The sequence below is a fragment of the Hoplias malabaricus genome, chromosome 12 (assembly GCF_029633855.1).
Source record: "Hoplias malabaricus isolate fHopMal1 chromosome 12, fHopMal1.hap1, whole genome shotgun sequence".
NCBI lineage: Eukaryota > Metazoa > Chordata > Actinopteri > Characiformes > Erythrinidae > Hoplias > Hoplias malabaricus.
In genome coordinates, this window is record NC_089811.1 from 35449984 (window position 1) to 35521679 (window position 71696).

The 71696-nt window shown below is 41.4% G+C and overlaps 2 protein-coding genes across 3 annotated transcripts in view; both read left to right on the plus strand.

Annotated features, from left to right (window-relative positions):
- The first annotated feature begins 27170 nt into the window (after positions 1 to 27170).
- Positions 27171 to 49281, plus strand: als2a (alsin Rho guanine nucleotide exchange factor ALS2 a). Of its 2 annotated transcripts, XM_066686393.1 has the most exons (34): positions 27171 to 27302; positions 28606 to 28683; positions 28930 to 29078; positions 29177 to 30574; positions 32338 to 32503; positions 32588 to 32684; positions 32895 to 32972; positions 33122 to 33301; positions 34039 to 34210; positions 34786 to 34975; positions 35148 to 35213; positions 35313 to 35475; positions 35550 to 35681; positions 37551 to 37679; positions 37768 to 37791; positions 38835 to 38905; positions 39133 to 39199; positions 39359 to 39558; positions 39848 to 39913; positions 40000 to 40098; positions 40196 to 40363; positions 40908 to 41019; positions 41100 to 41177; positions 41366 to 41499; positions 41587 to 41751; positions 42048 to 42174; positions 43702 to 43859; positions 44205 to 44315; positions 44578 to 44754; positions 44963 to 45008; positions 45147 to 45208; positions 45338 to 45487; positions 46850 to 46946; positions 47079 to 49281. In XM_066686393.1, the coding sequence occupies exons 2-34, from the start codon at positions 28667 to 28669 to the stop codon at positions 47121 to 47123; spliced, it is 5094 nt and encodes a 1697-aa protein (XP_066542490.1). In that variant the 5' UTR covers positions 27171 to 27302; positions 28606 to 28666; the 3' UTR covers positions 47124 to 49281. The 2 variants fall into 2 exon arrangements, with proteins under 2 accessions (XP_066542490.1, XP_066542491.1); XM_066686394.1 differs by lacking the exon at positions 37768 to 37791.
- Positions 49282 to 53917: 4636 nt separating this feature from the next.
- mpp4a (MAGUK p55 scaffold protein 4a) overlaps positions 53918 to 71696 on the plus strand; it is a 19294-nt gene continuing 1515 nt past the window's right edge. The window contains exons 1-19 of the mRNA XM_066685932.1: positions 53918 to 53954; positions 54702 to 54823; positions 55121 to 55198; positions 55293 to 55376; positions 56343 to 56474; positions 59237 to 59318; positions 60879 to 60964; positions 61627 to 61698; positions 61966 to 62162; positions 62299 to 62425; positions 62670 to 62855; positions 62976 to 63000; positions 63580 to 63621; positions 63763 to 63936; positions 66344 to 66424; positions 66970 to 67063; positions 67163 to 67271; positions 67372 to 67506; positions 69932 to 71696. The exon at positions 69932 to 71696 is cut by the window's right edge and continues 1515 nt beyond it. Coding sequence (XP_066542029.1) covers positions 53927 to 53954; positions 54702 to 54823; positions 55121 to 55198; positions 55293 to 55376; positions 56343 to 56474; positions 59237 to 59318; positions 60879 to 60964; positions 61627 to 61698; positions 61966 to 62162; positions 62299 to 62425; positions 62670 to 62855; positions 62976 to 63000; positions 63580 to 63621; positions 63763 to 63936; positions 66344 to 66424; positions 66970 to 67063; positions 67163 to 67271; positions 67372 to 67506; positions 69932 to 70120 — 2043 coding nt within the window. The 5' untranslated portion in view covers positions 53918 to 53926 and the 3' untranslated portion in view covers positions 70121 to 71696. The remainder of the gene's footprint in view (positions 53955 to 54701; positions 54824 to 55120; positions 55199 to 55292; positions 55377 to 56342; positions 56475 to 59236; positions 59319 to 60878; positions 60965 to 61626; positions 61699 to 61965; positions 62163 to 62298; positions 62426 to 62669; positions 62856 to 62975; positions 63001 to 63579; positions 63622 to 63762; positions 63937 to 66343; positions 66425 to 66969; positions 67064 to 67162; positions 67272 to 67371; positions 67507 to 69931) is intronic.

The window sequence follows — 71696 nt, forward strand, 5'->3', positions numbered from 1 at the left end:
TCGCTCTCTCTCGCTCTCTCTCGCTCTCTCTCTCTCCCTCGCTCTCTCTCTCTCCTTCCCTCCTGGACCCTGTTCTGGGCCAAGGTCTGCACAAGCACAGGTTAAAGTGATAGATGTGTTCCGTTACATGATCCAAACTACACTCAGCCGTCCGTGATTAGAGGAAGATCACACACACACACACACACACACACACACACACACACACACACACACACACACAAACACAGGCAGACAGACAGAGTGCAGGAATGTAGCAACAGGTCACATATTGATCAGTGCTCAGTGTTATTCTCTTGAAAAATTTTAATTGGATGTCTGACTCTTATGTGCCCTCGATGATCCTGTCTCATTAACGTTACTTATGATCCAAAGAAAACCAAACTGTAATCATACCTCAAGAAATTGTATACTTCAGAGGTACAACCCTGTTTCCAAAAAATGTTGGGATATTGTTCATTACATTACATTGTTCAATGTAAATAAAACCAAAATGTAATTATGTGTGAACCTTAAAGCCCTGTATTTCATTTAAAAATGTACAAAGACAACATTTTAAGAATTGAAAGTGAAAAAGGTTATTGTTAATTATTTTAATTTGCCCAATTTGTATTTTATGCCATCAGCACCTTCCAAAGAAAGCTGTGACAGGGGGTATTTTTACAACTGAGGTGCATCAGCTCTTCTATCACCAACACTCTGTAAGCATTTGGGAACTGAGGAGACCAGTTGCTGTAGTTTTGAAAGTGAACTGTTTTCAGATTCATGCTTGTTATAAAGCTGCTCAAAAGCTTGGGGTGTTTTTTTTTTCAGAAAGCATCAGTTGTTTACAGTGTGTGACAGGTCTGGACTAGTTTAGCTCAGAGACTGTTTTACTAAGAAGCCATTCTGTGGTAATCCACGCAGAACGCATTTTTTTTTGAGCATTACACAACTTTACTAGTATTTTGTTGACTGTCTTTTATTGAAACATGTTGCTGGCCTCAAATTCAGAAACAGTACAATTTTCCAGTTTCAGCATTTAAAGTTAAACATAGGGTTTAACTGATTTGCAAATCATTGCATTCTGTTTTATTTTCTCATTTTGTTCAGCAGCCAGCATTTCTGGAAATGGGGTTGTACATCTGTAAAGTCTGTGACTGTGCACTATTTATACTGCTGTGATGCTGCAGTTTCCTTCAGGATCAGTAAAAAAAAACACCCAAAAAAACCTTATCTTTTTTGGACAGGAGTGGACATGGAGTAATGTAATCATTACCATATCTCAGTAGTTTTAATCCTGCCCTAGACCATATCAGGAAAGATTACTGATACCTTTTCCCTACTGTAACATGAGAAGTAAACGTAACACCAGACGATATTAATCCCGTCCGAATTGACAAATGGGGGAATATTCCACCACTTTTTCCAAGTTTTCTCAGAAATGGAGGCACTGAAGTAAATCAAAAGAGTCATTTAAATACATGGTGAACATCAGGTGTAGAATGACACACCACACTCAGATCCACAAGACAACCTAAAGCATTACCCATATACATATGTCAGTGTAGTACATCTTCATGCCCAGTAGCAGCCTACGTTCATCTTATGAATGTGTATCTGCCTCATTTTGGCCATTAAATTGTTTATAATAGCAATTATCTGTTGTGAAGTCGGTCAGGGCTGGATATTTTTGGTAGGAGGGCTGTTCTCAGAACAGTAGTGGCAGTCTAAAAACTCCAGTAAGCACTGCTGTGTCTGATCCATACTGTGTGATGGCAATGCATGAATTGACTCATATCATAAACATTGAATCCATCATGAACATTACTGATAGCCTGTTGTAAAATGATATTACACCAGCTCCCCACGAAAAACCCATCCAGAGTAAATCTTATCTTATACAAATACTGCATACCTTTGCTTTCCCTCCTCTCTGTTGATGAAAGCCTGAATGTACAGCTATTTGCAGGTTTGCAAAGTTAAACCTACAGTCAAATGTTTAATCAATCAAGCTGCACAGATTCTTAGAAACACAGAACGCCTTCTGGCTCTCTGCTGAAAATTCAAAAATAAATTGTCATCCCAATTTCTTGGGTACAATTGACTAAAGCAACATCTTTGACAACTAACACTTGTTGCTTTTATAAATGTTCATGTAGGTTTATGTCAGTTGTCATGGCATGTAATCCTAAGAATAATGACCTACAGTACAGTGTTAACAATTACTCTTTGTGTATTGTGTCATTCCTGAAAGAATACAAGTGGGGGATGAATAGGTGACGTCCATAGATTTCCCAAAAGAAACCCTACTTCAGAGAACTCTCTCCTATATCACTCATCAGGAAGTTATTTAAGAAAAAAAAAGAACACAAGTGGGTCAGCAGAATGATGGGAATTGCTACAGTGTGGGGAGATGACCAACAGCCCACAAAATACTTCTGCCATTAATCAAGTTAATTTCACAAAGTAGTGGTGAACCACAAGACACCAAACAGTGATCCAGCTAAGCAGCAGCGGTGGGACAAAAAAACCACCATGGCTTTGGTGATGAATGCCGTGGCTATGTTGTCCTATCTGGAAGAAGGGTGGGGATGCACAAGGTTGCCTTCTGAACTCTCTCTCCTTCTTTGTGGTTCTTTTCCACTTAGACTCCTGTGTTTGTCTGTAAATCTCTGTTTTTATGGTCCGAGGCTCCAGCCGTAATCAGACGGCTTCCAGTGTAAACAATAGGGAGGTACGTCTATGTCAGGAGCTCATGATATGAGGTGCTGGTGGTAGCCATAGTGTGGGACTGGCTGTGCATTTCTACACAGACACAGCCCCGCTGTTTCCCAGCAGCCTTCAGAGCAGACTGATATATTCATCGATTAATATCCATTAACTACATTAAGCAGGATAAGGGGAAATACCAAAGAAATTGTTCTGTGGTATCTAGTCTAATTATACATAGTTATAGCTTGGATGAAGCTCTAACAGTACTCAGCACTATAACTTATGTACTGCTTGCTGTTTTTATTCCACAGTCAGTGACGATGTGATGAAAAATGTAATACTGTCTGTGTTGGAACACAACCTCATATCTCCAAAAATGTGTCATGTTTGGACTAGAGAAAGACCAACCCAAACTGTGCAGCGACAGATGAGCTACTGTCTCTGACTTTACATCTACAAGGTGGACCAATGAGGTAGATGTGTCTGACAGAGTGGACAGTGTTTAAAACTCCAGCAGCACTGCTGTGTCTGATCCATTCGTACCAGTACAACACACACCACCACATCAGAATCACTAATAATAATAATAATAATAATAATAATAATAATTTTAAAATAATAATTATGTCTAAATATATATACATTTTTATATATATAAAGTTTTATTCTGACAGCAGCAATATTATAAATCAATTCACTTTATTGTATTTGAATCCAAAGTGAAAAGATAATTTGCAAGTTGATGTAGACATTTAAGGGTTGAAACTACTTTCTCTGTCTCTCTGCTCAGCGCTTTGTGTGTGTGTGTGTGTGTGTGTGTGTGTCTGTGTGTGTGCACTGTTACACCACCAAGCTCATCGGCACCATTCAATTTTCACCGGCTTATCCATCACTCAGCTCAACCACTGAGAAGCTCCACCAACAATCACTCTGCTTTTCTCATCATACATACACACAAGGGACACCATCTCCCCTCCCCCCAAACCCACACACACACACACACACACACACACACACAGACATACAAATCACCATAAAACTAAAACAGTCTCTTATTTGCACAGTTGCTGAATGTGTCGACTTTTCCATTCACTGGCCACCCGCTCTCACACCATAAGAGGTGGTCAGTCTGAACCTAATTCAAATCATGTGGAAAGTCAGGTCAAAAGAGGGTGTGTGTGTGTGTATCTGAATGTGTGAGGTGTGGCTGGACTTGAAGACTTATGGATCCACACTTGCTCTGCAACAGCATGTACCATAAAGTTTATAGAGTTGTATGAAATATTGATAAAGACAGTGGTTAAACATTACTGATAGAGCTAGGGTTTTATAGTTCAGGCAATAAATCGTTGCTGTCCAAAACATCCATCTCCATTTTTGTCCATTTTTAGTTTACTACATAATTTGAACACAACAGCTGTCCTTCACATTGTGTGAAAATTTCATGATGAATGGACCAATAGAAATGCTACAAAATTACTGGAATAAAATCTTTTTTTTTTTTTACACTGTCCAATTAGAAACATGTACAGTCTCCAAAATAGGGACTTTATAGAAGAAGGAAAAACCTTCTTCGCTTTCAGTGGATGTCAGTGATAACGTCTAAATTCTGTCTGAAAATGAAAAACAAACCACTATATTAAAAAGTTAATATCTCTTGGCACACTATGGGATTCTAGAATTATGGGATGGTAGCACAGTGCTAACAGAGATTCACAGTAACATTTTGAGCATTCCAGATTAAACTTAGAAGGTTGAAGTTTTAAAGTTTTCTTTGTATGTTGTAGTTCTACAGTGACTCCTTCAGTAAAAATCCCTAACACAGGGCTGCCACGGCTATTTTCCATTTCACACAACTGACTGAAATCTGTTCATTTAGGAATCAACCATACACCATGATTGATTCCTAAATGATTTTTTGTTTGTTTGTTTGGCTAATGTAGTGTTTTATACCTTAAGTTCAGCTTCTAAAGGCCTAACCGATGGAGGGCTCTTTTTATGTTGCATGTGGACTGGATTGGACTGACTGCTGTTTGGCAGTAATGATCAGAGTTATGTATAGAGGAAAAAGTGTGAGACTTTAAATGCAAAGAACAGCATCCCAAATGTGAAGCAGGGGGTTTGGCAGCGATATGGTAAATGTGTTTTCCTTGGAAAAGGAGGGTGTACTTCAGAAGTAGATTATTTTCAATTACAAAAGCAGCACCTCAAGACAAAAGCCTGAAAACTAAAAAATTGGTCTCAAAAGTGTGTTCCAGCATAACAGCATTTCCAGGATAAACAGGTTGAAATTCCATAAGAGTAACGTGAGAAGCTTATGCAAAGCTACCTGAGCATTTGATTCAGGTTTAGCAATTATACGGCTAAGCTAACGAATATATAAACGTATATGTAACATTAGATCCATTGAAAATGTAATATAATGTATTAATCCTGTAATAAGTGAATCTAGTTATTGTTTTGAAATGACTTCTTTTGGAAATGAAACACATAGAATTTACACTGAAAATGAAATGTTGCATTGTGAAAGACTAAAATCTGAAAATCTTTAGCTGAGATGAGATTCATTTTTGACCTCCATTGAAATGTATAGAAACGGTGTATATCTAGATGTATATCTTCCATGTGTGTGCATATCCACATATATGGAGGGATGTATTTTCCCATGTATGCTATTGGACAGAAGTGTCTGTGTGCACACGCTATAGTTTATTTCTGTAAGTTTTGTCTGTGTGTGTGTTTGCGTATCCACGTTGCTACCTGTTCTGGAATGGTACGAAACCGATTTGAGCCTGGAGTGCAGTATTCTGATTATCTCTCACTCACTTGCACAACATTCCTGAAAGCAGCTGTGTATGAAACAACATCCTGTCCTTCCTGTAACTCTGCCCAGCTCCTTCTCAGCTAACCAGAACTGCCCCTTCATTCCTTACCTGCATAACCCACACCAACACCTGAACTTCAATTAGTAATGCTGTAGGGTCTCGTCCTATTATGTCCTTCTGTTATGTTTAGAAACTACTGTCATTTCTATGTGATAAAACTCAGAAGCATGGAAACACTCTATTCAAATTTGAGAATGTGCACTTTACTCAAAGTTGATCAAATATAATGTGTGGACCATTAGTCAGAAGGTCACTGTTTCATCGTTTATTCAGAAGAAAGAAATGATGGCATCAGCTTCAAAGGGAAAAAAATGTAATACAAAATCTACAAATTCACAAAAATATAGTATTTATTTTAGCATTATTATCACTAGAATGGTGGCACGGTGGCACACAGCTCCAGTATACTGGGGTCCAGTGTTCACTTTGTATGAGAAGTCTGTATGGAGTTTCGTGTGTTCTTTCCAAGTCCGTGATGGTTTCCTCTGTGCTCTGATTTCCACAACCCAAAGCCACACATTGCTAGTGTGATTGGCAAAACTGCGCACCAATCGACTGGCTCTCTGTCCAGCCTGTAATGATTCCACGTGTGCTCTGGACCACCTTGATCCTGATCTAGATGAAGTGGTTACAGAAAATGAATTAATTATTATTAATATGAATAACGAGAAGAATTAATTATTATTACCAATGCATTCAGTATTAAACGTTTTTTTTATTCAATGCACATTTCAGTTTGAAGTGAAAGTTTCATTATGAATGGATCAACTGAAATGATCCAAAATTTCCTTGAAGGAATCTAATTGTATTATATTCCATTAAAAGTTAAAAATGTGTTTTCTTCGTCTTGTAAAGTTTCGATTTAACAGATTCAAGCTTTTGTTCCAACTGTGACTGTACACAGAAACCATAGGAAATGGTAAATGGCTGGTTGTGGCAACATAGGAAATGTGGCACAGTCAGCACAGCTAAATAATTACACATTCAGCATGACATCCCATAATCACCATATTTTCATTTGTCTGCTTTACATTAAGCAAATAACTTCTGCGTCGCATATAAACTGTTTTTATAGGAGTGTAATTACAATTTGCTGAGTTTCTTTTCAACAGGATATCATTACATTACACGCTGAGCCTCTCTTTATGTTTTCCTGCAGTCCTGGCTACCTTAGTCTGTTCATTTGGCAGCCATGATGTCATGAGGTGTAAAATGGAAAGCATGTGTGGCCTAGATCCAGTCCAGTCCTACAACACAGGGCCAAGGATGTGGGTGTGTTAATGTATGTGAGCCATTCTATACGGTCTGTGCCAAATGAACAATAATTGTGTCCAATTTTACTAGTGTTTTAAAACTATTCTAGAAATGTTAATGTGACTTTAATATGGGATTTATAGGCCTCTCTCTTTTCAAAAGGATTGGAGCCTGCATTGACTGAGGGGAAGAAACTGCCTGAGGCATGGCCAAGATGACTGTGAGTGGACAGGCTCTCCTCCAAAGACTTTGTGTATGTGCCCATTATTTTGACCATAGTTTTTTTTTCTTCCAATAAAAAGAATCAATAATATCAAATATAATAAGAAAAACACATTAGTTCTCATGAATGTTATGGATAGTGTGTGAGTTTGGAGATGGAGGATGTGTAAACCGGGAAGTGTAGTGGCTGTAGAGAATTACACACATGCTTGTTTCTGCGCCAGGCTCCTCCACCAGCCACGCCTGAGATTCACAGTGTGTGTGTGTGTGTGTGTGTGTGTCTGAGAATGACTCTCCCTCAGGACGATGGGACACCACTAACACATTTTATATATAATGGCACATTCAAAATGACACACACGTGCACACACACACACACACACACACACACACACACACACACACATTCATAAAACATTCCTTACTTGTTTTCTTTATTACTGCACTGTGTTGTTGGACCGCTCGGTCCTATGTTATATTCATAGTGTGCTGTTTGATCCCTATAATCAATTATTGAGTGTGCTGCATTTTTGTATTTTGTGTGTGTGTGTGTGTGTGTGTGTGTGTGTGTGTGTCTTTTTCCATAGAAATCTGTTGAATATTTTTGAGTTATTCAGTCGTTTAGATTTAGACAAAGCCGTTAAAATGTTCACTTCTGTTCACATTACTTCAGTAGAATAAAATAAAGAAAAAAACTAAAAAAAAATTGAGCTTTCAATAATAAGCCAACCTTTCCACCATCTAACAATTAAAATGTCATTCATCATATTTAGGCTTTTTTATGTTAGGATTAATTCTCAAATTTGTTTTGTGCTGGTTTTGTGATGAGCTTTTTGTGTCAAATTTATTCACAAAAAAGTCCATTCACAACAGAGAGATGTTTTTAGGGAATACATTCACCACAAAAGCTGTATCATTTTTAGAATAATGTGAAACACCTCGTTTTGCCAAAAAAACTAAATATATTTTAATTTATATTTGCTCTAGAGTCATTATGAGCCCTGATTCCTGTCACAACCACTGCAAAGTAATCCATGATTTTCCATACAATTAACCACAATAATACATGTTACTACAGAATTATGTGTAATTGTGTAATCAAATATTAAAAGATTAATAAAGTATTCTGGATCAAAAAGTGATTACACGTTTATATTATGTACTAATACAATAAATCTGTAACAGTGACTACTTCACAAATAATTACATTCCTTTTGCATGTATCATTAATGTGATATTTGGCAGTTATTATAAGCAACGAAGATGAAGTGGGACCCAGAGCTCTGCTTTGTCTCTGTATGGTACTGACTGCTCCCTGTCAACAGCACAAATGCTTACTCTATGATTAATGTGCTGGGCCTGCACTCGGAAACACTAAATGACGGATTCTCAAGGAGAGAGAGGGAGCATACTGAATTTAAATCTACCAGGCCGAATCCGGTACAGTGTCAGTTTTCTATTGTCGCAGTTAAAGGCAAGTATGACTGAGTGTAATTGAATGTAATGGAGAATCTAACTGCTCTGAGTGTCAGTTGCAGTGAAGCCGGTGGAGCTGGTTACACTACAGCAATGGAAATGTTGCTATGACCACAGTAACTTTAGCAGCTCTTCCCCTCTGGTCATGTTCTCATGGTCTCTGAATACACAGTCGTGCTGCTTTAAAAAGAATAACCAAGTCAGTGCAATATCGCTGCAAGAATGCCAGAGCTGAGAGACGTCTCAGAACACTGCTGAAAACTTTCTAACTGAAACCACACTCAGGGTCCTGAAGTTTGGAGATGTATCCAGTTTCTTCTGAAATGAACGGGCCGTTCGCTTCGGGGAAGGCTTTACACGAGATGTTGAAACATTCCTGTGAGGATTTTGATTACCGTCAGCCAAAAGAGCATTAGAAAGGTCTTGTACTGACATTAGAGGATTAGTTCTGGTCACTCCTCTCAGAGGTACTCGGTTGTATTTCATCAGTCCGGAGGCCACGGTTTCATTGCTACACAGCCCAGTGCTGGGGGAGGTTTATACCTCACCAGTTGACCCTTGGTATTTGGAATGGTGAACGTAGGAGTATGTGCAGCTGTTCCAGAGTGTATCGTTGTATTGGTTATGCTTTTTTATTCAGGTTGTAACTTGACACCTTGTATCAGCTGTAACAGGAAGGGCCTCTGAATGAGGGCCAAATACATACATACATATATATGGCACACGTTGTCACTCATTGCAGAGAGATATAGTGGTTCACAGGCGTGCTGAAGGGCCATAAATAAATTTGCTGCAAACTTCTAGGCCTTCATCTTCAAAAGAGCCTAAGCGCACCACCCGACATAGTGAGCTTGTCCGTTAAACCATTTATTTTCCCTGTGAGTAGCATCGCACTTTTGGTGCTAAGACTTAGTTTCCCTTGTCGCTCAGCAGGACGCCCATCATGGCTGCTTCCACACACACACACACACACACACACACACACACACACACACACACACACACACACACATACTAACAGCTGCAGCTGCTGACTGAAGGTAGAGAAAGGCAGTAAACAGCAGTCCGACTGGACCCTACTGCCCCCTACTGCAGGTCTGGGGAAGTACATACTCCGGTGCTGAAGGCCTGTGAGCAGAGAATAAGCCAGTGGAGTCAGGAGAACAAACAGAATTTTTTAGGCTTGATTGTGTCAGGAGGAGGCCTGGGGCAGGAGTGGAAAGGACTGAGCCCAGTGGCAAAAAAAGGAGATTTCTGAGAGGTGGTTTTCAAACAGAAAGGGAATGAATACACTTTTTCTCACACGAAAGAGAGAGCGTAATTAAAGGAGCGCTGAACTGAATGCACTGCATCCACATCAGCTCTGCCCAAAAGTACAGGCTGGAGCTCACTGCGTTCAGAAAACCTAGTTCTGATGCTCCTCAGGAAAGTTCAGTCAGCATTTATACTTCTCTCGTAGATGATGCTTGTCGCTGAGCATGGTGACTGAGCTCACGTGCCATTGCTCAAGTGGGGCCCAGTGTGTTTCATGCTCTTCTATGGAACTGGTTTTTACAATCTCTATGTTCACAACAACGTCAGTGTGAAAAATGGGTGCACCACAGTGTAGCTGAATTCAATAATGTTAAAGAGTATCTTCAAACTATGTCATTTTGTCTCTCAGGTCATTTATATTTGCCATTCATGTTGATGTAGTATATTCCGTCCTGCTCGTTGTTTTTTCTAGCAGCTTTAAGACTGCAATGTTACTCACCATTCTTTACTGTCCGTGAAGAATCGCAGTCCATTAACCTGCGAGAAATGAACAAGGGAACGGAGTGTTCAGGGAGTCACAGCCAGAAGTGATCTGTTCACTTCACTTTCAGTGAATCATTCAAGGGTCATTTAAGAAACAGCATGACTTATCATTGAAGTGGGAACCTTCACATTCTTCTCTGATTGTTCATAAATGGGGAAGGAGCCCATCGCAGGCTTTATGCTTTATGAAAGGTTTGGAAATCAAGATTATTTTTGCTTAGAACACACAAAGTGTTTTAGGGAAACTGGCCTTATATTACTTTTCCATTAAAGTAAATGGCTCTTGAATAGATCTGCTTCAAAGTTATGTCCTAAAGGAGCAACCAGCCTCAGAAAAAATTGTGGTGGTAGCTTTTGCTGTGACTATGGTGGTACGCTTAAAGATACATATTAATTGTTATAAGTTGCATTGATGGGCGGCACGGTGGCGCAGCAGGTAGTGTCGCAGTCACACAGCTCCAGGAATCTGGAGGTTCTGGGTTTGATTCCCGCTCCGGGTGGCTGTCTGTGAGGAGTGTGGTGTGTTCTCTCTGTGTCTGTGTGGGTTTCCTCCGGGTGACTGTCTGTAAGGAGTGTGGTGTGTTCTCCCTGTGTCTGTGTGGGTTTCCTCCGGGTGACTGTCTGTGAGGAGTGTGGTGTGTTCTCCGTGGGTTTCCTCCGGGTGACTGTCTGTGAGGAGTGTGGTGTGTTCTCTCTGTGTCTGCGTGGGTTTCCTCCGGGTGCTCCGGTTTCCTCCCACAGTCCAAAAACACACATTGGTAGGTGAACTGGTGACTCAAATGTGTCCGTAGGTGTGAGTGTGTGAGTGAATGTGTCAGTGTGGCTCTGGACCCACCGTGACCCTGAACTGGACAAGCGGTTACAGATAATGGATGGATTGAAGTTGCATTGATTTCATACGCCCTATTTCATCTCCAGGACATTTGTTGGTATATTTAACTCTTTTCTGTCATGAAACTTATAAATATTCACCACTCCTTCTGGAGAAAAGACTCTAATGTATCTTTAGGGAACACAACTAGACTTTAACACCACTGTAGTACCTTTAAAGGGACATTGCCACTGTACCTTTAGTGACAATAATGTACGTGTGCAGTACCAAGTCCAGGGGCTGTCTGCTTCTTTCTGCGCCTGTCCATTTCTCCTCACTTGTGGAAGTACATTAACAATGGATGGTGGTGCAGTGAGTGTGCTAATAAGGAATGCTCTGTCTTTTCAGACGTAAGACTACTGTAATATTTGCATCATTGTAGCTTTTGCGGAAGCCTTGCTGGAGCTGGATGGATGGGGGCATTATTCCGAGTGTAATATCCCCTGCACCTGTCACCACATATCCATCATCCCACTGAGGAGGCGGGACCTGGAAGCAACACATAAAGCAGTACAGAAACACACACACACACACACACACACACACACACACACACACATACACACAGAACCCCTCAACTATTCAGAGGTTATAAAGATATCAGCTCTGGAATAATTACAGGAATGGAGTGACGTTTGTATATGCCTTATCCCTGTTCTATACAAAGTGCTGACTGTTGCCTATAAAAGCTCCACACTTGGGAGTTATAGACGTTACTTTTTTCTTTTTTTTCCCCCCCTTTTTTGTTGACAGCACAGATCATTATGATTTATAATCTGTAAATGAGATGCACTTGGTTAACAGTGGAGCTGTCACTGAGTTGGACACTATGTGGGTAGATGAAAAGTAAATTGAAACCAGGCCATGATTTTGCTTATCTCCATCATTTATTACAGTAAAGTACACCTCCTGCCGTCCTGCCGGTGCTTTTGAAGGCCTCATAAATAGGCCTTTCCTGGGAAGGTCACACTAAACCCTTCCAAAAAAGAATAATGGGCTTGATGACATTACCGCAGTACTTATATTCATTTATATACATGTGTGTGTATGTATGTGTGTGTGTGTGTGTGTGTGTGTGTGTGTGTGTGTGTGTGTGCATGTACAGCTCCTGCCAACTTATGTGAGTCTTTTATCAGCTTCCAAACATGTGTTTCCAATGTACTTGAAAGCAGTAACTATGTATGCTCTGGTGCCAAAAAACAGACTCCTTATTTAAGCAGCAAGATTCTCCATAACAAAAAAGCTACTTTTCTTTGGGGTAATCGTCTTCTCAGATATGGAAAAGCCTCTAAATCTCTCGTGTAGTCGCTGGTCTGGATGTTCCTTCTCAATATGGCCTTCCTTGAGTAGTCATGGTTTTGCATCAGTTGTGTTAACATTTAAAGACACTTCTAGATTTAAATTATTGATTTATTTCAAACAATGATGAATATTAATAAAGAGCTTGAGTTCTTTGACTTTGCTGCTGCTGGCTATTTGGTGAAATGGCTGCATTGATATTGGCAAGTCTCTCATGCATTAACACCATATTCTAAACTTGAGATTCAGTTATTATTCTTCAGGTTTATAATGTAATCACAACTATGAATTATCCATTAATTACCGGACACTGAAACCTATCTGGATGCTGCTGTGCTGTGTCAGACACCACTATTCATTATTTCTAGAGTCTAGTCCATTAGCTTCAGTTAAGGAGGTCTGTTTTTAATGCGCAGGGATGTTTTTCACAGTCTTAAACTCCAGTCTTAAACATTGGTTGCAATGTTTTCTCACAGTATAAGATGAATAATAACAAAACTTTGTATTTGAAGACAATAATGCCTCATATTTTTCACTTGAAACTAGAGGACTGTCTTATATCTGATCTCCTAAGAATAACCTGCGTTTAATAACCATGTTAAGTGATAATTAAATGGTGGTCTCTGACTTTTGCACAGTATGAGAGTGAAGAACTGAGGTCTGGGCAGGGGTTCTAAGTTTAACTTGTTAATTTAGTGTTTGTAGCATCTTTAAAGAAGTCGCGTTCTGCTCTTATTTGTTTGAAAGATTCCTCGCAAAGTGGCCTTGTATTAAACTCTCTCAGACTTCCTCAGGGATTGTGTACTTCCTGTGGTTGTCTGCTGTCTGGGCTGGCGTGGTCCCTCTGCGTGACTGGGCTTGTGCTGGTCCTGACTGTGGGAAGCCCCCCTCCCCCCCAGGCTCGGCCGCCATCCATCCCCACTGGCACAGAACAGTGATTTCACACAGTGCGTTGTACACACACACACACAAACACATACACAAACACACACATATGCAAACACACTCAAATACACACACACACACACACACATAATCATACCACTTTACAGCCACATTAAACTTCAGTGCTGAAGCACGATTTAGGCTCATAGTTTATGAGTTTGGATGGAACTCCCTGAAACTGTGGGTCACTGCTAGAGAGAAAGAGTGAAGGGGTTGGGGTGTGTGTGTGTGTGTGTGTGTGTGTGTGTGTGTGTAGCAGGACTCATGCACACCTTGCCTTTGATCAAGTCCCAGTGTATCATCAAGTGCACCAGTGCAGCACGCCAAATGGGAAAATAATAATACAGGCCAGATTCATAATCTTCAGTGATGTAAACTTTTAAAGAAGCTGAACTTGCCTGAGTCGGTGTATGAATGTGCTATAATCAGAGCTGGAAAGATCTGGCTAGATTTGATTATTTGCTGACTGTTGTAGAGCAAGGCAGGATGGATACCGTGGGTGTGTGAAGAAAAGATGAGGTTTCATACTTTGAATCTTTGAAGCCTGCCTATGAGCACATGTTATTTTATGTGATTTCTTTTCATAGAAACGGTTCACAGTGGGAATATGAACATGAGCCCCTTAGAATTTGATTTGAAGTTTGAAAAACTGGTTTGAAGTTAGAGTGGTGTTTGATATATGTTTTATTTTGTTCTGATTGTGATATCTGATTTTGGTTTGTCAGGAGTCCTCTCTTTAAATAGTTAAATATGTTTTGAAAACACTTGTTTTTCCCTCTTCATTTTACAGGAGTTACCTTAAAAATTCATAACATTCCTTAAAAGCTTATTGAAAGTAAATAGATGTTTATTTACTTTTTTTTTTGTCCTCCGGGTGCCCCGGTTTCCTCCCACAGTCCAAAAATACACGTTGGTAGGTGGATTGGTGACTCAAAAGTGTCCGTAGGTGTGAGTGAATGTGTGTGTTGTCCTGTGAAGGACTGGCGCCCCCTCCAGGGTGTGTTCCTGCCTTGCGCCCAATGATTCCAGGTAGGCACTGGACCCACCGCGACCCTGAACTGGATAAGGGTTACAGATGATTTTATTTTGTCCATTAGCCTACTTCTGTAAAACAATCCAAAACAAAGACACAAAATATCATTGATTCACAGCACAATAGCACCCCCTTTTGGAGGAGTTCCCAACTGTGATTGAATAAGTGAGAAATAGTGTCCCTTGTGGTGAAACTCCTAACTCTGTGAGTAAGTGTGAGAGTACAGTATGTGAGTGACTGAGTTGAGTCAGTGAGTGAGTGAATATTTATGTGAATGTGTGAGTTGATTATGTGAGGGAGTGATGAGAGGGATTGATTGAGTGAGTGAGTTACATTCCAGTTCCATGAGGTGCCTTGTATTTAAAAAAGAAAAAGAAAGAAAGAAAAACAAAAGAAATAAAGAACACCTGCCATCACATTAACTATAAATATGATATAGGTGATAGATAGGAAAATGACATCATCAGTTAGCACTGACTTGGCCTTTGTAGCTCGTTTCCATCAGTTACAAAAATATCCACAAAATTAATAGCATTATTCATAAGGTGCACGGTGTTCAGAAATATCCTAATAAAGGTTCACTGAGTGGAAAATACATATTTTAAATCCATCTGTTAAGCATGAAAAATGACTATGCTCTTAACTCAAGAGAGATTTATGGTCATCATCCAATGAGTTACTACTTTAACCCCAAAATCAACTGGCTTCTGTTTATCAAAATAACCTTAGTGCGGAAAGGAGAGAAGGAGAAAGAGAAAATGAGAGTGGGGGGTGGGTGGGGGTTATAAGAGCAGGAGTAGCAGGAGGTAACGGGCAGCAGGAAACAGGAAGTTCTCCTGTGCTGAAAGGCGTAATAACTGATAATAAATAAGACCAATATAAGAGAGCTCTTTCTATATCCTCAGGTTACACATCTGCTCAGTGAGAGACAGAAAGAGACTGACAGGTGATTACACACGGCCACGTCTCAGAGAGAGTGAGAGAAAGGAAGAGAGAGAGAGAATCTCTCGTTTCAGGGCCCCTCTGCAGACTCTCTCCTTTCATCTGTGCACCTGTTTCTCATTTCCCACTCAGGCATGCAAGAGCCATGAGCTCGGCCACAGCGGCTCATCCGACACGGCTGTCAGAGTCCGTCAGGAGAGCATGGCTTTCTCCTCTACGCCAGGAGCACCGAGCATCTGCACACACGTGTACACACACACACACTCAGCTGTGGGTGGATGGGTCCGAGCAGTGTCTCTGTCCGGTTCCAGCATTTCCAGCTTATTTCATCATATCATCGCTGTCCAGAAAAACAACAACAACTCACAACAACAACATCCTCATAATGGAGACTCTACCTACAAACACAAAAACAGTCATAAATTTCAGTAAGAGTCTGTTTAAAAAGATTTAATTCTATATCATTTTAAAGCTTTTTGTGTGGGTCCATTCATCATGAACTGTTCAGGACAGAGATGATTTACATACACAGGTTTGTGGAAGTGGTTGGAACTGCCCTTCACAAAAAAAGAAGGTCTTGCTTAGGCTTTATAGTATATTATAGACTAACCAGGTTTCCTTAGCAGAAAACACTCATGAAACGACAACTAAAACTCCTTAGCACACACTTTCTTCAGCAATGTTACAGACTTAAAAAGTACTTCTAATCTCCCCCTCACACACCGCACCTAAAAACACCATATTCCAATCCCATACGGTCACATCATGTACCATGTTCCCTTTCCTCTTCCATAACTTATACCCCCCATAGTGTGCCATAGACCCCCTAAACCTTCCCATACCCTCTTATACGCCCCAATAATATCCCCATACCCTTTCTGCTCCACCCGGCTAGCTTGTGTTTCCATCTGCCCGTCATTGCAGCTCCATATGTCGGGTGGATGCTTTGATCACTGAACTGTTGCTGTGGGACGGTGATGGGTGTAAAGGTTTGGCTCTCTTGTTTTCTCTCTCTCTCTCTCTGTCTTTTTCTCTCCTTCCATCCATGAGGAGGCCTGGCCCTGTCCGAACGCAGCTGCTTCCTCTGAGCTCTGGATGATGGAAGAGAACAGGGGTCAGAAGGTTCTATGCCTGATCCTCTCACATTCACATTCCCCTGCAGACGAAGGCAAACGCTGATCTGCTCTCGGCCTCGCAGCCGTGGAATGATGTCTCTGGTGCCTATTGCATCACAGAGTGTCTAAATGCTCTGAACACATGAGACTGGGATTTGGAATCAGGCCTGCGTTGTAATATATACACGCTGCAATACACTTTCTATAAATCTGTCTCTGTTGAGCCATGTTACAAAGCTCTATGTGTGAAATAAACGCTCTTGTATAAATACTACATGCAAGCACTGCCATTGCCATGTGTATGTCTTACACTATGCATTTTTAAACACCACAAACAACACAGTGTTGTATTCTTATCCAAGGTGGAGTAAACCATTTTTGTGAGAATTGTAATTGTGAGGAATTTTTTAACTTTGTGTTGTGTCTTTTTTTGCTGTGGCCATGGTAAAATGTGAGAAAACTCTTTCTGGATTTGCCTTGCTCTTGTGCCAAATAAATATGTGCACAGTTAGGTTCAAGCTGCTCACACTCATGCTCATATTATCAGTACTGATGTGTATCTCATGTGCTTGTGAACAATTTTGTGCTCATTCTGCTAAGTCCCCATTTGGTCTGGTTTAGAAAAGTGCAGTGAATCTCATACAGCAAATTTATTTTGCACAAGATTAATGAAACTCTCCCTGTGATTAATGTTCTCCCTGTGTCTGCGTGGGTTTCCTCCGGGTGACTGTCTGTGAGGAGTGTGGTGTGTTCTCCCTGTGTCTGCGTGGGTTTCCTCCGGGTGACTGTCTGTGAGGAGTTTGTTGTGTTCTCCCTGTGTCTGCGTGGGTTTCCTCCGGGTGACTATCTGTGAGGAGTGTGGTGTGTTCTCCCTGTGTCTGCGTGGGTTTCCTCCGGCTGACTGTCTGTGAGGCGTGTGGTGTGTTCTCCCTGTGTCTGCGTGGGTTTCCTCCGGGTGACTGTCTGTGAGGAGTGTGGTGTGTTCTCTCTGTGTCTGCGTGGGTTTCCTCCGGGTGACTGTCTGTGAGGAGTTTGTTGTGTTCTCCCTGTGTCTGCGTGGGTTTCCTCCAGGTGACTATCTGTGAGGAGTGTGGTGTGTTCTCCCTGTGTCTGCGTGGGTTTCCTCCGGCTGACTGTCTGTGAGGCGTGTGGTGTGTTCTCCCTGTGTCTGCGTGGGTTTCCTCCGGGTGACTGTCTGTGAGGAGTTTGTTGTGTTCTCCCTGTGTCTGCGTGGGTTTCCTCCGGGTGACTATCTGTGAGGAGTGTGGTGTGTTCTCTCTGTGTCTGCGTGAGTTTCCTCCGGGTGACTGTCTGTGAGGAGTTTGTTGTGTTCTCCCTGTGTCTGCGTGGGTTTCCTCCGGGTGACTATCTGTGAGGAGTGTGGTGTGTTCTCTCTGTGTCTGCGTGGGTTTCCTCCGGCTGACTGTCTGTGAGGCGTGTGGTGTGTTCTCCCTGTGTCTGCATGGGTTTCCTCCAGGTGACTGTCTGTGAGGCGTGTGGTGTGTTCTCCCTGTGTCTGCGTGGGTTTCCTCTGGGTGACTGTCTGTGAGGAGTGTGGTGTGTTCTCCCTGTGTCTGCATGGGTTTCCTCCGGGTGACTGTCTGTGAGGAGTTGGTGTGTTCTCCCTGTGTCTGCGTGGGTTTCTTCCGGGTGCTCCGGTTTTCTCCCACAGTCCAAAAACACACGTTGGTAGGTGGATTGGTGACTCAAAAGTGTCCGTAGGTGTGAGTGTGTGAGTGAATGTGTGTGTGTGTGTCTGTGTTGCCCCGTGAAGGACTGGCGCCCCCTCCAGGGTGTATTCCCGCCTTGCGCCCAATTATTCCAGGTAGGCTCTGGACCAACCGCGACCCTGAACTGGATAATTGGTTATAGATAACGAATGAATGAAAGAATGATGCCTTGAACACCCAGGCTCACACATTTGCGGGTGAAAAAGGCAGCAGTATCTTCGGGCCGTTGTGGATCTGTGCCTCAGTGGCTGGGACCCTCTGCTTGAGAGAACACAATTTACATATACAGCATTTGGCACACACTCTTCTATTGATGAAGGCATCTTTATGCTGTAATTAGGGGTGTTGCCCAAGCATGGTGTTTTCACCTAATCAGGGAACTGAACCCAAGTCCCTGTCTATATATATATATATATGAAGCTCAGAGCCTTGTGACTGTGTGAGCGGTGCCTGTGACTAATGCTGTAATAAGAGTCATAGGTAATAAGATATGAGCATATAATGTTACCCTGTCTGGCAAATCAACTTGCCAAACCTGTCATCCGCATTCTGTGTCTCTGACAAGTAACATGGAAGGAGAGAGCCTGTTTTTATTTCCCAGCAGACGGAGAAGAACCAGGAGAACAAGCTGAATCCTGGTGACTGATTATGAAAATATAAACAAGTAAGAGCCTTACACAAGGCCAAGAGTAGAGTATAAGTACATAGCATGTTCTGATATAGCCACGTGTGTGATTTCTTTGTCTCTTGAGGATTCTCCGGACTCTGCCATGGTCTCTGTCTCGGACAAGGAGCAGCTGCTTCCTGTCAGACTCTGTCTAAAGTCTTTTTTCACCTGACTGTTCCCCTCTCGGCAGGACCACTGCTGCTCTAGACAAACCCGCCCAGTGTGGAGTTGAAATCTCCACACAGCCATTCAGCATCTTCGTAGAAATGTGCATAACGTGGTATTACCATAGCTATACCATTATGACCACCTTTTGTATCTACACTCACTGACCGTACTGGAGCACTGTTGCTGTGCATACTTTGTTCGACCCCTTATACCCTGTGTTAGTGATCCACAACCCATCATCAGTGCGTGGAACCTTTAATGCTCCCTAAACGCTGAATGTCATCAAATCCACGTACTGTAAAGTCTTCTCAGACGAGTGGAAACTGTTTCTCCAGCAAAAGGAGGACCTGTTTATTCTAAAATAATAGTTGGATGAGTGTGTGGCTACATCTTATAGTGTTTTTCAACCTCCTCTTTAATAATACTGTAGTTGCTCAACAGCAAAGACGACGTAGACTGTGGTATAAGTTAGAGATCCTAGTGATGTGGGCTTGTCACATGACAGGACTTTGATAAACGCCTTCCAAAAATGTCTACCCTCTGCTTACACTTATTTTTGACACGTTACAAGTTGTGTGTTAGATCCCAATTCCTTGCAGGAGAACAGCTGGTGCTGCTGATTCAGCAACATGAAGAATTGAAAGCGCACTCCAGCAGAGCTGAGGGGACACGGTGTGACACAGCAGTGTGAGAGAATGCGGTAAATGACTAAAAGGATCAGCACGTGCACAGCTGAGAGCAGGAAACTGTTCTTTATGAAGTTCCACACAGAGACATTCACGCGTAAATGTGTTTAAGAAAACCAGAAGGATCCAGTAAAGGAGCACAGACTGGCCCCTGTAAAGCTGGGCCTATTTGCAACTACTGAGGACCCTTGAAAGGTTTTAATTTCTTTAACACTGGTTTGTTAATAGGCTTAAGAATTAGAAACACATGGTCATGGGTGTGGGACATTCTTGCGATTCCTATGCAATGCTTGTCTTATTAAATCACCCCTGTATTAACCAATTTCCCCCAGATCTCCACGCACTGAGCAGAGGATGGAGCAGACGCAGTGGCAGGCTGAAGCCCCGGGGAGACACACGCTGATCTATAGAGCTGGTCAGTACAGGCTAATTGGGCCAAACTGTTGGTGGGGACCAATACACAAGCCTGGGAGACTGGTGAAAAGTTCAGTCTATGCTGAGAAGCCCCTTCCCCTCTATCCCTCCCTCCGTCCCTCTCTCTCTTTCTCTCTCAAACCTCTCACTCAATTCTGTGTTCGTGTTTATGACCACACACACTAAACTGCTGGGTCAAACTCCACAGGGCAAAGCCCTGCGTTTTTATATAGAAAACACTAAAAGTGAAAACAAGCTGAGATCACGAATGTGAGGTGCAGGGAGGAGGAGAGCCGGCTGTGCGTGTGAGAGCCTGGGTTGCTCCCAGTGTCCCGCAGAGATAGCTTATACCTGCCAATCCTCCACTGGCTTCTTTTACTGCCAGCGGTTTCTCCAACCCAAAACCCAAGACTTTTTACTGCTTTCTGTTTTGTGTTCCTCGCTGTTTACATCTTTTCTCTCTTGACCAGAGTTTGTGGAATTTTCACAGTGTGGCTGTCTGTAGCCGAGTCCATCACACAACTTAAGCTGTGAGCGCTAACAAAGATTTATCGATGGTTTATGCAAATGACAATTCAGTCAACAAAGACCAGAAGCTGTCCAGTTACACTTTGTTTTGAATGGTGCAAACATGGTAGTAGAGTAAATATAGAATTTATAAATATATAACATTTTATATTATATACAACATAAAAGATATTCCTAAAGATGACAATTGCTAGACCACAATTTTTTAAACCAAATTTTATTCCCAATAATCTCGCCCAGTCATACACAGCTAGCAGGCTTGAAGAGTAAAGACTAGTACATGCTTCCTCTGAGACATGAAGCCAACTACTGCTACTATAGGAAACTGACACCACTGGACAGCTGAACACACTTATCTAAACTCTCTTATCTAAAACATACCTGTGTTGGCTAGCATCATGCTGAGTGATGGGAGAGAGAAGGCTGAGGCAGAGATCACCAGGATGTGGACTAGTGATCTTGTGATGAAAAGTCGCAGTCACACAGCTCCAGGGGTATGGAGGCTGTGGGTTCTAGTCCCGCTTCAGGTGACTGTCTGTGAGGAGTGTGGTGTGTTCTCTTTGTGTCTGTGTGGGTTTCCTCCGGGTGACGGTCTGTGAGGAGTGTGGTGTGTTCTCTTTGTGTGTGCGTGGGTTTCCTCCGAGTGACTGTCTGTGAGGAGTGTGGTGTGTTCTCTTTGTGTCTGCATGGGTTTCCTCCGGGTGACTGTCTCTGAGGAGTGTGGTGTGTTCTCCCTGTGTCTACGTGGGTTTCCTCCGGGTGACTGTCTGTGAGGAGTGTGGTGTGTTCTCCCTGTGTGTGCGTGGGTTTCCTCCAGGTGACAGTCTGTGAGGAGTGTAGCGTGTTCTCCCTGTGTCTGTTTGGGTTTTCTCCCACAGTCCAAAAACACACGTTGGTAGGTGCATTGGCGACTCATGAAAAACTGTCCGTATGTGTGAGTGTGTGTCGCCCAGTGAAGGACTGGCGCCCCCTCCAGCGTGTGTGCCCACCGTGCACCAAGTGATTCCGGGTAGGCTCTGGACCCACCAAGACCCTGAATTGGATTCTCACCAATAATAAATACATCATTAAAAAAAAAAGAACTATATGTAGCTTTTATTTTCTTTTTACTGACTTGTGTTGTTTCGCTTATACCACACAGGCAAGGCATTGTGGAAACAATAGCATATTGTCACATTGTAAGATAAGTATGGCTATAAAATTCCCCTCTGCAGATTCATTTGTGCTTAAGACTGGTGCTTGTGTGACCTCTGCTGGCTGATCTGTCTCACTGCCTGCTTTGCACAACCAGCCTCAGTGCTGTTACCTTTAGGAACGCAAAACTGGCTTCCGGCTTCATGCTGTCTCATTTGACAAATGTGGCCCGTGCAGACAGCACAGAGAAATGCTGCATCATGAGCTGTGATGTCCCATCAGTAGCTTTCTTATATATCTTCAGATCATTTCTGTGTACGGTGGATCCTCAGTGCTTTTTTCCTGTTTGAGGAAATCTTAGGAATCAGTGGTTCTTTCTTGATCTGAGGATTTTCATGAAGCGTGAAATGTGTGATGGTAACGGCAAACATGGTATGAGTCATAGAGGCTTATGAAAAACATGTCCACAGCTGCCCTGTCTACATCTCTGGCCTCTGGTCTTACAGGCTTTGCAAATATATTATGCGATGTTCACTGAACAGATAAATACACAACAGCATCTCTTCACATGTGAGACCACATGGCTGCAACATATATGTAAAGAAAACAAAACAAATGGGGGTTGGCACGATGGTGCAGCAGGTAGTGTCGCAGTCACACAGCTCCAGGGACCTGGAGGTTTTGAGTTCAATTCCCACTCCAGGTGACTGTCTGTGAGGAGTGTGGTGTGTTCTCCCTGTGTCTGCGTGGGTTTCCTCCAGGTGACTGTCTGTGAGTAGTGTGGTGTGTTCTCCCTGTGTCTGCGTGGGATTCCTCTGGGTGAGTGTCTGTGAGGAGTGTGGTGTGTTCTCCCTGTGTCTGTGTGGGTTTCCTCTGCGTGACTGTCTGTGAGGAGTATGGTGTGTTCTCCCTGTGTCTGTGTGGGTTTTCTCCGGGTGACTGTCTGTGAGGAGTGTGGTGTGTTCTCTCTGTGTGTGCGTGGGTTTCCTCTGGGTCACTGTCTGTAAGGAGTGTGGTGTGTCCGCGTTGGTTTCCTCCGGGTGCTCCAGTTTCCTCCCACAGTCCAAAAACACACATTGGTAGGTGGCTTGGCGACTCAAAAGTGTCTGTAGGTGTGTCTGTGAATGTGTGAGTGTGTGTGTGTTGCCCTGTGAAGGACTGGTGCCCCCTTCAGGGTGTATTCCTGCCTTGTTCCCAATGATTCCAGGTAGGCTCTGGACCCACTGCGAACCTGAACTGGATAAGGGTTACAGATAATAAATGAATGAATGAATGAATGAATGAATGAATGAAAAACAAATGGGTCTCTCCAAGTGCAACGTTGACCCTTTTATCAGAAGATCAGAAGTTCCTAACGCCACAACCACCTGTGGCTGGGAATCCAAGAAAGCAGAGTTGGATTCACTCTCCCTTCTGTTTACACTCATCGCTCAGCTAAAGCATGTTTTATGCTTGCTGTCATAGCGGAATTAGGTGATTTGTGCTCTCCTCTGAATGTGTTAAGCTGTTACTTTACATAAGCAGCTGTTTGGGTAAAAAAAAAAAAAAAAGGTGGCAACATCACATGCCTTGGAGGAAGAATATGGTAGGCCTCACCCTCCCGGCTTGGTCACTGTATAATGGGGATTGTTAGAAAGTGAGTGAGAATGGGAGAAAATTGGGTTAACAATTTACAACTAAACGTTTATTTAATTCATGCTGTCACCAGAGTCTGCAAATTTAAATTTGATCTTCCTAATTTTTTTGTGATTCCTATTTTTATTGTGTAGCTATTTTAAAGGTCCTCCCTCACAAATGATATAAATAAGATAAAATTTTAATAGTCCTCTGAAAAAATGAACTACATTTTAAGAGAAAATCAACTTTACTCCTTCTGTCTAGATGAATTGATTTAAGCAGAATTAGACCATGTGACCACGTGCGGTTAGGTGTGTGTATCTATATGAGTTTCTGAAAGGAAGTTATTAGAATTACAAAGAATTATGAAGCGAACAAATGTTCAGCTGGCTGTTTGAAAAAAAAAAAGTCAGTGGGGAAGTAAAAAGCCACAGATGGAATGTGGAGCTGATTGTGAAATTAGTATTTGCCTATGCAGTTATCACAGGTGATGTGGACATCACCTCTGAAAATTTAATTTAGGGCCTTTGGTATTTGCAGGGACTCAATATCTACTTTTTAACTTAAGCTACAGCTCACATACAGTATGTTAAAGGTGAAAAAACATGAACAATCGAACATGACCGGGGCTTGTTTGGAGTTGAAAGTCTGCAGGATCTCACCGCTGGGTGAAGTTAGCAGAGCACGTAACTAGAAGCCTCTGGAAAAGCATAATGAGGAAGGCACCCAGTGCCAACACTTCCTGATTGTGGTCTAGAAAGTTTCAGTAGCCTTGTCTCAATATGACAACTTGTCGTTTTGCACCATTGTCTGCTACCTGTTGTTTATTTTTATACCAACTGGACAAAAAACTGCTGCTAAATACAGTGTTTAGAGTTATACCAGAATGGACGTAACTGCACCTTAATGCTCCTACTACCAGTGGGCTAACTGCACTGTTCCCTCCCTTTATTTATTGTTTATTTTATCGTAAACTGTCTTGCATATCTATTGTATTTTCTCACATATTTATTGTACATGCTACTGCACACGTGCACTTTATATTGTACTGTGTAGTTTGTGGTTCTATGTACCACCTGGGTCCTGTAGGGACGTTGTTTTATTTCACTGTGTACTGTGCACCATTAAATATGGTTGAAATGACAATAAAAAAAAAAACACTTGACTTGACCTGATTGTTGTATGCGCTGCTGAACTTCCAGCTGTTGTGTTCAATAGTCCTCTGAACATTGCTGGGCACTAGGGTTGCAAAATTCCAGGAATTTGCAAAGTTGGGAAATTTTCCAGGGTAATTAACAGGATTTAATTGGTGATTATATGAATTAACAAGAATTAATGGGAATAAAATGTGAATATTCAAAGCTAAAAGTGAGAAACTTACATATAGTTGGTAAAAAATATACTGAAGCATAATCTTGGCTAAAATAATTAGATATGATACCAAAACAGTTAAATAGCAAAGCTGCTCCTCAATCCCAGGCACATGGCACATTACACACTGAAGGGCTATTGAGACCATACCCCCTGCTCTGTTCAATCCTCCATGACATGTACAGCATTTGTCCAGATGATTTCTAGAAACCTGACACTCACCTACTGAAAGCACACATTTGGACCAAAGGACTACCTAAATTCAGGTATGTTTTGAGAAGTTTCATATTTTTATTGACTGTAATAGCATTAAAATATTTAAGCAACTATAAGGTGTAATCTCACAGTTACTTGCTATCTGCTAAATCAGAAAACCTAAATAAGCAATTTCTGTGAGGAGTGTGTTCTCCCCGTGTCCGCGTGGGTTTCCTCTGCGTGCTCCGGTTTCCTCCCACAGTCCAAAAACACACGTTGGTAGGTGGATTGGCGACTCAAAAGTGTCCGTAGTTTTGAGTGTGTGAGTGAATGTGTGTGTGTCTGTGTTGCCCTGTGAAGGACTGGTGCCCCCTCCAGGGTGTATTCCCGCCTTGCGCCCAATGATTCCAGGTAGGCTCTTGACCCACCGCGACCCTGAACTGGATAAGTGGTTACAGATAATGAATGAATGAACGAATAAATAAGCAATTTCATTTAAGAGACTATTTAACCAAGGCTAGCAGGCTAGCAAGATGTTAGCTTACTAAGGCTAGCATAGGCTAGCTACCTATATATATATATATATATATATATATATATATATATATATATATAGGTAGCTTTAGTGTTTTTACACTTTTTTATTCAGCAGAAGAATACAATGTGCATCAACTATGACATCACAGGTGTCAGTTATTATTTGTACTATGCCTTCATGTCTTCTGTTGACAAAAAAACAACAACATTATGATGTGATATAGTTCCTTTAAAATATTCAGAATTTTCTATTAATTCCAATAAATTCCCAAAGTTCCCAAAATATCCATGGAAAGTTAACGGTAATATACTGGAAATTTATCAGTAAATTTACAACCCTTTGCAAACCTACTGGCTACAGCTTATAACTGGTTAGCTTGGGGGCGGCACAGTGGTGCAGCAGGTAGTGTCGCAGTCACACCACTCCAAGGACCTGGAGGTTGTGGGTTCGAGTCCCTTCTCCGGGTGACTGTCTGTGAGGACTGTCTCTGGGTGACTGTCTGTGTTCTCCCCTTGTCCGCATGGGTTTCCTCCGGGTGCTCCTGTTTCCTCCCACGGTCCAGAAACACACGTTGGTAGGTGGATTGGCGACTCAAAAGTGTGTGAGTGACTGTGTGTGTTGTCCTGTGAAGGGTGTGTTCTCACTGAGATCCTGGACTGGATAAGCAGTTACAGATAATGAATGAATGGTTAGCTTGGTCAGGCTAAAGGCTGGCAAGTTCCCACAAATGGCAGATCAAACTTACACCATTTGCCTTTGGCTTCACTGAGAAGCTAATCTATCTCTTCAGCAAATTCCACTTCTGAATTTATTCAAGAAGGCAAGTGCAACATGGCAATTTACATATTAGACTAAAGGCATTTAAGTCTAGACACAGACACATACACACAGAGACACACTATACCCAGGGGCCCATCTAATGAAAATGTTGCTGTCATTGTTGTCCACCCGTCTGTCTGAGAATGTGGGGGCAAATACTGTCCCTGTCCAATGATATCTACATTTCTTGTCCATTTTTATTTTACTACATCATTTGAACACAGAAGCATGCAAATTGTGTAAACGTTTTATGATGAATGGACCAATAGAAATGCTCTAAAATGACTTGGAATCAACTATTTTTTACATTGACCTCTATTGAAAGTTAAGGTTTTTCCTTCTCCGGTTATTTTACTATTTATGAAGATGAATGGACAGCGACATGCTTTTTCAGAACGCACAAAGCCAACCTACTGCTTCTTCTCAAACTGCTATGCCATAAATAAAGTCATTCAGGAGACTGCAACATATCTAAACGAGAAAGGGAGTTTGTGAAGTGGAAATGTATGAACTGTCGCTATGTTGATTACTCAGTGTCATGTGACGTCAGGGGAAAAAGTGGGATAGAGTCCAACCAGAGTTCGTCCTCTAAAAAACAGAGTTCATCCTTCTTTCACAGAACTGTTTTGAGGACTAAACAGCCTCAAGACTTTTCTCAGAAATGTGGGTGCGAACCTTTTGGTCACGTGACTCGTATGTGGTCGTGAACGAGTTTGTCCCTCAGTGCATTCCGTCGCAGGGTTATCCTGCTTTCCTAAACAAACAGGGCCGAGCCCCCACCGTCCGCACGGAGAAAGAGCGGAGACTTCACTACCACACCTACAGCTGCAGATCAGCTGGACTCAGTTTATCGGCGCTGGGGTCAAGTCTAATCTCACCGTCAGCGCCAGTGGAGAGCAGCGGTGAGTTTACAGCGCTTTGGAGAGTAGAGAGACACTTTAAGCCTGAACTTAGTGAAGCGTTACTTTCTGTTCTCAAAGTAAAGCCTGAACTAAAGAAAGAGGCGACAGTCTTCAGTCAGTGGGTCTGAGAAACCTAACTGCGCTCAGTTTTTACCAGCAATGTTTTGTCTTATTACCAGACAGATACTTAGATATTCTTAAAAGTTTGTTTATTTATTTATACATTTAGTGGGTGGGGGATGCGCCATATATGGTCATGGATAACATCAACGTTGTGATACTGAGGGACATTTTGGTGCACAGAAAATTAGAAATGAGCTTTTATTTAAAACATTGATAGTCTATAAGTCTTTAACCAACTCGTGCTCATTAAGTGGAAAATAAAAAATGTGAGAAATGCCACAGAACCTGTTCACACAGAATCTCTCTTAAGTGCTGGAATGTGGTACTTCAGATGAATGTCTGACAGCACTCCCTTGAATATACAGCTACTGTTAGTGAGCAGTAAGAAGTGTAAACTGATCACTCGATAAGGAATATCTACATTATATCTAAATTACTGTCCAATTGTTCAGCTCCACTGACCATAGAGGAGCACTTTGTACTTCTACAATTACAGACTGCAGTCCACCGGTTGCTCTGCATTCTTTGTTAGCCCTATTTACCCTGTTCTTCAATTGTCAGGGCCACCTCAGAGCGGGTAATATTTGGGTGGTGAAACGTTCTCAACGCTGCAGTGACACTAGCATGGTGGTGGTGTTTTGTGCTGTTATGAATGGCTCAGACAGACAAAGAATGTAGTACCAAGCATAAAGTGCTTGTGTACGGTCAGTGGAGCAGATAAACTTCACACTAAGTGTAGATACAAAGTGGGTGTTCCTTAGAGTGACCAGACGTCCTCTTTTACCCGGACATGTCCTCTTTTTTTAGACTTAAAAAATGTCCGGGCGGAAGTTTGTTTTTCTAGAGCTTACATAGAACTTCGAGAACTTTCGTTCACAAACTAGTCCCGCCCTCCCCTACTCCGATTGGTTCGCTTGAGTGAGAAGGGGGCGTGGTGAAGTAGCCTAAAATCTTCTGATTGGACGATCTGACTGTAGAGCTACCGTGAATGGTCAATAACCTTCTCTGTAAACATTTAATTGGTCAGTCTGCACGTCAGCAGTCGCACTGAATATTTTAGTCTTTTATTACATCTGAAAATGTCTGTGATATAATCTGTTGAATTTGTCTGAATGTTGTCTTGCATATAATTTTATTCAATTTTATACAATTCTATTGTATGTATATGACACATTTCAAGGTCAAAATGAAAGAAATAAAGGCCAGGAGTGTGTGATTTTGGCAGCAGACCAGCCTCGCCGATGGAGGGACAGAAGAGGTAATGCTTGATGTCATTTTGAGACTCGTATTAGTGAAGGTTAGTTTTGTTTTTTACTTAAATAGACGTTATTTCTCTGGATGTGAGAATGCTTGGCCAGATGCAGTGGATGTGTCAAGTATTGAAGCAAGTATTTGAACAATCCTGCTGCCAAAGTTGCTTCAGTATGCTGTAGTTATATTGAATATGTCTTGTTGTTTGACTGAGCATTCAGATGGACTGATTGTTGTTTGTATTTCCCCTCAGCTCTGAAGAGGAGGAAGGCCTTGATGGGAAAGGAGTGCTCCACAGGTGGCAGGGTTACTCTTGTACTGTTAACCCAGAGAGAGTGCTCTTACCTAGGCCTGTGCTTCAAGCTGCTTTGGGGATCAGCCATGGAGTTATTTTAACTGAGGGTAGATATCGGTAAATTTAGTTTAGTTAATGAATGTACATTGACGTTCTTATGAGATTGTGTTGTTAACAGTGAACTGTAAAATGTCTTTTTTCCAAGGTGGGCTAGTCTACAGCTTTGGAGAACAACCATGGAAGCTAGATTTAAAATATCAAGTGGTGTACCCTGTCCTGGAGAGCTCTCTGAGTGGTCGTCATGTGGTTCGAGTGTCTGCAGGCAGCTTCCACTGTGGGGCTGTAACAGAGGACGGCTTAGTTTATATGTGGGGTGAGAACAGCCATGGCCAGTGCGGTGTCTCTGGTCTAAGCCTAGTGCCTAACCCTAACAGGGTCAACATCATAGACGATGAAACTCTCCCTCCTGAACATGTCTGGGTCACGGATGTGGCATGTGGGGCCCAGCACACCTTAGCCCTGTCAGGGAAACATGAGGTATGGGCTTGGGGTACTGGCTGCCAGCTGGGCCTGGTCACCAATATGTTCCCTGTGTGGAAAGCAGAGAAAGTGGAGCACCTATCAGGGAGATATGTGGTGCAGATTTCCTGTGGTGGGTTTCACAGCCTGGCCCTGGTTCGCTCATTACTCGATCCGGAGTCGTGTCCGCAATCCATGAATAAATGTGGCAATTGCAAGCAGTTGATTTACAGCATGATTGACAAGGATGACCATGTTATTATTTCTGACAACCATTACTGCCCACTAGGGGTGGAACTAACTGATGCAAAGCAGGATCAAATATCAAAGCAGGGATCTCTAGCTCTTACGCCAAATATCGAACCCACAGAACCTGACCTTGGCTACTCTGAGGATTACTGCCCCAGTCAGAAAGCTTTAGACGAATCCAACCAAGGTCCAACCGAGTCTAGGAAGGAAGAGGTCCACAGTGAACCAATAGCCGTGTCTATGAATGACAGCTCAAAAGCTCCACTGCAACGCCTCACAAGAACCAAAAGTTCTCCTTACCCTGATGAACAAGCTTTGAAAGACTACCTCAAGAGGATGTCTGATCAGTCTCTCTCTGAGCATTTTGAGTCCGTCTCTTCTCTGGGTTCACGTCCTCCAAGTCGTCAAACATCACTCAAGGACCCTTACAGACTGGACCAATGTGACAAACCAGCATTTCCTTCCTTAGCTGCATTTAACACAGGAAATAATATTGAACTGAAAGCTTCAGATTTTGCACCTGTCTCTTCACCAGACAGCAACCCAAACTCTATTTTAAGCAGCCCAGCTGGGAATTGTGCTTTAGAAATGGAGGATTTTGTTGGTGATGACTCATTTGAGGACTCTGCCATAAATAAGGTTGTCAGTCCAAGTGACCCTTTGATTAGCAGTGGCAGTGAAGAGGCGTGTGACAACGGCTTGTTGACTGTAGGACATCTTCTGCGCCCAGACGAGTCTCTGGAGGCCAAGAACAGTGCCAGCCTCACTGACATCAGGATTGATTTCACAGAAAGCAACAGTCGCAGGAGATCATTACCTGCTTTGCTCACACAAGGTATTTTTACATTTTCTTTAATGCTTTGGTCAGGCATCAGATTTACCCTGGATTCAAGAAAGATGTGTCTTGATCTGCAGGCACAGTTCTGCTGCTATGGCAGTCTTTAGTTATGAAATGTCCCTTTGTTTATTTTTTTAGAGTGCAGTATGTTGTTATGCATTACACACCATGTAATCAAGTGTATTTGAGATTAGTCAAAAACTGTTAATGAATGATAATGTAAGCAGAAGTATGCAATAGATGTGTAGTTTGCACTATGCACAGTTCCAATAAAAAAACATATTCAACCTCATTGCAAATTGGGGTTATTAGCAGAATGTACAAATTATCAGCTGTTTGCAATAAACCAATAAAACAATAATATTTAAAAAGCTCAACACAAATAATATAACAATTGGATTTTCCAAATTGCAACTGCAGTCTCAGAATTATTCAATCCCTGTTTTTTGTGCTGAGTAAAGCCCCCTCCTGCTGTTATGACCTGCTCCAAAGGTGATGAATAGACAGACACCAGCTTCTGGCAGCAATCTTGAGAAGTCTTAGCCCATTCTTCATAGGCATCCGCCTCGTGGTCAGTTTCAGCCTCCTCACAAACGCATGATGTTTCCCCCTAGGATTTCCTGAGACTCAATTGAATCCAATTTGTATCCACATGCTGCAAGCTAAAAATGCCGAAGCAAAGCAGCCTCAGAGCATCACCAAACAAACTCCATGTTTCACTGAGGGCCGGTTCTTTTCAGCATATGCTTCATTCTTCCTGCTCCAGATATCTTCTACAGAACACAACCCCAAAACTTTTGTAGCATATTTATATAGCGTTTAGCATATTGGAGCTGAATTAACTTGTGCTTTTGGGTCAGTAGGTGTGTAAGTCTTGGAGTTCAGGCATTTAGTATGCGCCTTACTGTACAAGCTGAAACTTCAGTGCCTGTTGCCAACAAATCTTGCTGCAGGTCTTTTGCAGTTACTTGAGGGTTTTTGACCATCTGCCCTCTTTAGGAATCTGGCAGCAGCCACTGACTGCTTCCTCTTTCTACCGTTAAGGTAGTGTAGCCAGTATTCCTTTAACACTGAACTTGCAAATTATGCTTCCAGCTGTGTTTCTAGGAACATTCACGGCCTATGCTTAATTTTGATATGGTTTTCCTTGTTTGTGCAAGGTCATGAATTCTTCTTATAACTTTTGGGAAGCTCTTGTCTTATTTGTAACATGCAGTCAATCGTCACAAGTCGCAAACCCCCAACAGTCCAGTTATTGGATGTGTTTTCTCTCACCTTAATTAAGCCCTTGATTAGTTGTATCATATGTGTTTGATATAACATCTGCTTTTATGGCAGGTTCTACTTAGGGTTGAATAATTCTGAGAGTGTAGTAGTCATTAAAAGTGATATTTTTTGTTAAATCTGGAGAAACCATTTGTTATATTAGTTGTTCATTCATTCATTATCTGTAAGCGCTTATCCAGTTCAGGGTCGCGGTGGGTCCAGAGCCTACCTGGATTCATTGGGCGCAAGGTGGGAACACACCCTGGAGGGGGCGCCAGTCCTTCACAGGGCAACACACACACACACACACACATTCACACACACTATATTAGTTGTTTTTTGCCATTAAGATTGATTGTTTGGTTTATTGCAAAAAGCTGAAAATGTACATTTTACTAATAAACCTAATTTTCAAAGGGTGGGGGTTGAATAGTTTTGATTGTTTATGGTAGTAAATAAGGTAAAATTAAAGCTCTACTATTTTCTTTATTTAGCGGTATCTCCGTCAGCATTGCATCGGGGCTGCGGTTCCAAAACCAGAGCCCATAATATCTCTGGTATCTCAGAAAAAGAGAAGCTCCTTCCCTCTCTGTTTACAGAGGTGTGGAGTTGGGGCAGGGGTCAAGAAGGTCAGCTCGGTCATGGAGACTTCTTGCCGAGGTTAGGAGCTTTCATATCATTTTAATTCATTGACAGTCATTGTCTTTTTTTGATGATGGAAGTGAATAATTTCCTACTTCTCAGATTACAGCCTTTGTGCATCAAAAGTTTAAATAAAAAGGAAGTGATCAAAATTGTTGCTGGAACAAACCATTCCCTGGCGCTGACAGCTCAATGTCAGGTAAATACAGAGCACATCCTATTGTTTTTCTGTATGGGTGTATGGCTTGCACCTCGTATAGCATTTATTATGTGCTATGTTCCATCACTCCATCATTTCATATTCAGCCACTCTAACTGTCTTTGTTAATATCTCAGTGATTGAGTTGTAAACATCTCATTAAAATTTGGTGCTGTGTTATTAAGCCATTGTTTCTATTCGCTTTTTTAGGTTTACTCCTGGGGTAGCAATAAATTTGGCCAACTGGGTCATATGAACTCCCCTAGCACTGTGCCACACCTTGTAAAGGTATAAACCAGTCACCTCCATCTAATTGTGGAGCAGTGATTAATTTTAAGCGTTTAAATGTTGTTTTATTAAACATTTATGTACTATTTTAAAAATGTACCACATTGAAGTGGGTTTTTTCTGGTGTATTGACTCCTGTTATGTTGTAGATGTCTGATGGTATTCGAGTATGGGATGTAGCCGGTGGACAGACCCACACTGTGCTGGTGGCCGAGGGAGACTGCATCCAGCCCATACTATACTATAGTGGAGAACAGGTGCAGACAGGGGTCAACTCTACCGCTGGAACTTATACTCAGACACCTGCTTTGTTACCTTTCTGCATGAATGTTAGTATACACAACATGGTATTTACAATGCTTCTACACATTCTTGTCACTCTGAACTAGGGCTGGACAATAATTCAATACCAATATATATCGCAATATCAAGTGTTTCAATAACAATAATATGATTTTTATATACATTTATTATATAATATATATATATATTTACATTTGTCACTGGCTGACAGTCATTACAGTGCACTGCCCACAATTCACTGCACTCAATTTTGAAGTTATTTTAAAAATAAGAGTTTTTGTCTGATGCTGACGTCATGTTGCATTCAGTTCTTGGCAGTTTTTCTGTGTCTTTTTTATTGTTTATATTGATATCAGAATTATATTGTATTTATATTAATAAATATATTGTGATATAAATTTTAAATGTATCGCCCAGCTATCGTACAGTAATCATGTTTGTTAGATTTAAATTATGACAGAATTGTAAATTGTGAATTGTAGTTTTTAGGGCGTTTTGACACCTGCACTTTGTAGTCCGTTAGATTGGCCAGTGGTTAATTTACACCATTGGTGTGATTCGTATGTGCAGGTGTGAAACAAACCCTTACGCTGAATATTGCTTTGTATTGAATCACACAATGCTCAGATCAGAACTCTTAACCTTGTATGCAAAATGTAATGCATTGTGTCCTTATTACAAACATAATAATTAGTTATGGTTTAAGCTTATGATTATTAGGGGATTCATGTGGAAACATCTTTGCTGTGTTTATGATCTCCAGATTGGCTATGTGAGCAGAGTGTTTGCTGGGGGACTGAGCTGTATGGCTCTGACTGATCAGAATGTCATGGGTTTTACCGCCACTTTGCATGAAATGGCGTCAGCTGAGAGGAAGTTCTACTGCACACTGAGCCGATTGAAGAGCCAGATACTCCGGCCCCTTCTGGCCCGTGGTATGTAGCAACACTGACGTGGTATGGTTTCAAAGAAGGTGTGTCCCATAGTTTAATGGATTTCTCAGTCGAACATGCCAACTAAACTTCGTACATTATTGCTGACTTGAATCTAGATTAACTGACCTAACTGGACTGGACATGAGCTTGGCTTTAGTGTCTGACCGTTGAGGCAGTTTTCAACTTTTATGAGCCTTAAATATCTGATGAGTGACAGTATAGACAAGTGGTCTTCAAAACATACATTAAAACCAGTGGCCTACATAAATATAATTATTGTTTTCTTATTTAACTGTGGATATAACTGATCCAATCCAAACCATTTTCCATTTGGATAGAGGTGAGATGTTAAGACATCTGTTACAGGCCAATTTTTTTAAACTAGCTACAAGCTGATTTTTATATAGCTAATTTGGCGCTAATCGTTTTTGAATATTTCTATGTATATTTTGTCTAATCTCTTCCTCCAATTTATTTTCAGCCATTTTTGTTGTTCTTTTGACAGAGTGGTTTTCAACACTGAAACATTGCTGACCTGATTAATGATATATATATATTTTTTGAACTGTTACCAGAGAGTCTCGGTTCATACTTGGGCCAAACCACCAAGAATTTATTCCGGTCTGTGGCAGGGTGTTTCAGCCGTCTATGCCATCTAACTGGGCAGAATGCCACCTCTCTCACCAACTTTCTACAGCACTGCAGAGACATTACATCTCTGGCCATTTTGAGAATGGCAGCCATTTTCCTCGAAACCTATAGAGAGTATGTAATTTTATTATTTTTTACATTAAATTTTTGATTTTTTCATTTTATACCATTAGGTTTTTCAAAGTCTACTAAAAAGCTCAGTGAATTGCTACTGACAAGCTTTTTGCTTTTACTCTGATTATTAAAACAACACTGATTAGTATTGATCATAAATCCTCATCCACAGTTACAGCAGCCCTGTTGGTGACTTTCTTGTAATAGGAGGATTCCAAGCACTGGTGAAGCCCTCACAGTACGTTCCTCGTTCTCTTAAATCCTCGTTCCTCATTCATCACTCTACTTATAGCTTGAAGGCCATTTTCTCATATGAACCCCATTTCCTTCTTTTCAGAGAATGTTTTGGGAAGAAGTTAGAGCTGGTACAGAAGCTGATTGAGCTTAAAGAGAAAAATGTGTTGCCAAGTGATTTGCTACAGAATCTATTTTACATGCCATTGCAACACCTGCATGAGTACGGCAGGCTTCTTCTGAAGCTGGCCACATGCTTTGAAGTGGTAAGTGCATAAACAGTTTTTCAGTCACTCACACTGGTGTCGTGTAGTGGATTTTAAACATCTTTTCCTCTCAGACCTCTTTGGAATATCAAAGGATTCACGATGTCTGCTCGGAGCTTGAGGTCTTGGTTCATCACTTAAGTAAACAGAGAAAAGAAGCAGAAATGACTCATGCCTTTTGGAAGAACTTCTCTGGGAAAAGCTTGGTGAGTCCTGGAACTGCCACAGATTAGATGTCCCTAGTCATAGGAAAATAAAATATAATGAATGTACATAAAGCCCTTTTTTGTAAAGAAAAAAAATCATAATTTTGATGATTAATTTTCAGTTTACTACTATTTATTTATTATTCTGCTTGCTGCATTTCAACTATACAAAGACAATGCTCTTATTTCATTACGTACAGGGGTTGGACAATGAAAGTGAAACACCTGGTTTTAGACCACAGTAATTTATAAGTATAGTGTAGGGCCTCCTTTTGCGGCCAATACAGCGTCAGTTCGTCTTGGGAATGACATATACAAGTCCTGCACAGTGGTCAGAGGGATTTGAAGCCATTCTTCTTGCAGGATAGTGGCCAGGTCTCTACGTGATGCTGGTGGAGGAAAACGTTTCCTGACTCGCTCCTCCAAAACACCCCAAAGTGTCTCAATAATATTTAGATCTGGTGACTGTGCAGGCCATGGGAGATGTTCAACTTCACTTTCATGTTCATCAGACCAATCTTTCACCAGTCTTGCTGTGTGTATTGGTGCGTTGTCGTCCTGATACACGGCACCGCCTTCAGGACACAGTGTTTGAACCATTGGATGCACATGGTCTTACTGGTGCAATGTGCAGTTAATGAAGGTTGTCCACCAGGCTGCTCCAATTTAGCCATGAAACCTCCCACACTAAAATGACAGGTGTTTCACTTTCATTGTCCAACCCCTGTATGTGGCTATGACCAGGTTGTTGAACAAATCTGTGAAAGGTTTAGATCTTGAAAATGTCAAATCATAGGTGTACTTAGGTGAATACAAAGTGATCTTTGTGTAAGCTTTGAGGAGATAGATAGAAGGCTCTCATCTCCAACTTACAGTAATTATGATGAATCAACCAGTCATGTTTTAATTTCCCGTATGTGAGACCAGCATTTCTAAAAATTCAGATATATTACTGAAAATGAATAGCAGTGGTAATGTAACCAGGTTCAAAACATAAATGTTTTTATATAGTAACTGTACAACTAGAATATACAAGGTTTTTGTTGTTTGTTTTTATTTAATGACACATTTACAATGTCTTTTACAAGTTTCAAACATCCATGTTAAATCTATATCTGCCCAAATATGCTTATATTCACCACAGTTAGCTGTGATCTAGTCTCGCATTGCCAGACTGTCTAGGGAGAGTCTGGTACCTTTCATCGCTTAAAGTGGCCAAGAACCGCCTACTATTTCGTGGGGCAACTGTGGCGCTGGGACTTGCTTTGAACTAACATATTATTAGAAACCCCTTATTGTTCTAGCAGAGATATCCTTTTAATTAAAAGGTTCAGAGAATCTGGAAAAATCTCTATATACAAGGGACTAAAACCCAAAATTAATATTAACCGGCTGTGGTCTTCATGCCCACGGGTAACACTGAATTAAAAACTGACGTGCTTCAGTAGTGGAAATCACTACATGAGCTCGGAAACTGTTCTGAAAAACACAGTTCGTCACAAAAGCAAGTTAAAGAGGAAACAGTTTATAAACAGGACCCATAAATAACCTTCTCTGGGTCCAGGCTTATTGTAGATGGACTGAGTGGAAGTTGAAAAATGTCCTGTGAACACACACCCAGAGCGGGGGCAGCCATCACCAGCGCCCGGGGGTTCAGTGCCTTGCTCAAGGGCACTTCAGCCGTGGATGTTCCCGCTGGTCTTGGGGGGTTGAACCGACAACCTTCCGGTACCAAGCCTGGTCCTTTAAGCATTAGGCCATGGCTGCCCTAATGTCTGCGCACATCTGTGTGTACACATTAACACTGAGCAGCATCCCAGCGTTTGTGGAATTGAGGTTTGTTTGTGTATTTTCTTACCTCTGTGGCAGGAGTCCTTGAGGAAGCCGTCTCGTCGGCTGGTGTGTGAGAGCAGCAATAAGGGCTTAACTCTACAGAATGCTGGAAGGTTCTCAGTCAATTGGTTCATCCTCTTCAATGATGCACTTGTTCATGCACAGGTCAGTGTGCTGTTACTTGGGTCTTCATCTGTGGATCTTTGTATTGTTTCAGATTTAAGTTCATATCATAATTGTCTTTTTCACACAGGGTACCATACCATCTAAAAAATTTGTAAGTACGTTTTAGTTCGGCCCTCAGCAGAATCGCTTGTACTCCTTGGAATTGGCTTGGAGGTTTTTCCTGAATGAACATTTTTATTTACAGTTTAACAGCATTAAAACCAGTGCTTTTGAACCTAAAAATATCTGACTACCTTCAGATGAGGTGGCCAGATATATAGTCATGTTTTAAGGTTAAAAATCAAGTTAATTTAATTAGTGTCCCAAGCCAAGACCTGACTTTCGATCTAAACACAGTTCTCTTAATCACTACAGGCACCTCTAAGCTTTACGCTGCAGATTGCTTCATCTGGTTTGTTTGGCTCAGACCTTAATCCTATATGATTTATGACTCATTCTGCTGACACGCCTTTGTGCTAGGATTCAGTCTGAATGTGCAAGGCTGTTCTGGAATGCTGCACCTCTTCATTTAAATTGTATTTTTCAGTATGCAGATTGCCTGATACTGATCTCAAATGAAGTCTACTTTTGATCAGTTCATGTTTTCTGTTCCTCTTCTTTGTATGAGTTTTAAATGCTCCATATGCCATTTAAGCAGACACTACATCATCATCCTCTTGCTTCAGTCTCTGTTCCTCCCTTTTTGGCATTTTCAGTTTCTTTGGTTCCTGAGTTTTCTGACAGTTACACTGTGGATTCTGCTTTTTTTTGTTGTTGTTTTTACTTTTTTTCCCCTTTTTCTATTGTCTCTGCTCCATTGCTCTGTGAGTGTGTGTCATGTTTTTGTTTGCTGTGACCGTTCCAGTTTATTGACAGAGTGTGTATGTCTTCGTTAATGGGAGGACTTGACCCAAAAAAATAAATAAATAATAATAAAACATTTGATATCAGGTCCCACAAAAAACCTAGGTGGTGCTAATATGCTCCTATTTTTGTTGTTTGTAATGCCACTGTTTACATGAAAACTCTACACCAATGTACACTCCACTGTCTAATTTACAGTACAGTTCTCTAAAGCAGTAGACAGCATTCTTTCTTTTTTTGGGAGAGGATTGTGGATTGTGTGTATATCACTGCTCTTTACCTCTTTCTCAGTTCTCCTCTCACTTTGTCTATTTGTTGGCCACGCTGTGGGTGGAACCATTCTCAGACGAAAATGTTGGCGTGTAAGTGTTTTTTTCAGTCACTCTTTCACATTTACCCTGTTTTTACCTACAATTTAAACGTTGGGTTCCTCGGGTGAGCTGGTACAGGGCCTTCTGTACCGTACAGATACTTTTCTGTGTAGTCTCATTCATATTGGTGTATTCCTGAACAGGCAAAATCACTGCAGGTTTTGTTCACCTTCGTTTGCTCACCCATTCAAAAATGTGTGTGTAATGTGAATTGTCAGGTCAGGGCTGAAACTGACAACCCCTGAAGAGAGCTTCACAGTGCTGGCGTCCTCCCCACTGGAAAAGGTACAAGATTCAGTCTTCGCTGTTTATGTAGTGCCTGTTTGTAAAGTGGGTCTACTGATTGTGCTGATTCGAGGTTGTGTAGCATTTGTAAACGTTTTTTGATCTCTCTCTCTATCACACTCTCTCTTTTTTTCTCTCTCTCTCTCTCACCCCCCCCAGGGGAAGTGGCTGCGGGCCATTAACCAGGCTGTGGATGATGTTCTAGGGGTGGGTCTGGGTGAGAAGGGACTTAGTTTAAGTACAAGTCTAAGGGCAGATCCTCCTATCTCCCGCACTGCTACATATACCTTCACAAAAGAGGGCAGGCTGAAAGACGCCACATACAGTGGCCGCTGGATCTCTGGAAAGCCTCATGGCAAGTATGTGCACGTTTAATATCTGCTTGGCAAGAACTGGCCAGTACAATAGCACATGGCTGATGTGTATAATATATATGCCATTCAATAATACTGTGAAAGACTTGGATTAAAAATACAGATACTGTAAAATCTGATATAGAAAAATTGTCCACTTCTAGCAAATACGTACGTAATCTATGTACAGCCCTAACTTCTATGTGGGACTTGAAAATGATCATGTGAAATGAAACAGTCCACTAAAAAACAAGGACTTAAACGTTTCAAGTTTTGTTAACATCTCTGCCAACAGAGGAACCCTGAAATGGCCTGATGGCACAGTTTACTGCGGCACATTCAAGAATGGTCTAGAGGATGGGTCAGTACATTGAACATACACAAATACACCCGTGTTAGCCATTTTTAAGTTTTTAAATGGGACCCCTCTCTTTATGTTCCCCATAGGTTTGGAGATTATATGATGCCCAATAAGACATTCAACAAGTATGATCGCTACAAAGGCCACTGGAAGGAGGGCAAAATGCATGGCTTTGGAACATACTGGTAATGTGCTTATAGTTTTAAGGAGACCGTTTTGAATCAAACTGTTTGATTCTTGGTTTTGAGCGCAGTGATCTGATTTGCGTGTGTTTCCCCTCAGGTATGCTACAGGCGAGGTATATGAGGGCTCATTTCAGGAGAACCAGCGTCATGGGCACGGTATGCTGAGCAGTGGCCGAATGGCCTCTCCATCTTCCAGCAGTGTGTTTGTTGGTCATTGGCTCCACGACAAGAAAAACGGCTATGGTGTTTTTGACGACATCACCAAGTACTGCATTCTTTTTCTATATTATCACTAACTATTGTAGTCTGTTTATTGGAAATGTTATATTTGGGTTCAGTTAGTATGCATTAATATTCAGAATTCCAGGCATAATGCTTCACCCACATCCCTGGGGTCTTAATGAAATCTTACAAGGATCACATAACGCAGCACTGTTCTAACCCTGTCTAAACAGCCCTGCTCAGAACAGCCACTTTCTGTGTGTGTTCCTTTAAAAGAGAATGAGCCATAGCTATTTCTCCTCCATTCGTGCTTTCACCACAATTAACACTCATTTTGTTTGGAGTTGCTGAGACATGGAAATAATACACTGTACATAAGATGCAGCACCAACTCAGAACTACTCATTTTATTCGATGTTGTCTGACTTAGACAGACCGTAGAAGCTCCAGATCTCCAAATTAATATACCAATGCGCTCAAAAGGGGGTTTGTTTCATAGTATGTCCCTTTTAAACCTATATTTATGAACCATGTGCTGTTTTAACCTGCAACTGTGTAAACACTGACATCTGCCTTTCCCTTCTTAGGGGAGAAAAGTACATGGGCATGTGGCTGGAGGACCAGCGGCAGGGGAACGGTGCTGTGATCACTCAGTTTGGACTCTACTATGAAGGAGTCTTTAGTAATAATAAGATGATGGTGAGAGCTAGTCGTTTGGTGTGGTACCTATGCATTGTTTGACTGTGGTAGGAAGCTGAAATCTCACTTGTTTTTTTCAGGGCAAAGGGCTTTTACTCTGTGAGGATGACACTGCTTTTGAAGGGGATTTTTCAGAAGACTGGGTGCTGAATGGGAAGGTATTACATGTGCAGATGTTTGGATTACAGCTTCATTTACAGAACAGTTTAAATTACTGGATACATGTAAGGCTAGTAGTAGAAACATGTACTCCCACCTGACACAATGAGTCAGATGTTGGATTTTTCATGTGAAGTGTGTTGTTGTCCACTGTAGTATTTGTGTACTCTGATGTGGTCTTATCTAGGGTGTCCTGTCCATGCCTAATGGAGACACTTTTGATGGGATTTTCGTGGGTGAATGGGGTTCGGATCTGAAGGTGGCTGGCAGTTTTATAAAGCCATCCCTTTTTGAGACTGAGAAGAAGGAGAATAAGACATTGTAAGTTTAACCACTGATAATCATAGGGCTGAATTTTATCTTTTGTTTGTTGGAGATTAACATCTGTCTGTTTGCCTGTCTGTCAAGACCAGTTGGTCGATATGCTGTTCCTGCAGAGCAGAAGTGGAAGGCTGTGTTTGAGGAATGCTGGAGCCGACTGGGCTGTGAATCTCCAGGACAGGGAGAGAATAAGAGAGCTTGGGAAAACATTGCTGTCATCCTAACAAACAGCCGCCGAGAGCAGACAGACGGGTACATCAAAACATATACACAATTTTGGTTTATTACAACCTTATATAAAGTAATCTAAAGACATTTACTTTCATGATTAAAGGCTAAAGTGTTTATGATACATAATTTTTGGAAGCTACAGTACATAAAGTTAAAACATGCCTTTCCAAGGAACAAACGTAAATATGGAAATATCTAAAGATTTTAGTGCATAATTTCTGTTTATTTGCTGAGATTCTGATATTGAAATCTGATTATATCCATTTTTAAGCTTAATGTCATTTTTTTTCCTTAATATAGCAATGCCTCTTTATCAGTTTGTTCAGTCCAGGTACTCTGAGTCGCTCTCAGTGTATGATGCTGGAGAGTCTGGAGGTGATTCCTCAGCACATGGGGCCTGTTACTGCTGAAAACTATGACAGCATTCGCCGCTATCTCATCAAGGTAAGTCCGGGTGTTTCACAGAGACACAGCTCTTTCTAACAATAAAATGGTGGGTTATTATAGATCATACAACAAGGAAGCCATTATGCTTTATGTAGTTCCTCATTTATAGAAAAATATTTTAATTTATTTATTTTTTTTGATTATACAGAGGTATTTGATTAAAGTTTTCAAGATTGAAATAAACAGGGCGGCACGGTGGTGCAGCAGGTAGTGACGCAGTCACACAGCTCCAGGGCCCTCGAGGTTGTGGGTTTGATTCCCTCTGACTGTCTGTGAGGAGTGTGGTGTGTTCTCCCCGTGTCTGCTTGGGTTTACTCCGGGTGACTGTCTGTGAGGAGTGTGGTGTGTTCTCCCCTTGTCTGTGTGGGTTTACTCTGGGTGAATGTCTGTGAGGAGTATGGTGTGTTCTCCCCGTGTCTGTGTGGGTTTACTCTGGGTGACTGTCTGTGAGGAGTGTGGTGTGTTCTCCCCGTGTCTGCGTGGGTTTACTCCGGGTGACTGTCTGTGAGGAGTATGGTGTGTTCTCCCTGTGTCTGTGTGGGTTTACTCTGGGTGACTGTCTGTGAGGAGTATGGTGTGTTCTCCCCGTGTCTGTGTGGGTTTACTCTGGGTGAATGTCTGTGAGGAGTATGGTGTGTTCTCCCTGTGTCTGTGTGGGTTTACTCTGGGTGACTGTCTGAGAGGAGTATGGTGTGTTGTCCCTGTGTCTGTGTGGGTTTACTCTGGGTGAATGTCTGTGAGGAGTATGGTGTGTTCTCCCCGTGTCTGTGTGGGTTTACTCTGGGTGAATGTCTGTGAGGAGTATGGTGTGTTCTCCCCGTGTCTGTGTGGGTTTACTCTGGGTGACTGTCTGTGAGGAGTGTGGTGTGTTCTCCCCGTGTCTGCGTGGGTTTACTCCGGGTGACTGTCTGTGAGGAGTGTGGTGTGTTCTCCCCGTGTCTGTGTGGGTTTCCTCCGGGTGGCTGTCTGTGAGGAGTGTGGTGTGTTCTCCCTGTGTCTGCGTGGGTTTCCTCTGGGTGCTCAGGTTTCCTCCCACAGTCCAAACAAACACACATTGATAGGTGGATTGGCGACTCAAAAATGTCTGTAGGTATGAGTGAATGTGTGAGTGTGTGTCACCCTTTGAAGGACTGGCGCCCCCTCCAGGGTGTATTCCCGCCTTGCGCCCAATGATTCCAGGTAGGCTCTGGACCCACCGCGACCCTGAACTGGATAAGGGTTACAGATAATGGATGAATTGAAATAAACAGTTATTTAGTCACTGGGCACTTTATTATGTAGAACTGCCTTGTATCTGGACCCATTGTTCTTTTTATCAGGAAATGTATTCATATAATCTCTGTTGTATGATTAAATGTATAGAAACAGACTAAACAATTCAGAACTGTTGAGTCTCTTGAGCTGTTGTGTGTGTTTTTTATTTTTTTTTTTTTTTTTTTTTTTTTTTTTTTTTTTTTTTTTTGGCACCCACTGCCCTTTATGCAGAGATCCATGCTGTGTCCTAATAATGTAACTTCTCTTCAGGCATGTGATACTCTATTGCATCCTCTTGGCTGGCTGCTGGAGACTCTGGTGACTGTGTACAGAATGACGTATGTGGGTGTGGGTTCAAACAGAAGGCTTTTACAGCAGGCAGTGGAAGAGATCCAGTCCTATCTGAAACGCATATTCCAACTGGTTAGGTAACTATTTGTGTGATTATATCATTTGGTTACCTAGAGGACAGGGCACTATCCATTTTGAATTGGCCATTTAAAGATGAATAGATTCTAAGTTTCTTGCATAATTTAAGTTTTTCAACAATAATAAAAATCTCAATCCGGTTTTGGCATAGGTTTAAACCTTTAGGATATTTTAACGAGGTTTTTCTTAGGATGATTTCAGAGCATAGATGCTGTGAATTTCTTCTGTGTTCTGTTTGTCTTAATTGTCATTAAAATGGGGAATCTGTATTGGACAGATGTTTTTGAACCTGATAAGTTAGATGCAGTACAGTCTGTTGTATTCATGCTCATTATTTCTGACAGGTTTTTATTTCCTGGTCTGCCTGAAGAAGGGAGTTTTATTCCTGAGACCTCCGGAAGAAGGGGCAGTGACTCCTTGTGCAGTAGCTTCAGCTCTGATACGACCCAACAAGGGTAAAGCCATGATATTTGGGTGGTTCAGAAGACATTTTTACATCCTACTTTTAAATAATATGTAACATAATCACAGACTGTGATTTTAAAATATAGAAAGTCTGTTACCTACACCTTCTATCAAGGAGAAGCCTAAAGTACTGAAGGTTAATTTAGTTGAAAACCTATAATAACTGTTTTTTGTTGAGTTTATTTCCCCTCTAAAAATATGTAATGTAGGTTTAATGACAAAAGACATGTGTTTTTATGCTTTGTGTTGCAGCTGGATAGTGAGTAGTTCCACTCTTTTGCTCCCAGTGTTGTTGCCTCGTCTTTATCCTCCTCTGTTTATGCTGTACACACTTGAACAAGAGAGAGAGGAGGAGGTGTACTGGGACTGTGTGTTACGCCTCAACAAGCAGCCTGACTTGTCGTTGCTCACCTTCCTGGGAGTGCCTCAGTGAGTCACTGAAGTAGAATACAGAAATTTACCATTCACACACACAATCACCCTCTCATTTACACCCTGCTCTTACACAGATGCCCACTCAATGTAATATTGTGTTCTTAAAGGAATACTTCATTGCCCAATTTTTTTTCTGCATTTTTTAAAACTATAGCCTTAAATATCAGGTTCAGATTTTATTAATTACATTTTCACATTTCAGAAAATTCTGGCCAGTCTCAGTCTGTGACCTGGGGGAGAAGAAAGAGGTGATACTCTGTTCATTATAAAATAATAACTGTTTGAGGTCATAAAATAATATAATACCCGTTTTCACGATGACAAATAATGTATCTTTATTGTGTGGATTATTTGTTTAAATTTTTTAATTTTTTTTTAATTGTCAGATATTGCCTAGCACTAAAGAAGCTTGTTTTGCGACTGCTGTAGAGACCCTGCAACAGATCAGGTTAAAAAAGACATTTACACACATTCATGCTTTAAAAAAAGAGGAAGTACGATTGTGAATCTGTTTTATGTTGTGGTTTCCTGAAATCTCTCGCTGATATGATTCTCTTTTCTCTATTCTTTTCTGCAGCACAACATTCACTCCTGCAGATAAGCTCCAGGTCATTCAGCTGACTTTTGAAGATGTCACACAGGATGTGCAGGCCTTACTGGGTCAGGACTTTTTGTGGTGTATGGATGATCTCTTCCCCATCTTCCTCTATATAGTCCTTCGTGCACGGTAGGCTTTGCATCTCTCACTTTCTTTCTTCTGCTGTGTATAGGTCTGTTAAAATGTGAAAAATGTAAAAACCAGACACAAATTCACTTGTGCAAAGAATGTACAAGGAATTTGTCTTGGTGAAATCAGAGCTTATTTTAACATATTTGTACATACTGGGTGTCCGTTCCTACGTCGCATCGTAAACCGATTTTCGGTGTAAGTCGGAACATACGTACATACTGTACGTAAATAACATACTGTAAGCACTTATCCTATCCTAACACCTATCCTCCTCGGTCGCGAGCCGCGTAACCGTGTATTCTTCCGCCGCACACACCAAACACGAAGTTCGCGTTACAACGTTTACGACGCAAAGCAGTGGGAGATGTGCCGTAACCACGAAAACATCGTAACTAAGGACTGACTTAACCCGAGGACCTCCTGTATATTATTGTTGTTATTATATTGTTTGGCCAGTTATGTGTATTGATAATGACAATAAAATTATTATCATAATAATTTTGCCAGACAAAGATACCAATTTTTTGGTATATCCCAGTGATAGGGCCAAACATCAGATGGCCTGATCAGACACCAGTAGAAAGGATCTTCTTAAATTGTATGAAAGAAATACAAGCGTTTTCATTGTTAGTGTTTGGGTCACCTACATAAGCCTATCATTACATTAAATATCACATAACACTCAAAAGAATCATCATCAAACCTGAAAAGTACTTCCAGACCTATCCCTTAGTGTGTGCATCATATTATAGCAATTATATCATACAGGGGGTCTTCGACTTACGACGTTGATCTGCTCCTACGTCGCGTCGTAAACCGATTTTGGGTGTAAGTCGGAACATACGTACATACTGTACGTAAATAACATAAGCATAAACATAATGTAAGCACTTATCCTATCCTCACACCCATCTTCCTCGCGTAACCGTGTATTCTTCCGCCGCGCACACCAAACACGAAGTTCACGTTACGATGTTTACGAGGCAAAACCACTTAAGTCGAAACAAGGCTAACCATGAAACATCGTAACTCGGGACTGATGTAACCCAAGGACCTCCTGTATAATGAACTACTTAAGATTAAAGGTAATAAACTGAAAACAAAGCTGTAGAAATTAGCGTTAGCACTAGTAAATGTGCTACATTAATATTTTTATTTGAAGGTTAACCGCTGAGAGATGCCAATTATATTTGCCATTTGTTTAATGATTATATAAATCATTACCTGTCTGTCTTCAGGTGTTCAGATGGGTTAAAGGCTAAAGGTTGAAAAAGGCATTCCCTGAAATAATGTAGGTGTATTAATGTGTCCAGTCTGAAGAACTCCCTACCTATGTAATCTCTGTGTTTATGACTTTAGGATCAGAAACCTGGGCTCTGAGGTGAGCCTCATAGAGGACTTGATGGATCCTGCCCTTCAGCACGGAGAGCTTGGACTCATGTTCACAACTCTAAAAGTATGAATAAAAGTAACAGAGGACACCCGTATAGTCATTTGCATAAATGCTGAGAATATCATATTTTCCCAAGTGTTAATTTAAACATTCTGTCTCACTCTTGAACTCTTCTTCTGTCTCCTGTTTCTGAAGGCTTGCTACTACCAGATTCAGAAAGAGAAGACTACAGGCTTCTAACAGTGGAATTCACGGTCGTGATGTGATGTCTGGTGTCAGGTCTTTGAGGTCGGTGCTCTGAATTTTAGATGTGGTGGGTTCCACGGTATTCTGAAGCCTGGAGAAAGTTGGATTTGTGGTCAAATGCATTGAAAGGTGTCTGATATCATGCTTAAATTATCAGAAAGAACCGAAAAGGACTCTAACACTTGTATTTACAGCCCCTTCATTTGCACAGAAGTCAAATATATGAACTCTCATATTTGATTTTATTTGCTGCTCTTTATTTTGATTCACCTGTGTTGTTTGTTACATGACTGAAATGCAGTTTTTTTCAAGCAATGAAGTCGCATAGTGTTCAGTGTAATGTTACAACAATGATATGAATGATTTTTTTTTTATTAAACCGTTGATTCCTACATGACTTTACAGCAATAACTGCACTGTAGCTGGTTACTTGCCTTATGCCCACTCCATATATTTTATTGTTACAGAATCCACACTTCTGCAAGGAGTTTATTTTGGTGAACATCAAAATAGATATATATTATTTTCAGCAACATGAAATACCATATGAGGGGAAATGATCAGAATCAGTGGAACATGTTTGAAATTATTTATTAGAAAATATTTCGCACGTTTGCCTCTCAGCGCTGGGATCTTGGGTTTAAGTCCGATCTGGGTGGAGTTTCCATGTTCTCTCTGTGTCAGCGTGGGTTTCCTCCGGGGGCTCCAGTTTCCTCCCACAGTCTAAAAACATAGCAGTTAGGTGAATTGGCTTCTCTAATAACTGTCCTGGTGTGAGTCAATGAGTGTGTATGTGTGGGAGTCGATGTGTGTGTGCCCAGATATGGATTGGCGCTCTGTCCTGAGGGAAACCCTAGTGCCCGATGCAGTCCTCCAGGTGGATGGTCGTTCCTGGTCGAGAGTACGCTGAGTGTGTTTGGCTGCAGCTTCTCTCCAGTGTGTGTGTGTGGATTGAATGTTGTGTTGATTGTAAAGCGTCCTTGGGTTTCTAGAAAGCCGCTTTATGAGTGTAACGTTACATGAAAAAACATAAATACTAAAATATATATTTGGTAATATAAATATATATTGGGATATAGTAAACCGAAGACTTCTGCAGAGTTTTCTTATTTGTTACAGCTGACAAAACTTAAGTGTAAGACTGTTTTAAACAATGTTAAATGTATAAATTAGAATTTTTAAATGCATTACTGTATTGACTGTAAAGTGCCTTTCAGACTGATGGTTTTATCTCTATGCACGGCTGAATTTTAGCAAAATTTTTTCATAGTATAGAGCTCTATGAAGACTCCACAGCGGTACCACTGACAGCAGTGGTCTTTTTTTTATACATATTGTGTTCAAGTGCCTGTGCGGGTCTTTGGTTGTGTTTGTATACACTGCTGTATGTGTCTTAATAAGCTTTAATCCATATTGTAACTGTCTGAACAAAATCTCCGGATCATAATATGATAGGACAAGGGAAAAAACACTGTTTGTCCGTTTCTTTCATTCAATTCCATGTGAAATTTAAAGAATAGTTAAAGAATAGAAAGAATTTTTAAATGACACTGTATTAAAGGAAAAAAATAAAGTTGGAATATTTTTGCTCAGACAGTTGTTTCCAATTATGCACTGAATGTGTTTCTCGTTTGCAAGTATTGCTGAGTTTGTCTTCAACATTGCCATTATTATGGCAAAAACTCATTATGGTTTAACTTATCACAATAACAGTACACATTATGTCATACATATGAGTCTTTATTGTGATGCATTAAAACAATGATGTAACTCTCATAATCCCACTGAGCTGCTCAACATGTTTAGCGTTTTCACTGGTATGTTTTGATTAATGTGTTAATATGTACAGTATTGTTAACACTTCCACGACTACTGAATATGTCGAGACTAATATCGTGTTGACATCTTAAGGGTTAACCTTCCCACCTCTTGTACAAATATAAAACTGACTGGTTTAATAACATAAGAGAACAGAATATTACATATTCCTCTCATTATAAATAAATACTTAACATGTGGGAAAAACCTGGTCACATAAGGGTTAATGTAATAGTGGTAAAGGGCTTATTAAATGCAAACTGTTTATTAGATTTATTATGACCTAGTTCTGGGGAAGATTGCTGTAAATTTTTAAATGTTTAAGAGGATTTCACTGACTGTTTTAATATATTAAATGTTAAATAAATATTTTTAACAAATTTATGGCCAATGTGTTCCCTTTCTCTCCTTTAAATCATGGTCATCTTACTCAGGTCCTGGATCTTCAGCAGAGTTTAGTGTATTTTGCTGCCTCTATCCTCCTGCTAATGAAAAATCGCCAAACACTGCCGGACTCTGGCCATTTCTGACATCTCAGCCGTCCTACACTTTATCAACTTTATCAATTTTTACAACTTTATCAGGGCTGGAATGAGTGTGAATGTCTACTGATGTCCCCTGCCTCTTTTTTTGTTTTCCCTCCTTGTTCAGGAGTAGCAAAAGTGTCAGGGGATGTAATTCACTCTAATATGTGCACTACAGGCCCTAGCTCCTACACTGCTTCGGCCTTGACCTGAGGGAAGGACTAGGCTATGGAGTGAGTGAGTATTATTCCTCATTACTAAGTAAAGTCGGATGTTGGTGTGATCTTATATTCAACGTTACATTTTTCTGTAAGTCTTTACTTCTCTTTAGGTCAGTGGAACAGTTCTCACAGGTGTGATTGGCTGGCTGTGACCTCCAATTGCTGATTCTCTATATGTATTGAGAATTATTTTCTTTCTACACAATTCTTTTAGTTATTTTCAAGGCAAGCACATGCCTCTACAAAGACAGTGTGAAGCCAGTCTCCTAGTCTTTTGGAATTGGTGCACAAAGCTCTTGTAATAGATGCCATTGAAAGGCTGAGGCATCAAATTCCGGACGACCTTATTGTAGCACCAACCCTGAGACAGTTATTCCACTCTGGATCACTTTCCTGAAATATTAGTCAGTGTGTAGACAACTGTCAACTCTGAGATAAATCTGAACATGTGGGACCCCAGAGTGCAGGTGGTTTTAATGGACTACACTAAAAAATTTCTGTAAATTTACAGCGAGTCTGCTACAGTATTTTACTGTAAATCACAGTATTTACAGTAAATTATTGTATTATTCAATTACAGTAATTTGCTGTAAATTTGAAATACAGTAGTGTTCCTGTAAAATTACGGTAAATGGCTGGAAATGACTGCTGCCAGTATTTTACTGTAAATCACAGTATTTACAGTAAATTATTGTATTATTCAATTACAGTAATATGCTGTAAATTTGAAATACAGTGGTGTTCCTGTAAAAATACGGTAAATGGCTGGAAACTCTGCTGCCAGTATTTTACTGTAAATCACAATATTTACAGTAAATTATTGTATTATTCAATTACAGTAATATGCTGTAAATTTGAAATACAGTGGTGTTCCTGTAAAAATACGGTAAATGGCTGGAAACTCTGCTGCCAGTATTTTACTGTAAATCACAGTATTTACAGTAAATTATTGTATTATTCAATTACAGTAATATGCTGTAAATTTGAAATACAGTGGTGTTCCTGTAAAAATACGGTAAATGGCTGGAAACTCTGCTGCCAGTATTTTACTGTAAATCACAATATTTACAGTAAATTATTGTATTATTCAATTACAGTAATATGCTGTAAATTTGAAATACAGTGGTGTTCCTGTAAAAATACGGTAAATGGCTGGAAATTCTGCTGCCAGTATTTTACTGTAAAATTTACAAGAAATGTTTTACAGTGTATGTTTCCAATTCCCTTTCTAACCTTTGAGTAACTGAGATGATTCTTGATGTGCCCGGCCTGTGTAGGTGAATGAGAGCACTAAAGGCAGGAAGAGTTAAGAAGCTTTGAGTGGCAGGAGTGCGGTGGAAGAACTCTTGAGGGGAGAGGCCTCTCCCTCCCAGGATTAAGGCGGATAGAGAGGGATTACTGTCTGCTTTTCTGTCCACTCTTTACAGTAAAATCACGTATATGTTGGTAACCAAGGCAGAAGTGAATCATCACCCAAAACAATGAAAGAGGAAAAAGTGCAGTATTATGGGATGGTGGACTCCTTCCCTCACTCTTAATTGTGGACTCCAGACTAAGGGAGAGAAGGACTGAGGAGAGGTAAGTGTCTTTAGTGATGACAGATCGTTGTGTGAACCTGCTTCTTTGACATTGATCATTACACTGGACTGAAAGCACTGGCTGAATAAAAGCATCTTTAATTGATTGCAGTATCTTTTCAGAGAGGAGGGTTGGGGGAACTCGATTAAACAAACCTGTTATAATAATAATAATAATTCATATTATTTTGCATTGTGTAATGCCTGTGTTCAAATGTCTTTTGAGAAATATTCAATAGAAAATACCTTGTTTGCATTTCTGCATAAATCAGTGTTTCAGATGTAAACAAAGTGTTTAAGCTATAATTTATTAAGAAAATAATTCCATTCATTTTCTGTGGAGGTGAATGGAGCCAGGTGCGATTAGAGGAAAACTACATTGTCTTTGGGAATGTTTTTACCTTTCAATACCCTTCATTTACATCACTGTCATGAATCTATTTAAAACATGACACTAAACATAAGAACTGATTCAGTGAGTCTATATTTCAGGCATGAGACAGAATATTTGTAATCATGTCGTACGAGTGTTTTCTGTATCTGCAATAAACTCCACCAAACACCATACTGAATTATTTCTCTATAAATATTTATACATAGATTGGGTTTATTAATTTTATATTCATTGCCATGTAAATCTGCAGCCATTTCATAATCATATGTTCAATTATGAACTTTCTATAGCCTTGCGTGCATTTATTATTTGTATGATGTAGCACGTAGGGACCACAATCTGGTGTTCTAACACTACTAGGGTGACCATATCTGAGTTTTCAAAAAAGAGGACACATGGGGCAGGTTGGCAGCACCAATGCTTCCATAACCATGTAGCTATGCTGCTGAATTTAATACATAAACAGATACTCTTTAACAAAATGAACAACAAATGCCTTTTTGGACAGATTCCATTCCATTCAACATTTGGCCCTGAGCAAAAGTAATAAAATAGTATTTTTGTCATTTCTTGACAGTTTATTATCATTAAGACCTGTTATATCCTGTTCATACCGAACTTCAAAATTGAAGTCCTGTGTTAAAGCGACTTGTTTACACCAGAAAACTCAGGGTCATGACAGAAACTGATGAGTTTACATTTTAACTGTGTTTTTAAACGTTACTAAAATCAAGCACCATATTTTATCAACCAGAATTAATACAGACTTCATCAGAGCATCGCTAGCATCCAGACATTTATGTAAAAATACTTATATTTCATATTTTATAAGGTCTGGCTGATAAAACGTGCTGTATGTGAGAGCTATAATTCAGTCTCTCTCCTGTTCCGATTTTAATGATCCGGAGCGTTGGCCTTTTTTCTTCTAAAGTTAATGTTAAAGAGAAAAACTGCGCAGATGTAACTGGATGAACTCGTCAGAGAGTCTGTAACGGTCAGGTGTGTCCGTGTATTTGTGTCGTTATAGGGACGGAAGTGACGACTTTCAGGTTTTTTTTAAAATATAGAGCAGAAAGTGAAAGGCTCGTGTGACACAAACTCTTCCAAATACGAAGAAGAGGCTACGGTAAATGACCTTAACAAATTTCAACACATTTCTGTTCGAGGCTCCAGTAAAACACTGTGATGTGGAGCTCGGCTGAAAGTGGTGTAAGCAGAAAAAGTGTGTCCCATTTCTGCTCTGAGCTCTGACCCCTTGAACACTTGATCCCGGCGCGCCCCTTTTGCTCACCTACAACAACGTCATCATGCGTCATCGAAGTGCACACTTCAAGAAAGAAATTAGGGCGCTTTTTTTTTAAGAATTGGGACAGAGGGAATACTGTAGACGGCAAAATCCCGGACAGTTTTGGAATCCCGGCCCGACGCATTTTTAGGACCCGAAAAGAGGACATGTCCGGCGAAAAGAGGACGTCTGGTCACCCTAAACACTACAATATCATGCTTACTGCATTGCATCACACTCAGGACAACCTCATCTCCAAAATTTACAGTAGAAAGGGAATGACCTTGAGAGAATGAGAGACAATGAGAGAATTTCAAATGATGTTAAAATATGAAAAACTGCAGGTCAGGTGATGATCATTAAGCCTGGCCTTTTCAAGCGTGACACCTGTAGCAGTGTTAAATGTGCTGAATAACAGACCCATTTCCATAAAACACCTCAGTGTCGCAGTGCTACTTGTAGAGCAGTGTGTTGGAGCTGATGATGGATTAGGATGGACAGGAGGACCCCAGGTGACCTCAGCTGTTCTTTATGAAAAGAGGCCTGGGTCATCTGTTACCTAATGTGACTTTGGCATCATATTTAAAAGCTAAAAATATTACTGTGACAGAAGGTTTCGCCCAGTGATTCCGAGTAGGCTCCGTACCCACCGCGACCCTGAACAGGACGAGCGCTTACAGACAATGAATGAATGTATGAATAATGTAAATGGAAAATAGTGCTTTTATGTTTTCTGTGTAAAGATATTGAAGATATGCCCATGGTAGTACCACCACAACAATGAGCGTTACCACCCTGGTGACAGTTTGGTGCATCTTTACAAAGAGTGAGCTGTCTGCTACCCGTAATAAGGCCTACAAATACTGCACCTGTTCTGTATGTTCAGTGGTAGAAATGTGCTCTATTTCTATTTTTTTAAGACCCCAGAGATCCAGAAAACAAACACCTGCCATGAGGCAGTGTGTGGAGGAAGAGCCCATGACTCGAACCGGACTGCGAGAGAACGGTGAGAACAGACAAGCTTGGCTAATATAAAGTAAAGGAATTAGCTTAGCACAATGCTAATTGTTAAATGCTAAAGCAAGCATCTTTTCCAGATGTTTTCTAAATTCTCTCTCACCGGGTAAAAGCCATCTTAATACTAAGGTTTATTAGACTAGGCCATTGGTGTTTATCAGACTCTCTTTGTGTCTGAATATCTATCACAGTCACAACCAGGATTTACCCACATGTTTTTTCCCCCTCTTTTTGCTCTGTATTATTTATTTATTTTGTGAGTGTGAGTGAGTTTGAGAGAGAACAGTGGTATAGATTGTCACTGCGGAATGGAGCCTGTACCTAATGCACCAGAATACACAAAAACAAGGCCTGGTTTCATCAAGAGCACAAATATGACTCCTCAGAATTGACGCTGACTTCATTTTTATAAGAGAAATACATGTACACTGCTTGTCTCCCCATCTCCCTCCTTTTTGTATCCGTTGGTCTCTCTTTATTTCTCCCTCTTGCTCTTTTTCCCACCTCTTTCTTTCTTTCTCTCACTGTCTTTTTCTCCTCCTCAACTCTCAGTCTCTAACCCTCCCTTTCTCTCCCTTTTCCTAATATATCTAGCCCCCTCACTATGTCACTCTCTTCCTGTTTCTATTTTTTCTCCCTCTCCTCCTCTCTCGCCCCTGTCTCTGGTGCTTTTTCTCCTTTGATCCTATCTGATCCTTTCCTTTCCCACTCTCTCTGGCTCCTTCTCTCTGTGTAGGTCTGTCTAAGATCCTTGTGGATGTGATGCAGGAGGTGAGGATGTCCAGACATAAGGACAGTAATGGTGCGGACCTTCTCCACAGTCTGCTCAGTGCTCCCTGGCTCAACACTCTGCTGAGGGTCAGTCTTACATTGTCCAGTCAGTGCAGATTTACATCCGTGTTCCAGAGCACAGTTCATATTATTGCTCTACGCTCTTCAAATTAAAGGTGCAAAGGTTCATTTGAGTGATGCCGTGGGTTATTTATTAAAAGAGGAATGATATGTTTTTACAACCAGTATATCACAAAATATTTTTATAAACGTGAACAAAGTATGTAAACTGCTACTGACTTATGTTTTTGTCTGCCATACGTATGACAATAAAATGACATACACCTGTGCATGAGCTAACCCCAGCGCTAATCCCTCTACCAGGTGTATGAGTGTCTGCTGGAGTACAGGAGAACATCCCCCAATCCATGTCTCCCTTGTTCTTCAGCACTTTCTCAGGAGGTAAGAGGCCTCTCTCAGCAGCACAGATATAGCAGCAGGTCATATGCGCTTACAGCTGCTGACATCCCCCTTGTGCCCTCTGACCCTTCCACAGGTACAGGGTGCTACAAGGTCACTCACTGTCCCCTCCCCTGAGGCCCAGGAGCTCTACATGCTGTTGAAAGCACCTCATTTTCAGGTCTGCACTCTATACTGCTAAAGGTCTATGGCCACCTGCATTCCTTGAAGAAACATTGCAAGACTTGTTTTTCTGCATGGTTGCTATGTGGTTGCTGTGGTGTTTCTAAATCGTTGCTAGATGGTTGCTATGGTATCAGACGTGGTGATACATTTTTGATAGATGTCTGAAATACTACCCAATGCCTTAGGGATTTGCTGCAGTAACAGTCTCAGGTCTTCTACGAAGTCTGTAGACTAGACATTGGGAGATTTCAGTGAGGATTTGATGGCATTCAGCCATGAGTGTATTAGTGAGGTCAGATACTGATGTTGGAGGATTAGTTCTGGGTCACAAAAGCCACTTCAACTCATCCCAGAGGTACTGGATTGTACCCCCATCACTCCAGGAATGCTCTTCAAGGGCCCCAAAGCTTTACAATCCCCTAGAGGACACTCCACATTGGACAAGGTGACAGTAAACATATATGTAGAGTTTCAGTATAACTGAATGTCTTGAGTCTGATCTGAATTTACCCGTTACAAAGGCGTGTCTGCAAATATTTGGACATATTTATTTGGGCTTTGAGTGTATACAAAATGTTTTAAGTGCCGTTGCTTGTATTTTTAAGCCGTTGTTGTTTATTTGTAGTCACTCCAGTTCAGTTTATCCCAGAGGTACTGGATGGCACTCTAGAGAAAGCAGTTCAATTCAAAGCACCACAATACAATGTATAAAACAGCGAGGTATATACCCTTCTTGCTAAAATGTGGCTCTGGGGACTGTGACGTCAGGCTTATGCAGTTGCTCCAGTGCATTCATGCGTTAAAACCTGTTTTTAAAGCTCACTATATGGTAGTTAATAGTTTGCAGTTGAGCCATCGTGGCGTATTACAGTACTCTTGTTTCGTCCTTAGTGCTGCTCATTGGTTGCTTGGGAACTGAACATAAAGGTCCAAGGTGTTTACAGAGTTCCCTCATCCACAGGCTCTGCTCTCAGCCCATGATTTAGTGGCTCAGAAGGATTTCAGCCCAGTCCTGCCCGCTCTCCCGGATGACCTTCCTGAAGATGAGGAAGCCATGAGGATAGTCTGCCTTGTGAAGAACAAGCAGCCTCTGGTGAGCACCGTCAGACTTTTCTCTTGCTCCAGAGGCCTGACATATGCTTGTAATTCTCTAAGAGTCTTGCTTCAATAACAGGTTATTACTTGATTAGAGTGAGAGCTGTAATGTGTTTGCAGTTTTGTGCACTGCACGTCCATTTTCTCATTGCATTGCAACACACTGCATTGGTTTCCTCCCCACATGGGCCACTCTGATTTATGGAAATGAAATGAACAACGCAGCCCCCATCTGCAGCAGCCTTGCGATGGTCCACTTCAGAGGCTTTTCCACAAGTGGGATGGGCTGAGGATGCCCACCTTGGTGAGACCTGTGAGCTCAGATGGCTGTTTCTTGCTCCAGGTCTCAGGGGGTGTATCCGAGAGCCCTCCCACTGTCCAGCACCAATCACTGCCCAGCTTCCCTTCCACTAGCCACTGCAGCCTGTGTCTTTGTAAAGGCCAGCTCCTAGGAGGAGGACTGAACCCGTCTGCTCCCGCCATCTGCAGCTCAGTGTCTAGGGGTAAGAGAGCAGAAGAGATGGGACAGCATGGGACATTGTGTCATTGATTCATGGCTGCTTTTCTTTTCCTAACGTGTCTTTCATCTGAGTGGCCTTACTGTCTTTATGACAGTGCTACACATTCATTCAAATGCATTTTCCTTAACTGATTTTTCCTCAAATGAAACCATTTATATGGGATTTCTTAGTTAAAATATTAATCTCTTTGGCACACAGTTATTTTTAAGCTTGGTAGAGTGCTGATGGCTCATAGAAGAGCTATCTTTAGTTACTTACAAGACCTTTAGATGGTCTGGTATGGTCAGGGTTGATGGCTCTTCACATGTATGATATAATACTCTATATTAGTGTTTACTATTTCCCTGTGCTGCTGAATATGTTCCTGATTTAAGTCTATCGTATTAACTCTTTTGTTCTCACGCCCCTCATCTCCACGCTGCCGCCCTCCGGTCCACTACTCCAGACCATCAGGACCGCTCAGACCTCCTGCTCATCTCATCAAACCCTGAACTGGTCAAGCCACAGAGCCTGGACAAACATACATCCAATATTCAGATTATGGCCCTCAGCATGGAACACAGCAGCAGTAACATAAACAACCTGAGACACAGGATGGTGGCAGTGACTGAGGAGATGACAGTGTGGAGGAAATTGCTCTAGCCCTTAGTCTACTAATGTGGTAGTGGACAAAATGCACAGCCTCATCACATCCAGCATGACACTTCAACTGACCCAAGATCCTGTGCCTTATGATGCTCTAGAAGTGGCCACTGCACACTCCTCACAGACAGTCACCCGGAGGAAACCCACACGGACACAGGGAGAACACACCACACTCCTCACAGACAGTCACCCGAAGGAAACCCACACGGACACAGGGAGAACACACCACAATCCTCACAGACAGTCACCCGGAGGAAACCCACGCAGACACAGAGAGAACACACCACACTCCTCACAGACAGTCACCCAGAGGAAACCCACACAGACACAGAGAGAACACACCACACTCCTCACAGACAGTCACCCAGAGGAAACCCACACAGACACAGAGAGAACACACCACACTCCTCACAGACAGTCACCCGGAGGAACCCCATGCAGACACAGGGAGAACACACCACACTCCTCACAGAGAGTCACCCGGAGGAAACCCACGCGGACACAGAGAGAACACACCACACACCTCACAGACAGTCACCTGGAGGAAACCCACGCAGACACAGAGAGAACACACCACACTCCTCACAGACAGTCACGCGGAGCAGGACTCGAACCCACAACCTCCAGGTCCCTGGAGCTATATGACTGCGACACTACCTGCTGCACCACCGTGCTGCTTGCCACCAAAACAGATCATACGTTATCAAGACCAGCAAATGTGGTTAAAGTACCTCATGTCCATCACCAGGTCTTTGGAAACCATGCCATATTTTCTCTTCCTTCTTCATCACCATCTTCTTCCTCCACTAGAATCTAGCTCTTTAGGCTCCAGCATTGAAAAGGTCCTGACCTCACAGTAGCCTTCCTTCTCCTGGACAGGAAGCAGCATCAAAGCAGTAGTCTCTACAGCTGTCAAAGGACACTCTTTCCTCTCTAATGGTTCAACAGTGTCAAGGCTGAATGATGACTGTGGAACAATAGGCTTCCTCTCAGCAGGAAATGCAAGTCAAAGAAGAAATGATTGAGGCTGATTTCTTACTGTTATGTCTTTCTCTTTTCTGACCTCAGCTGACACTAATAGCTGTCCTGACATTACTCACCACTTCAGCTCATTTTTAATAGCACCTTTGTATGGTTTTCTTTTAGTTTTATTCTGTGAGTCATCTTTTCTTTCATTTCAGTATCAACTGATATCCATAACATTTCATTCGGTGCTGTTTCATTTTCTGTCATGGCCTAGGAATTCGGTCTTTATCATTCTTCCAATCCTGTTTCACTTTAAATGTTTTAAATTCACAAACCACACACACACATATATCAAAATGCTCCACAGGGGTGCTGTTCACTTCCACACACCAGTGACACCATGTGTCTTTGTAATTAATTTTACATTTTCTTTCGTTCTGCTTGATGTTACTTATGGAGACTTTCATTTCTAACTTCATCATACTTACTTTTCATTCTAGTGCAGGTTTGATGTGTGAATAGTTCCCGGCATGTTTTCATTGTCACTACTTAAAGTTACTAAAAACTGTTGTAAAAAATGCCTCTAACAAGTCATAAATTATTCATTCTGTTTTCTTTGATTTGACAGGGAGCGACTATTAAAAAGGATGAGAAAACAGGAGAGATCTTTATTGCAAGGGTGATACATGGAGGACTAGCAGATCGCAGTGGTGAGTGTCTCATTTATCTCATGTGTTTTCTGTCTTTGTAAGCATGTGCAGGACATTAAAATAAACTGGAAATATTACGCTCATTTTATTGAAGCTGCAATACAAAAAAAAACAAAAGAAAAAACATGGACGACCTGACAGAAAACAACTGCAGGCAAGTGGGTGAAGCACAAACTCTGAGTCTATGAAGCCATTTCGTCGTAGCACTGTCTGGCTGAAATAACTGTAGAGGTCCCAGGAAAAGATATTGTCTCGACAGCAGCTTGTCTCTCTCTAAAAACCAATGTTTACTTCCACTTCAATGTAATCTCACATATGTAAGGCACACTTTCTATAGTCACTAACGTTAGGGTGACCAGGCGTCCTCTTTTACCCGGACATCATCTCTTTTTTAGACTTAAAAAATGTCCGGGCTGAATTTCACAAACGTCCGGGATTTTGTTTTTCTAGAACTTACATAGAACTTCGAGAAGTTTCGTTCACAAACTAGTCCCGCCCTCCCCTACTCCGATTGGTTCGCTTGAGTGAGAAGGGGGCGTGGTGAAGTAACCTAAAATCTTCTGATTAGACGGTCTGACTGTAGAGCTACCGTTATTGGTCGATAACCTTCTCTGTAAACATTTAATTGGTCAGTAGTCCTTGTTTACGTCAGGCAAAGCTCATGTACCTTCCCTCATCTCGAGCAGCTATGCCGAAACGTAAATGTAAGTTCTCGGATGAATTAAAAAATAAATTCCCATGTTTTCCCATGTGTAGCAAATAAAGGTGTAAAGGACCTAAAAGCACACAGCGAGGGGCGAGAGCTCATCTGAGATGAACTTCGACCCAGTGAACTTGTTAGCATTTCAGCACAGAAAGGATTTATGACTTTTGCCTTGTGTAATAGTTTCAGCATTTCTTCTGTAACAGTGGAATATATTATGTAAAAAGTTTTTAAAATTTTACATTGAACAGTTTAAATGTAATTTTTTTTAACTGTTTGACAAATATCTCACATAGTTTGGCACAAAGTAGTTGGCCACAATCTTTGCCCGCAAAAAGTGAGCCTTTGGTGTCGAAGCTCCTTTGGTAAACTTTGACGATACCAGCTCCCAGTATGCTCAGCAGCCATCGTTATTGTTAGTTTGGGCTTTTTTAGGAGTATTTTTGTAGTAATTGTATTGTTCCTGGGTGAGCATGTTTTTATATGTGTTGGTATCATTAGGAAGATTTGGGTGGCGGTGAATAAGGGCTTTGCCAGTCCTTGCATACATTAAGCCAAAAATACTGCTTGTTCACTTACTCCCTTCTGCCTAGTGCCCTTGTTAGGGCACTTAAATAAAAGTTACTTTACCTCCAGTGAGATCACTGTATTTTGAAATTTTCTATATAAACTTTGCTCTTATTTTTGCCTCAGTCCTAACTTTTTTGGAATATGTAGCAGGTATAAAATATAAAATTTCTTTATATTTACAAAATAAAACCGAGTTGTTCAGTGAAACTGAACAGTAGGGAGTATAATGGAGTTAAAAGAGTAATGCATGGTGTGTGTGTGTGTGTGTGTGTGTATCTATGTTTTAGGGCTCCTCTATGCTGGTGATAAGCTAGTGGAGGTGAATGGAGAGCCAGTGGAGGGTCTGGAGCCTATGCAGGTTATTCAGATTCTGGTAAGAAAAAAACAATCCTTTATTGTAAGTAAGTAAAGTAAGTGAGTAAAGAAAGTAAGTAAAATAAGTAAGTAAATAAAGATCTAGAGTAAGTAAAGTAAGTAAGTAAAGTATGTAAATGAAGTAAGTAAAGTAAGTAAGTAAAGAAAGTAAGTAAAGTAAGTAACTTAAGTAAAGTATGTAAATTAAGTAAGTAAAGTAAGTTAAGTAAAGTAAGCAGGTAAGTAAATTAAGTAAGAAAGTAAGTAAAGTAAGTAACGTAAGTAAAGTAAGCAAGTAAGTAAGTAAAGTATGTAAATTAAGTAAGTAAAGTAAGTTAAGTAAAGTAAGCAGGTAAGAAAGTAAGTAAAGTAAGCAAGTAAGTAAGTAAAGTATGTAAATTAAGTAAGTAAAGTAAGTAAGCAGGTAAGTAAGTAAAGTTAAGTAAGTAAAGAAAGTAACTAAAGTAAGTAAGCAGGTAAGTAACTAAAGTAAGTAAGTAAGTAAAGTATGTAAATTAAGTAAGTAAAATAAGTTAAGTAAAGTAAGCAGGTAAGAAAGTAAGTAAAGTAAGCAAGTAAGTAAGTAAAGTATGTAAATTAAGTAAGTAAAGTAAGTAAGTAAGTTAAGTAAGTAAGTATTGTTTTTAGCTTTATTTTTCCTCACATAGACACTCTTTATAGGTGAATTCTCAAGGAACTATCCTGTTCAAGGTGATCCCTAGCTCGCCTCAACCTGCCACCAGCCAAGCAACTGTAAGTACAACTGCAGGTTAATCTGACTTCACCCCTAAGGTAAAGCACCTTTACTAATATAGATCCTTCCACATTAAAGTGTACAGGCCCCGAGTCAGCAGGACACAATGACAGCAGTCCACATATTTAAATTGCAGCCCTTAAGATATCAAAGTTGAAGACGTACATAGCTGGGCATCATTTACCTTTGTTTGTTCCCTCTTTTAGAAGTATGTGTCATCTCTGGCACAGTATTATAACGTTTTACTTCCTTTGTTTTATACCTAGCTGTACATGAGAGCTATGGTGGACTACAATCCACGGCAGGACCCTTCTATCCCCTGCCCGGATGCAGGCATGGCCTTTAGAAGGGGGGACCTGTTGGAAGTCGTTGACCAAAGAGACGTTCAGTGGTGGCAGGCCAGGCTTATACACAGTGCTACAGCCTGTGCAGGTCTCATTCCATCTACCAGTCATTTCAGAAGGTGAGAGAGAGAAATACAATCTCCAGTATTTCTTGGTATGGCACTCTCTTTTGTATAATATTACATTATCAATTGCTGCAAGGTTGATATTCTGATCCTTTTGTGTTTTTTGCCTCCTTATGTTTGCTCTGTGTAGCAAAAAGAGGGAGCTCTGGTGGTCCCAGCCTTACCAGGCCCCCACATGTATAAAACACTGTAAGCTGATCCTTAACATATACACACACACACACATTGAATATGGCACTACACCAGTGTGTGCAGTGGTATGACATTTAACATAGTAAGGTTTTGACTCTTGGTCGACTTCCCTTTCTCACTGTTAATCACGCATTAAGCAGCAATTACCTTTGCATCTTGACATGATGACAGCAGTCAGTCTGTTTTTTTGTTTTATTTTGTTGCATCCCTTAATCTTGTCTATGGGCAGTGAGTGCAGCTGATGTGGGTACGTACGAGTTAGCTTTCCCTGTGGAATGTTATTGTGATTTTTCTTTGTGAAGTAAGTAGATTTCTCCCTTACTGCACAAGCTACATTTTATAAGGTCTATGTCTCTGTGGCATGAAAAGAAAATTGTGGAATTAAAATACATGATTCTCCTGATCGAGATCATAACTGAAGAACACGTCTGCTATATTTTTTTTCATCTGAAGGAGAGGAAGAAGAGGATTTTGAAGAGAACTATGCAGAAGCAGGTGATCACTTCATGCTACATCTTCATTACTGAATAATCCCAATGTAACGGACAATTCAAAAACAGGGTTTATGTTCAGGCTTTGTACAGTACGTCATTTTAATTATTTATTCTTTTTCAGAGGAAGAAGCTTTTGAAATTGGTAGGTAAGTCTTTTTATATGCAACCTGAGAAGCCTTTAACGACTGTTTTATAGCTGCTGTCAAGTTTGAACTGGAGGTCTTGTGTTCTTTATAGTGTATAGTGTTTTGACCTTGCTTTTTTCCGGCTCTTTCTCTCCTCTCACTCACCCAGTTAAAGATGTTATTGATGTAACAGAATTAGCAGTTAGCATTCTTCTCCAAGTGTATTTAGCTGTCCAGTGAAGTTGTGTGTGTTATAAGTATGTAACTACAAGAGTTTACACTAGATAATATACTGTATTTATCAATGTACCATCGTCAGTGTTTATTTAACTACATTTTTTATGCTTTAAGATTTAATCACTTTCAAAATTCAAGTAATTCTTGATACTAATATTAAATTAATTTATTTGGCGATAATATTAATATATGTATGATACCTGTGAAGTCACATTAGACTTGCATATGAGAATGAACTTAACCTTTATCTGATATAAAGCTAGTTTTATATTAAACACATGGATTCCAAGTTGTTCATCAGTAGTTTATGGTGAGTGTGTTTTGCTGTTGTTTCTGACCTTCTCTTCCACTGTTCTGTTCTAGAGGAGGGTGAACATGGTAGACATATGGAGGGCTTTTATATTGGTATGTATTTTTAATTATTTGGCATCGATTTAACAAATAAAATGAAAAAAATAAAATAGAGGTAATTATCACACAAACTCATTGCTGCTGAAGATGTAGTGACTGTGGTTCAGAGTGTAACAGGTCGTGTGCTGTGTGTAGCTGGGTTCAGACACAGTCTAAGGTTGTGGAGGAGGAAAGGTCCCAGTAGGAGGAGACAGTCCTGCCACTCCTGTGCTCCCAGCAGCTGCCACAGTGCCTCCTCCAGCCCCTACGAGGAGATCCTCCACTACCAGCGCAACCCCAGAGAGACCCCTCGCCTCATTGTCCTCACTGGTAAAAGTGCTCTTATTATTTGATTTTCCATATTTGTCCTGTTTTTCAAGTATATTGCGAACTACAAGATGTTCCTAAATAAACATCCCTTAAAATGTTTAAAAAATGTTTAAATTGTTTTTGGGGGTATTTTTTGGCAAGCTATTATTCGTACAACTTGTATATTTTGTGGAATACACGCCATTCTATATACTAATTTAAAGCTTTAAATAATTATTATAATATTATACAAAAACTGCAGTTTGAAGAGAGTGATATTATTGATTTACTGGCGCAGCAGGTAGTGTCGCTGTCACACAGTTCCAGGGCCCTGGGATTGTGGGTTCAAGTCCCGCCTCGGGTGACTGACTGCGAGGGGTTTGGTGTGTTCTCTCTGTGTCTGTGTGGGTTTCCTCCGGGTGACTGTCTGTGAGGGGTTTGGTGTGTTCTATCTGTGTCTGTGTGGGTTTCCTCCGGGTGACTGTCTGTGAGGAGTGTGGTGTGTTCTCTCTGTGTCTGTGTCGGTTTCCTCCAGGTGACTGTCTGTGAGGGGTTTGGTGTGTTCTCTCTGTGTCTGTGTGGGTTTCCTCCAGGTGACTGTCTGTGAGGGGTTTGGTGTGTTCTATCTGTGTCTGTGTGGGTTTCCTCCGGGTGACTGTCTGTGAGGAGTGTGGTGTGTTCTCTCTGTGTCTGTGTGGGTTTCCTCCGGGTGACTGTCTGTGAGGAGTGTGGTGTGTTCTCTCTGTGTCTGTGTGGGTTTCCTCCAGGTGACTGTCTGTGAGGAGTTTGGTGTGTTCTATCTGTGTCTGCGTGGGTTTCCTATGGGTGACTGTCTGTGAGGAGTGTGGTGTGTTTTCCCTGTGTCTGCATGGGTTTCCTCCAGGTGACTGTCTGTGAGGGGTTTGGTGTGTTCTCTCTGTGTCTGTGTGGGTTTCCTCCAGGTGACTGTCTGTGAGGGGTTTGGTGTGTTCTATCTGTGTCTGTGTGGGTTTCCTCCGGGTGACTGTCTGTGAGGAGTGTGGTGTGTTCTCTCTGTGTCTGTGTGGGTTTCCTCCGGGTGACTGTCTGTGAGGAGTGTGGTGTGTTTTCCCTGTGTCTGCGTGGGTTTCCTCCGGGTGACTGTCTGTGAGGAGTTTGGTGTGTTCTATCTGTGTCTGCGTGGGTTTCCTATGGGTGACTGTCTGTGAGGAGTGTGGTGTGTTCTCCCTGTGTCTGCATGGGTTTCCTCCGGGTGACTGTCTGTGAGGAGTGTGGTGTGTTTTCCCTGTGTCTGCGTGGGTTTCCTCCGGGTGACTGTCTGTGAGGAGTTTGGTGTGTTCTATCTGTGTCTGCGTGGGTTTCCTATGGGTGACTGTCTGTGAGGAGTGTGGTGTGTTTTCCCTGTGTCTGCGTGGGTTTCCTCCGCATGACTGACTGTGAGGGGTTTGATGTATTCTATCTGTGTCTGCGTGGGTTTCCTCTGGGTGACTGTCTGTGAGGAGTGTGGTGTGTTCTCCCTGTGTCCGCGTGGGTTTTCTTCTGGTGACTGTCTGTGAGGAGTGTGGTGTGTTCTCTCTGTGTCTGCGTGGGTTTCCTCCTGGTGACTGTCTGTGAGGAGTGTGGTGTGTTCTCCCTGTGTCCGCGTGGGTTTCCTCCTGGTGACTGTCTGTGAGGAGTGTGGTGTGTTCTCCCTGTGTCCGCGTGGGTTTCCTCCGGGTGATCTGGTTTCCTCACACAGTCCAAAAACACACGTTGGTAGGTGGATTGACTACTCAAAAGTGTCCGTAGGTGTGAGTGAATGTGTGAGTGCGTGTCGCGCTGTGAAGGACTGGCGCCCCCTCGAGGGTATGTTCCCACCTTGTGCCCAGTGATTTTTGGTAGGCTCTGGACCCACCGCGACCCTGAACTAGATAAGGGTTACAGACAATGAATGAATGGACTTTAATGTAAAAATTTTAACTAAACTGAAATCAAATAAGATATGGGTTACTTGTAGGAAATGGAAATGTATATTTAAAAAAAAAACGTAACTAAGTTAACAAAAGAGTTTCTGTAACTAGAATTTCTGAAAATTATTAATAAATATAGAAAAACAAATACTGAGAAACATAAATTCCCCAATCCACAAAAACCTGTTCATTGCTACATACAAATTTATGAGCTGATGATCCTAAATAGGTCTGGAATTACTTGGATTTGTGAGATGCAGAAATACCAACCAATTTCTAATACAGGACCCTGGAAGGTGTTGTAAATATCCCTGCAGTTTTCTAGCAAGGAAAGCCATTTTCCCAAATTGAAAGTGTATATGTTCAATATATAAACAAAAAAAAACAGTAACTTAATTGCTGATATGACTGGAAATTAAAAATTAACAGTGCTCTTTTAATTTTGCATGTGATTGTACTATGTCTAACATCTGTGTGTGGTGTATCTTGCTAATTTTCAGGTCCATCAGGAGTAGGAGTAAATGAATTGCGCAGCAGGCTGATCAAAATTAACCCCAAAACCTTTCAAGGCCCCATACCCTGTAAGTGCCTCCACTTCCTGCTTTGTTTGGTATGAAATATATACCTTGTTGTACACTGATGGTGCAACAAAATAACTATAAATACACTATCTAAATGCCTGTGTCTGCCACAGTTGTTGCAGGAAGTAAGTCAACTAAAAGAAATCATTGAGTTGGTACATTTTATTCATGAGGGCAACTATGTACACATCTACCAAGCATCCCTGCAATCTCAGGATATTTTTGAGATTTCAGTGGCTTAGTACAAGCAAACAAGCCTTAGATCTCTGTGCGTAATTATGTGGCAGTTGGAGGGCTGTGAAACTCACTGCCACTGCACTATAAATCAATATAATCATGCTCTCTGTATTGATGAATCAGTCTGAAGAACAAATCTGGGTTTGGGTTAATTACAGCAAACTTAGGTGGAAGAAGGTTGATAATGTGTGGCTGTTCTTCAGAGTTTAACAGCATGGGTTTCACAACTCCATGGTTTATGTAGGTGTTGTGGTCTTGTGAACTGAATGATAATTGAATCTGAATGGTAAATGTCAATTTTTCTGCAGACACTACACGACCCTGTAAAAGTGGAGAAGTGAATGGACGAGAATATCACTTTATTACCAAGGAGCTGTTTGAATATTTAATGGTTAACCACAAGTATGTGTACAGTTTCTAACTTTATTGTGTTGCACTGTCTTTTGTACACTTTCTAATTGCTGCTGTTGATGCGTACATTTGTTTGTTGAACTGATGCAGATTTATTGAATATGGGGAGCACAAGGGTCACCTATATGGAACCTGCTACGACTCCATTAAAAACGTGTTGGACAGTGGAAAAAACTGCATCATCGACATCGAACCTCATGTTAGTGCATTAATGAACCTAAGAAGTTAATATATAGCTCCCTTTGTTTACAGTTACACATAAAGTTGATAATGACCCTGTGATTGTATGTTTATTGTAGTGCATCCAAGCTGTGAGAACTAAGATGCTGAAGCCCTATATCATCTTTGTGAAACCGCCATCAGTAGAGCGCATGAAGTTAACAAGGAGAGATGCCAAGTTTATAGCCTGCAGCTACTTCAAGAAGACTTTCAGAGTAAGAACACAGTCTCATAATCGGTTCAGTGACTGTACAGACCCTTGTTTGGATCTTACATAAACTGTGTGATTACAAATACATGGTGCTTGCTCTTTTGTGCCTTGTTTGTTGTACATTAAAAAAAAAAACATACAATTAAAGGCTATGTTCACAGTTTTAATCAAAGAAAATACGTTTAGTAAAATTCTGAGGATGTTTTCTCATCATTGGCTAAATCTGCTCTCAGTTTTGTTGCCTGAAACCCTAGTGTTAGTAAACGAGTAAAAGACAAAGTAGCTCTGATCCGAGGTGAGGATATTTCGTTATTCCTGCTCCATAGTTGTGTATAATTTATAATAATATTGATTTATTTTTGCTGGAGATGAAATTGACTTTAAATTTGAAAGAGCACTAACTTCGTGAAATTAAACACAGACTGAAATTGCTACAGGGTGGCACAGTGGCGCAGCAGGTGGTGTCGCAGTCACACAGCTCCAGGGACCTGGAGATTGTGGGTTCGATTCCCGCTCCGGGTGACTGTCTGTGAGGAGTGTGGTGTGTTCTCCCTGTGTCCGCGTGGGTTTCCTCCGGATGACTGTCTGTGAGGAGTGTGGTGTGTTCTCCCTGTGTCCGCGTGGGTTTCCTCCGGGTGACTGTCTGTGAGGAGTGTGGTGTGTTCTCCCTGTGTCTGCGTGGGTTTCCTCCGGGTGACTGTCTGTGAGGAGTGTGGTGTGTTCTCCCTGTGTCTGCGTGGGTTGCCTCCGGGTGACTGTCTGTGAGGAGTGTGGTGTGTTCTCCCTGTGTCTGCGTGGGTTTCCTCCGGGTGCTCCGGTTTCCTCCCAAAAGCACACGTTGGTAGGTGGATGTGGAAAGTGTCCATAGGTGTGTGTGTGTGAGTGAATGTGTGTGTGTCTGTGTTGCCCTGTGAAGGACTGGCGCCCCCTCCAGGGTGTATTCCCGCCTTGCGCCCAATGATTCCAGGTAGGCTCTGGACCCACTGCGACCCTGAACTGGATAAGGGTTACAGATAATGAATGGATGAATGAATGATTTCTGAGATCCAGAAGTCCACTATCACCAACACAAAGGATACAAACAACACAGAAAGGGAGAACAGGAGTAGTTACTTGGCTCAGGGGACACACTGTTTGAACACAGAGTGTAGTCATCCTCTATCTGCGTGATGCAAGTGCAGTGCTGGTACAAATCAGTGCTCTGCACCGGCGCATATGAGCACAGTTCACCGGTGTGTGGGCAATAAAAACAGATGTTCTGCCTCGACCAGGAACATGGAAAATCAGGCTCCTGCATGCGACAGAGCCATAGCGAACCAAGGGGCCCTCTTTGCAGTAGTTAGCAGCTCATTCAAATTTCCTATTACATCTTAAATAAACATTGTGTTTTAAAACAGGTAAAGGTAAATAATACAGCAAAAAGTAAATAAACTACTGTGTAAATGCCCTGAATGAAAAAAAAAAAAACAACAGAGCATGACGGTAACCTTACAAGTTTAATTTAGAGCACCTTTTTAAGGTAGAATGGGAAATCTGAATAATGAACTATAACCTCAGCATGTCTTTAAACGCAGAGAAAGCAGCCTCGTGTGTTAAAGCAGTGTGTAACTACAACAGCATTTAAGGTGGAATGTGAGAATTCATTCTCCCAGTCCCCACACGGCATTGAGTAAAGCAAGAATTCCCCACATTAGTGAGGAAAGGAGTCACTGACCCAGGAGAGCATTTCTAGAAGAATAATTGTGAGCTCAGGGTCCTGTTGCAGCCTTTCAGCAGAACTGGAATATTGGAAAAGTCAGTCCAGCTTTGATTCCTGTCTGTGTGGAGTTTGGTGTGTTCTCCCAGTGTTTGCGTGGGTTTCCTCCAGGTGCCAGGTGCTTCTGTTTCCACCCACGGTCCAAAAACACGTTGGTAGGTGGATTGGTGACTCAAAATTGTTTGTAGGTGTGGGTTTGTGAGTGAATATGTGTGTGTGTGTGTCATCTTGTAAAGGTCTGTAAAGGTTTTCCCACCTTACACCTTAGTGATTCCTGATTGGCTCTGGACACTGAACTGGATGAGTGGTTACAGACAATGAGTGAATGAAAATAATGAATGTTTGGTAAATGATATCCGCCATCTTGCTTAGAGAAAGCTTTGAGGGCAGTGCCAGTCTTGTTGGGGAGGGCAAAACGTGTGTGGGGAGGACCCAGGTTTCCAGAGGGTGGGACTATATGCAGTCACGAGGGTGGAACAGCAAAACAGAGCTTTCTCTGCTCAGGACACCGTAACTCCAGTACAGCTTTACACTGAAATGAGTCTTGGATGCTATATAAATGTCTAAATTCTCAAATGTTCACCTTGAAAAACCTTTATTTTTAATCATGTAATTCTGTGTCTGCATAGTTTAGCTAAACTACCTCTCAGTTCTTTCCCTCTTTCTGACCCAGGATGAGGATTTTGTGAAGATTGAAGAGGCAGGCAGGATGATGGAGGCTCAGTACAGTCAGTTTTTTGACTCTGTGATAGTAAATGACAGACTGCAACACGCCTGCATGGATCTCTTTACAGCAATCCAGCACGCTCAGGAGGAGCCCCAGTGGATACCGGCCAACTGGATCAGCCTTGATGAACCCTGATACACACACTAAAACACTCTGAAACACAGATACACATTCTGACAGATGTTTATATATATATATACACATTAGTGTTTGATTTTTTTTACAGGTTTATTGCAGATGATTATGCACTTCATTTTTGTTTACAGTGGATGCTATTTTCTTTTCTCTGCCTCTAGTCTTAAAAAAATTCTGAAAAGAACAATGAATGTAAATTAAGCATTATAGCCTTTGGTATAATTGTTGTTATGTTATGTTTATGTAAATGTATTCTTCTTGTCCAGTTGAAGCCTTGCTACGTTTTTTTTTTTTATTGCGGGGAAAGCAAATTATAGTGGGGGAAAATAAGTATTGGATACACTGTGGATTTTGCAAGTTTTCCCACCTACAAAGAATGGAGAGGTCTGTCATTTTTATCGTGGGTTCACTTCAACTGTGGGACACAGAAATTTAAAAAAATCATCCAGAAAACGACATTGTGTGACTTTTAAATAATTTATTTGCATTTTATTGCATGAAATACAGGGGTTGGACAATGAAACTGAAACACCAGTAAGACCATGTGCATCCAATGGTTCAAACATTGTGTCCTGAAGGCGGTGCCGTGTATCAGGACGACAACGCACCAATACACACAGCAAGACTGGTGAAAGACTGGTTTGATGAACATGAAAGTGAAGTTGAACATCTCCCATGGCCTGCACAGTCACCAGATCTAAATATTATTGAGCCACTTTGGGGTGCTTTGGAGGAGCGAGTCAGGAAACGTTTTCCTCCACCAGCATCTTGAGAGACCTGGCCACTATCCTGCAAGAAGAATGGCTTAACATCCCTCTGACCACTGTGCAGGACTCGTATATGTCATTCCCAAGACGAACTGACGCTGTATCGGCCGCAAAAGGAGGCCCTACACCACACTAATAAACTATTGTGGTCTAAAACCAGGTGTTTCACTTTCATTGTCCAACCCCTGTAAGTGTTTGATACAATAGAAAAGAGAACTTAATATTTGGTACAGAGACTTTTGTTTGCAGTTACAGAGGTCAGATGTTTCCTGTAGATCTTGTTTGCACGCACTGCAGAGATTTCAGCCTCCATACAGATCCTCTCGAGATCCTTCAGGTTTCAGGCCTGTCGCTGGGCAACATTGAGTTTCAGCTCCCTCCAAATATTTTCTATTGGGTTTAGGCCTGAAGACTGGCTCGGCCACTTCAGGATCTTGAAATGCTTCTTACGGAGCCACTCCTTAGTTGCCCTGGCTGTGTGTTTCGGGTCATTGTCGTTCTGACCTTTCTCAAAATCATCCTGACCCCACGAGGTGAGATCTTGCATAGAGCCCCAGACCGAGGAACATTGACAGCCATCTTGGGTTTCTTCCATTTTCTAATAATTGCACCAACAGTTGTTGCCTTCTCTCCAAGCTGCTTGAATATTGCCCTGTAGCCCATCCCAGCCATGTGCAGTTCCACAATTCTGTCCCTGGTGTCCTTAGACAGCTCTTTGATCTTGGGCATGTTGGAGTGTGATTGATTGAGTGTGTGGACAGGTGTCTTTTATACAGGTAACGAGTTCAAACAGATGCAACTAATACAGA

Excerpts from the sequence above, each read along its gene's own strand:
- als2a (XM_066686393.1), top strand. Across the intron at positions 41,178-41,365 it reads ACTGGGTGCTGAATGGGAAG|GGTGTCCTGTCCATGCCTAA; the intron begins GTATTACATGTG and ends GGTCTTATCTAG. Across the intron at positions 45,009-45,146 it reads ACCTGGGGGAGAAGAAAGAG|ATATTGCCTAGCACTAAAGA; the intron begins GTGATACTCTGT and ends TTTAATTGTCAG.